The 72,089-nt window shown below is 34.8% G+C and overlaps 2 protein-coding genes, 2 long non-coding RNA genes and 3 other non-coding genes across 7 annotated transcripts in view; 6 read left to right on the top strand and 1 right to left on the bottom strand.

Annotated features, from left to right (window-relative positions):
• Positions 1-21,146: 21,146 nt before the first annotated feature.
• LOC144448268 (uncharacterized) lies at positions 21,147-23,643 on the top strand. The gene is made up of 3 exons (XR_013482087.1): positions 21,147-21,194; positions 22,411-22,539; positions 23,563-23,643. It is a non-coding gene; the product is annotated as an uncharacterized LOC144448268 (long non-coding RNA).
• An 8,554-nt stretch (positions 23,644-32,197) lies between these two features.
• LOC144448137 (uncharacterized) lies at positions 32,198-38,960 on the bottom strand. The gene is made up of 5 exons (XM_078138290.1): positions 38,833-38,960; positions 37,932-38,090; positions 36,195-36,302; positions 34,612-34,737; positions 32,198-32,338 (listed from the first exon to the last, which is right to left on the bottom strand). Exons 2-5 carry the CDS (start codon positions 38,085-38,087, stop codon positions 32,198-32,200), a joined length of 531 nt encoding a protein of 176 aa, XP_077994416.1. The 5' UTR covers positions 38,088-38,090; positions 38,833-38,960.
• A 306-nt stretch (positions 38,961-39,266) lies between these two features.
• LOC144448394 (uncharacterized) lies at positions 39,267-56,017 on the top strand. Its single transcript, XM_078138622.1, has 9 exons — positions 39,267-39,399; positions 41,731-41,886; positions 43,044-43,212; positions 43,959-44,068; positions 45,631-45,797; positions 46,533-46,552; positions 48,582-48,718; positions 49,710-49,891; positions 50,666-56,017. The coding sequence occupies exons 2-9, from the start codon at positions 41,744-41,746 to the stop codon at positions 53,494-53,496; spliced, it is 3,759 nt and encodes a 1,252-aa protein (XP_077994748.1). The 5' UTR covers positions 39,267-39,399; positions 41,731-41,743; the 3' UTR covers positions 53,497-56,017.
• On the top strand, positions 42,679-42,752 carry LOC144448734 (small nucleolar RNA SNORD49). The gene has a single exon (XR_013482125.1). It is a non-coding gene; the product is annotated as a small nucleolar RNA SNORD49 (small nucleolar RNA).
• LOC144448739 (small nucleolar RNA SNORD49) lies at positions 43,321-43,394 on the top strand. The gene has a single exon (XR_013482130.1). It is a non-coding gene; the product is annotated as a small nucleolar RNA SNORD49 (small nucleolar RNA).
• LOC144448738 (small nucleolar RNA SNORD49) lies at positions 44,892-44,965 on the top strand. The gene has a single exon (XR_013482129.1). It is a non-coding gene; the product is annotated as a small nucleolar RNA SNORD49 (small nucleolar RNA).
• A 15,914-nt stretch (positions 56,018-71,931) lies between the features above and the next one.
• Positions 71,932-72,089, top strand: part of LOC144448301 (uncharacterized) — an 8,229-nt gene continuing 8,071 nt past the window's right edge. Inside the window, exon 1 of the long non-coding RNA XR_013482090.1 lies at positions 71,932-72,089. This exon is cut by the window's right edge and continues 189 nt beyond it. This is a non-coding gene — a long non-coding RNA (uncharacterized LOC144448301).

Here is a 72,089-nt window from a genome sequence, read left to right as displayed (position 1 = left end):
TAATTTGTTCTTTATACCTTTTCTCAATCATTTGGAGAAACAAAAGAAAGTATTCGTAGATTCTGGACATGACAGATGATTATCAGAATATGTGTGCAATATAGGCACATAGGCCGACCAATGCCGCTGATAGTGAAGGTTTCTGTTAACCACTTCTTTGGTCCTATCTTACAAGTATCATTAACATTCTGGCTTTGTTTGGGGTTGGAGTAATACCTCTTGTAGTGTATTTTTATCCTCCTCCCCCCCCCCCATGTAATTTTAGTCATAATATAGATCGAATTATGTATTTTTGAGGGGAATGTGGTTACTTTTTCGATATTAAGGTTGCTTGATGCTTATTAGAAAAGTAATAAATTAATCAAAAATCAATATCAGTGTCGATTCAGTTTCTTTTAGTGTGTATGTGTTGATCCTTGAAAAGTAGTGTCAATAGTTACATATACGTTAATAATTTACTTAATATAGCATCATGCACGAATACCTGGAACGGTCTATCTCTCTCTCTCCTCCGGATGTAAATGACTCGCCAAAGAAAGACTTAGATTTTGTCTAGACTGAACGCTGACTACTATTGATTTTTCAGTGAATAAAAGATGGGACGATAAATGGTTTCCATCAGACAAAATAAATGACCTTGTTGAAAATTAGTGAAGCATTAGTGAAGGGATACCTGTAACCTGGATGAATGAGTGTGTGTGTGTGTGTGTGTGTGTGTGTGTGTGTGTGTGTGTGTGTATGTGTTTGTGTGTGTGTGTGTGTGTGAACGACTTCAAGTCACAGACCACTGATTGTTTTGATATTTGGTGAGGATGTTGCTTATTGGTCTAGTTGGGAGATTGAACCGAAAAGTAGCATGGTAATAAGGTAAAAAGGAACCTGTCGGTCAGAATAGCTCTGCTGGGTTTCTTTTGTTCTTTTTTGTAACATGTCTAGAAGTGGTTCTGCTGTTCAGCTCTTCCACTAAGCAGTTTTGTTTTAGCAAAGTGATAAAGTGATAGTGGTTTATATGATGACTCACACACACTATAAACACATTTCACACAGAAAGTTAGTAAAATATTGTACTTTTAAATTATAGTCCACTCACAAGGACCAAGTATTGTGGTTAAGTACAACATTGAACAAGGAGACTTTAAAAGTAAAAAGAGGTACACCTTTACCGATTCAGCCCTGTGGTGGCGCATGTTACTAAATCGGAATGTGATCATTTTCAAAAATATAATACCCACCAATACACATACAAAAATCACCCAAAAAATAGAACAGGGTGTATCCTTGGCTTGAAATTTGAATACCTAGGCATATATATATAAAATTCTATGTTTACCACTAATTTGCATATAAATTACAGTCTCTGGTTAGGGTATTATTCAGGACAAAGTATTCATATTTCCTTAGCAACAAGACCACGACCATAGCAACAGCCAAATGGTGTTTCCAGTTGCAAAAGTAACAACAGGAATGGGTAGGTAAATTGGATAAACATTCAAACAAGTATGCAAATATGCCTATGAACAAGACCAAACCCATATCGACAATCAAATAATAGTGCATATTGCATGGGTTACAAATATAGATTGGCATGTTGATAAAGATTTGTTTTGAATTTGTTGATCCGTGCTTTTGATGGGCAATGAATATTAATTTCAACATGATCCTGGAGCCAACTTCACATACTTAATCTGCATGTCCCTATCATGACCTACGAGTTATCACTACTCGTCTAGCGACTCGTACTGACAAAGGCTCATGAGGTCACATGTATATTCCTTGACAATACGAAGAAACGTAATAACATCTGTAAATGCTCACCATATTTACACGGCCTATGTATAAGCCAGAGTGGAAAATGTGCATCGTCGCAAACCACGGCCCGTTTTACGGCAACGTTATTAACGAGCCTCCCACTGAAGTGTAGTGGTAGAAATAATAACTGTGGTTTGCGAGAATGAAAATGTGGTCAAACAAGACTATTCGTACAATGAATGAATGGTTACGTATAGCATTATAATTAAATGTGATATATTTGAATAGGAATTAGAATTAAACAACATTTGGTGTTTCATCTAATACCGTCGACCTATGTTGTTGCTAAATATGAATTTGAAAGAAAGATGGTGTTAGAGAGGCATCAAAATTTCCGAATGAGGAAAAGCCTTGACTGTTTGTAATGAACAGCATAGTGGCCAAGTAAAATGACGCCCTCTATTAGTTGGTAAGCAAACGTAGTGATATATCGAGTTGAGAGTGTGTTTAACGACAGCAACTAAACCAAACTGAAACATTAACGTGTCGTCGACATGTTTTCATTATATTTGCAAAGAGGAAATCTTACATTCGTAAGTACCAAGAAGTATCATTATTTTTTATAGATACATTGCATATGGGCTATACAAAAAAAACCAATGAGATTGGAAGGAAAAAATTCAGAGCGGAAGTCATAGGTAGGTTAAATCATACGTTACATCTTGTAGACATGGAAGTGAGATGAGATAGAGGGCGATGTACATATATATGTGTGTGTATATATATATATATATATATATATATATATATATATATATATATATATATATATATATATATATATATATATATATATATATATATATATATTACGCTCTGCCACTGCGGTATAGAGCACTGTCTTAGCAGATTGATACTCACCGAGTTATATATATATATATATATATATATATATTAGACAAGCTCGGTGTAACGTAATCATTCAGTCACTGAACTTAAGATTTAACGGCTTTGCAGAGTTATCTCTAACGTGTGTCATATTGATGTCAGAGTTTTTATAATATGGATATCAGATTTATAATTGTCCTCAGTCAAATATGTGATCCAACTCCGTACCATCCGTATGTATGTATGTATGTATGTATGTATGTATGTATGTATGTATGTATGTATGTATGTATGTATGTGTGTGTATGTATGTATGTATGTATGTGTGTGTATGTATGTATGTATGTATGTGTGTATGTATGTATGTATGTATGTATGTATGTAAGATAGGTATAGTTAATTAGGTAGGTAGGTAGGTAGGTAGGTACGTAGATAATAGGTATTTATGAGTGGAATTATGACTGCAGTAATACATCTTTGAAAGGGCTGTATTACTAAATTATAACTAAGCCATCACTTATGTAGAACAATTAATACATGCTTGAAATAGATGTGATGATTTAGTTAATAAACATGACAGAATACGATACACTGACTTTGATGTGTTCAGTCCATTAAATGGTGGTATTGACAGCAAACATACAGAAGGAAACATCTTACATGGACAACTACACTATAGTTTATAGGTTAGATCTGCACAGTTACTCTCATATTTTGTCCATTACATCATTGGTATTTTCTTTAACGCTTAATGCCATTCGTTCTGTTTACAGTGGTAGTCACACATGCTTCATAAAAACAAATTATTGTATATTTTGGAGTAAATTTTGTGTTATTTCATAGGCTATTTGGTAACAGCTTTTGAATGGAGTGAATCTTACCACGACAAACTATGCTCTACAGTCCACCGCTTCTAGATGAAAATTCGATGTTTTAATGTACTGGTAAAAGTATGGGGACAATACACGAGTTGTACCTTTGAACCAGGAAATAGTTATCCTTAACGCAGTCCTGTAAACCAGAGTGGTGATTGGTGCGACTTGGGAAGGATAGGGAGGGGAGGGAGAAGGATTCTACCATACTTTTGGTTTTCTGGAACTCAGAATCTATGTTTCATAAATATTTAAGTTTGGTTTGCAAAGGTATAGTGGAGGTTTTTTATTTGTTGTCATAGTAACCGAATCACCACTTTGGAAGATGAATGAAAATGTTATAAACCATAAATACGTTTAATTTATGAAAGTTAAGGGCATAATTAAAGTCTCAACGTGTATATGTGGAGTGACAGGCAATTAATTTCTTACACAAATAATTGAGGTTTTATACGATTGTTGCCAAATTCAAGACCAGAGTAAACCTAGCCAATCTTAATTACACTATATCCACTTGAGTATCATTACATTTTCCTAATGAAAGGTAGAAAATCGAGTGTTTGAAAGTAATATTGAGTGATATATCTAAATATTTTGTCAGCAATAAAGACATTTCTGATATGATGATGAAACATAAATGTAATTTAATCACGTGATTAATCACAAACACGATTTCATTAACAAATTTTAAGACTTGATTTCTGATTAATATATATATATATTGCCATGATAATTGTACCCTAGTTTAACAGACGAGTACAAATGAACGTCTATGAACCTCTACCCAGTAGACACCAGTCACATGATAGAGGTGAGGAGCTTAGCAACATGTGAAAGCTGCCAAAATACGTCCACGTGTTAGTGAACCATTTACCTCAACAAAGTCTATTCATACCTACCTACATACATACATACATACATACATACATACATACATACATACATACATACATACATACATACCCACGCACGCACGCACACACACACAAACACACACAGACAGACAGACAGACAGACATACATACATACATACATACATACATACATACATACATACATACATACATACATACATACATACATACATACATACATACATACATACATACATACATACATACCCACGCACGCACGCACACACACACACACACAAACACACACAGACAGACAGACAGACAGACAGACAGACATACATACATACATACATACATATATACAGACAGACAGACAGACAGACACACACACACACATACATACATACATACATACATACATACATACATACATACATACATACATACATACATACATACATACATGTATACATGCATACACACATGCATACATACATACATACATACATACATACATACATACATACATACATACATACATACATACATACATACACACATACATAGTGTGGCTTGAGAGACATAAATTGTCAAATAATTTGCTATTAGTTGAAAAACTCACTTCATAAAGGCTTAGTTACAGTATTGTGTAGCGTTACAAATCATATTTTCTCCAACTTTTCTGCTTCCTCATTAAAATATACACGTCATCGAGAACGTTGCATACATTATGAAGCATCTGCTTCATCAATGAAAACAATAATTGACATCTAGGGACCTCTATCTGTCTGGTTTCATCACCCATTTCGCGAGGAGAACCGGATGAAACCAGTCTCTCATTATATATTCAAATCTAAGTACGCCACAAAGTTTAGGAAACTTTATGGAATCTTTAACACAGTGATGAAGAAGTTATAGTACATGTCATAATATATGTAGTATTACAGCATACATTTCCCTATCTTTTACTGTAACATTACATCTATTTTGGAATAAAACATTTCCATTTCTGTAACTTTGCATACATATTTTTCATGCACATATGTATGTACTTCTATGTATGTATGTATGTATGTATGTATGTATGTATGTATGTATGTATGTATGTATGTATGTCTGTCGGTCGGTCGGTTGGACGGTCGGTCGGTATGTATTTATGTATGTATGTATGTATGTATGTATGTATGTATGTGTGTGTGTATGTATGTATGTATGTATGTATGTATGTATGTATGTATGTATGTATGTATGTCTGTGTGTATGTATGTATGTATGTAGGTAGGTAGGTAGGTATGTAGGTATGTATGTATAGACTCTGTTGAGGAAAATGGTTCACTAACACGTGGGCGTATTGTGGCAGCCTTCAAATGGTGCTAAGCTCCTCACCCCTATCATGTGACTGGTGTCTACTGGGTAGAGGTTCATGGATCGTTCATTTGTACTCTTCTGTTAAACTAGGGTACAATGTCTTCTTTATTCCCTTTCTCATTTCTATCCCGAATATCTCACCACATGTTGTATGGTTGTAGACAAAACATTCGTATTTAGAAAAAAAATGGACAAAAATTCTGATTATTTGTTTGTCTTTAATATTTGTTCATTGTGCCGGTTAAATCTTTATTCTGTTATTAATTCGATGTAGACTTGCATTTCTCCATTGATGTATTTGATTATGCATTTCTCAACATATAACTTGATGTATTTGATTATGCAAAATGTCTGGCGTATTTTAGTAAATGAAGTTACTTTTAGTATTTAAAGCATTAAAATAAGAACTTTCAATTCTTCTTGGTAAATTTTAGATAAGTTAACTCATTTTTACTATACAGACAGTTGTCGATATTAAAGGACTTTCACCAGTTTAGAATAATCTATTTATCCTAATGCGATAGACGGTATATTTTGAATATGTATAAAACTATAGCTGTAATACATTCTTCCAGCCTCATAGTGTCACCTCTCGTCTGTTGGATATTCAAATTATTAAGGTGTATGTTATAGACAGGGTGCACACAGACTTCAAATTGAGTCACTAACTAGAACTGTTATATTGAATGCACATGCGAACAAGAATATGTTTCTTTCTACAACCGAAGCAACTAATCATCATGATAATGAGTCGTTATGTTTGATAAAATGTTTGTATGTATGTATGTATGTATGTATGTATGTATGTATGTATGTATGTATGTATGTAAGATAGGTATAGTTAATTAGGTAGGTACGTAGGTACTAAGTAGGTAAGTTTAGGGTAGGTAGGTAGGTACGTATGTACGTACGTACGTAGATAATAGGTAGTTATGTGTGGAATTATGACTGCAGTAATAAATCTTTGAAAGGGCTGTATTACTAAATTATAACTAAGCCATCAATTATGTAGAACAATTAATACATGCTTGAAATAGATGTGATGACTGAGTTAATAAACATGACAGAATACGATACAATGACTTTGATGTGTTCAGTCCATTAAATGGTGGTATTTGAAGCAAACATAGAGAAGGAAATATCTTATATGGACAACTACACTATGGTTTATCGGTTAGATCTGCACAGTTTCTCTCATATTTTGTCCATTACATCATTGGTATTTTCTTTAACGCTTAATGCCATTCGTTCTGTTTACAGTGGTAGTCACAAACGCTTCATAAAAACAAATCATTGTATATTGTGAAATAAATGTTGTATTATTTCATAGGCTATTTGGTAACAGCTTTTGAATGGAGTGAATCTTACCACGACAAACTATGCTCTACAGTCCACCGCTTCTAGATGAAAGTTCGATGTTTTAATGTACTGGTAAAAGTATGGGGACAATATACGAGTTGTACTTTTGAACCAGGAAATAATTATCTTCAACGCAGTCCTGTAAACCAGAGTGGTGATTGGTGCACCTTGGGAAGGATAGGGAGGGGAGGGAGAAGGATTCTACCATACTTTTGGGTTTTTCTGGAGCTCAGAATTTATGTTTCATAAATATTTAAGTTTGGTTTGGTTTGCAAAAGTATAGTGGAAGTTTTTTATTCGTTGTCATAGTAACCGAATCACCACTTTGGAAGATTAGTGAAAATGTTACAAACCATAAATATGTTTAGTTTATGAAAGTTAAGGGCATAATTAAAGTCTCAACATATACATGTGGAGTGACAGGCAATTAATTTCTTACACAAATAATTGAGGTTTTATACGGTTGTAGCCAAATTCAAGACCAGAGTAAACCTAGCCAATCTTAATTACACTATATCCACTTGAGTATCATTACATTTTCCTAATGAATGGTAGAAAATCGAGTGTTTGAAAGTAATATTGAGTGATATATCTAAATATTTTGTCAGCAATAAAGACCTTTCTGATATGATGATGAAACATAAATGTAATTTAATCACGTGATTCATCACAAACACGATTTCATTAACAATTTTTAAGACTTGATTTTTGATTAAAATATATATATTGCCATGGTAAAGGTTCATATTTATAGCATCTGCTACATTGACCAAAACAATTGCTAACTTTGCATATCTGTTTCCTCATCTCTGTATCATCTACATACATACATGTATACATGTATACATGTATGTATGTATGTATGTATGTATGTATGTATGTATGTATGTATGTATGTATGTATGTATGAATGTATGTATGTATGTATGTATGTATGTCTGTCTGTCTGTCTGTCTGTCTGTCTGTCTGTCGGTCGGTCAGTTTGCATGTATGTAAGTATGTAAGTATGTATGTATGTATGTATGTATGTATGTAGGTATGTAGGTATGTAGGTATGTATGTATACACGTGGGCGTATTGTGGCAGCTTTCAAACGGTGCTAAGCTCCTCACCCCTATCATGTGACTGGTGTCTACTGGGTAGAGGTTCATGGAACGTCATTTGTACTCTTCTGTTAAACTAGGGTACAATGTCTTCTTTATTCTCTTTCTCATTTCTATAGCAAATATATCACCACATGCTGTATGGTTGTAGACAAAACATTCGTATTTAGAAGAAAAACTGGACAAAAATTCTAATTATGTGTTTGTCTTTAGTATTCGTTCATCGTGCGGGTTAATTCTTTATTCTGTTATTAATTCGACGTAGACTTTGCATTTCTCAACATATGGCTTGATGTATTTGATTATGCAAAATGTCTGGCGTATTTTAACAGCTTTTAGTAAATGAAGTCACTTTTAGTATTTAAAGCATTAAAATAATGACGTTCAATTCTTCTTGGTAAATTTTAGATAAGTTAACTCCTTTGACTCAGTGACCAATTTGTCGATTTTCTACGACAAACCGCATACAGTTTCACTAAGGTGGCCATTTGTCTTTGGACACTATACAGACAGTTGTCGATATTAATTGACCTGTCACCAGTTTAGAATGATCTGTTTATCTGTTTATGTGTGATAATTCCAATTGTAATTTTCCAAAGAACAGTAACAATTTCAAGACGTTATGATGTACCTGTTTCAAACGGTGATAACTCCTTGCATATATTACTATCTCGGATATTACCAATGCAATAAGATTATTACATAACCCGTGTTTTAGAAATAAAACAAAACGTGTTTACTAATGTTGGGAAAATGAATTCACAGGTGAAGATGTTAGAATAATTTATATATTAAACTTGTGAGTTTTTAGTTGCAGGATGGACATTAGTATGAATGAAATCACATGTTCTGTAGAACGTCTGCGCAAGTTGTTTATCGATAGTCTGAACAGGCTTTAACATATTTTAATATTCCCCTTAGTATTTTCATTTCGCTTTGTTTTATGTTTGTTCATCTCTGGCAATAGGCAATATGGGCGCTACAGTAAACAATATCTTCAGTAACAGTTTTATATCCAACATTAGATTTTAGAGGTGTCAATTGGACAGATTTAGCAATTAATTGAATGTATAGCAAGAAAATATGTTTCTCCGATAGTAATTCGAAAATATACCCAGTGTAACGACACACTGCTATATATTTAATATTATATGGGCTACTATTTAGAAATAGTAGTAAAACTAACTCTGTCTATTGGATGTCTTTGTACATTTGGACACATCTAGCTACAGGACGAAATATCAAAGCCCGGGTAAACGTGCAAACACTGATGACAACTTCTCCTTATAACAGAACATAAAATGAGAAATAAAATAACTAAAATCTATTTTTTACTTCGCTCTCTATCTCAACATGAACACATCAGAACACACATATGCGTCGTCGTCGTCGTCGTCACTCCCCTGGTCAAATTAGATTGATAACTTATTGTGAATTGTAATATTTTGCATTCATTAATAAATAAATACTGTTTCTTCAAACTAATCCATTAACAAAAAATATGTTACGTTTCCAGTTAATGACATGTGTAGTGTTACATCATTAAAGAAGGGATTAAAAATATGAAATGAAATCATTCACTATATGTATAACTGTCAAACCTTCTACAAATACTACATGCACCTTATCAAAACTATTGTTAGTTTTTAATGTAGTTTTGAATTCAGGCTTTAAAGTGAAAATACAGCAGAAGAATCACCACATCCTCAATGTTCGCCTGCCACAATGAATAGTTATCAGAATGTGTTTAAATGTTGTTTTTAAATTTATCTTTAATATCTCCCCCTATACATAAAATTATTAGTATTTAAAATCAGCACACCCCTATACAAAGTATCTGTCACAGCGATAAATTGAAAATTTATTTTTTAATACATAGAAAATCCTATACCTATTTCAAATTACCATTCTATGCTGAGTTAGATTTGAATCGATTGTGTACACCCTAAATACGGGTTATGAAGCATATCATCTGTTCACTTATAGGCAAGAACACGGGCCAGACACGTCACTCCGGTACCGTTCGTCACCTGTCGCGATCGACCACAACTTCATCAATAAGAACTGGAATGACTTTAAGGTAGTTGTTAATTATCCTTCGCGTTAAGGAGCTATCGAGCTATCCAAAGAAACGTAGTACATACTTTTAAAACTACTACCACCACCAACTACAAAGACAGCAACAACTTTGTTTGTTGACAACTTGAACAAACATTTCGTTAGACACTTGGTTCTGACGCAAGTATGAATTCTACATATAAATTGACGATCGATTTAACAGCTGAGAGTGGATAGCAAGATATGCATACAGTAGTTTGAGGCATGTAGGTAGGGTGATTTATTAATTGGAAGGTCGCAACTAATTAATTGGTCGTTTTTAATGGCAATAAACATCATTTTCAGCAAATTATTGGAAAAAAGAACTTATTATGGTATAATTTTCTGTACAGTGTTGTGTTTTGTATATTCATATTTAGATGAGTTCATAGTGCAGCCAAAACCCATACACAATGTATCGCTATATTTTCACACTGTACATAAAGATGTAACTATGTTGTATTGTTATGAAATAGACTAAGACAGTTTCCAAGTCCTTTATCGTCTTCCTGCTAACAATGACATCTTAATAACGAGCATAACAATAATTCTTGAGATTGACATTGCAACAAATGAAATTTCATTTGGATTTGTACTTCCTTTAAAATCTTACATATATAAACGTCCGACAACTATGCCTTAACAATCACACACTAACAAAGTACAATTTGTTTTACTTTTGTAAAAGTGGAGAGGTATTATGCAGAATGCATATTTTTTAAGCATACTATGAAATACCATAATTTATATCGTGTCCCCTTAAAACTAGCATGTAATCATCAAAATGTGTATATCTAAAACGCTGGTTTAAATAATGTATTTGTGCACAACATAGGAAAGTCTTCGCGGATTTTGGAATACGGATTTTTTGAAAAGTGATGACGTGTTAAAATGAAGGATGTAGGACACTTCATTTCATTACACATGTCAGTCTTCCTTCATCAAGGATTAATAACCATCAGTTGTAACCAATGAAAGAACGAAGACATGACTATTTGCACACGAATATATCACGTGATTATGTAAATGCTGCTAATACCATTCCTTGTGGTAATAAATACCTAGCTATACACTGTGAAATTAACAGTTCTCTTCGACCAGCTGATTGAAGACTCCACTCCGTGTTGCTGTAAAAAGAGGTAAGAAAGCTACTTTTTACTTTTTCTATTTTATTGAATCAAATACCATACATTTTCTATTATCTGTAATGTTTTAATTTTCCGGTGATAAAAAGGATTGTAACTAACGTTTTCATTGTCCACTATTTCTAAGTTCTGCTAGATATCTGGTCCTCAAAGTTTTAAGTTTCGTTTTAATCTAAGAGATACAACTATCACGAACCGTGTAAAACACAAATAGGACGATTTTCAGTTATCTGTTTATTTCTTGCAATTAAAAGTACGAACTTGCAAATAGTGTACGTTGTCTTTCCTTCGTGCTTCCAGCTCAAACGTTGATTTGACCAATGTTCTCCGAGTTTATCGTTAAAATGAAAACTTACGAATATAATTACCGTGATGCCAAATGCAATTAAGAGAATTTCTATGTTTTCAGTGTATATATTTCTCCTTTACGATTCCTAATTATCTTGAGAGAGTATATAAAATCGAAGACCTTGGCATTATACTTACCTACAATTCAAGCTTTTTAAGGGGCATATCTCACTTATTGTCAACAAAGCTTTTAGAATGCAGGGTTTCATAAAAAGAAGTTGTAATTATTTCTCTTGCATTCGTTCTCTTAAATCTCTCTGTGTTACCTATGTCAGAAAAATTCTGTAATACGGCTCAATCGCTCGGTCCCCTTGGCAAAAGAAATCACAGGCTAGCATTGAAAGGGTTCAGGAATATATCATCAAATTTCTTTGTTGCAAAACCGGGATCATAATTATGCACATTTATGCGATTTCTTTTGACTTACCCATCCTCTCTCAGAGGATGCTTTTGGACATGATATTTTTATACAAGTGTGTAAGTAATGTTTATAATAGTCCGTATATTCTCTCTAAGTTACGTTTTAATGTCCCACAGAGGATAACTAGAAATTTTACTTGTTTTAAACCTGATGTCAGTAGTATTAATGCTTTTAAACACTGTGCCATTCAGAGACGTATGACAATTTATAATGGTTGTTTTTGTAGTATTTCGATTATCGACTTAACTTATCTCTGAGAAATTTTAAAAAGGCAATTTTGCAAGATTGCCATCTCAGGTTCACCTAACAAGATTAATTTCGGTGTTTACCTTGTTAAGTATTTTTATGTGTACGTTGTTAGTTTTGTTAGTTTTGTTGTTTGTTTGTTTGTTTGTTTGTTTGTTTGTTTGACTTGTATGTGTGTGCTTTGTAGACTTGTCTTGTTCTAGAGTTCATTTTTTAAAGAGGCTGTTAAACCGGACGAGTTTCCGTTGGTCTTCCATTAAATAAATAAATAAATGAATCATCAAGTATGTTCTAATAATTTTGCTTTCATATTTGTTTTAATTACTCGTTATCAATCTTTAAAATGTATTAATAACCTGTCTCCGCTGTTGTTAGAAATTACAATTCGTGTGGCCATGTTAAGAATACACATACGACAAAATTTCATAGGTTTAATTTGGTAGTTAGTTTCATATAATATATCATACTAAAGGTGTTAGGGATATCTTCCATTTTACCAATACCTTCCAATTCCTTTTCTTTCGTAAGTGCATACAATGTCGAAGCTCCGACATGCTAATTTTGCATTTTAAATGTATTACCGCGTTCATTTTAAGATAAATTACATAAAGAAAAGGATTGGTGTCCTTTAGATTCTAAACAATATTCAGGTGAGCACATCTACAAGATTGGTGACATCAATGATAGTGAGGTCAATTTTGAAACTGCTTATTGTTTTTGCTTTTTTGGATGGATAATGGTTAAAGATCCCATTCTGGAATGTCCGAGGAACAAGTGAACTTTATTACCAAGTTCATGTCAACATAACCTCTAAGATATTTCACATAAACAGAAAGAGCGGCGTCCTTTTGATCTCACCGGCATTCAGCTATTCACAAACATATTCTATCCTCCCTAAAATATAAATGTTTATACATTGCAGATAATTGTTAAAGGCAGACGAGAGTTGTCAACATGGCACGTCAGTTGTGGGCAGTATCACTCGTATTGGTGATGACTCTATGTTACGGAATGGCGGCCACTCTTAACAACGAGGTTGGTTTATACATTATTTGTATTATTACACTATACTCATTAAGTTCAAAACCGTTGGAAACTATTAAAGTGGTGCTGTTTGACTTGTAATTGTCTTATATGTGAATACCAGCGCAAAATATTGTCACACTCCTAAACCTGCATTCACAGACACCTCTGGAGAAGGGGTCGGGAAACGTTTTTAAGTTACCCCTTACTTTTTCATATTTTGGAAGTATCCCCTCCCGAATCGTGAATTTTTCGAAGTGTACCCCCCCCCCCCCTTCACCAGGCGCAAGTTTGGGCTTGAGTGACATATTCAGGTAAGTCATTCCGAGGAGATATTATCGGCTGTGGAAAAAAAAGATGATGAAATCATTCAGCCTCCCTTATATATAAGAAAATATTTCCCATTTGATTCATGATACTTTAGTCGTACCTTGTACAATTTTTGACCTGTTTTGCTAAATTCATCCAAGTATACCCCTGCTCCACTATGTATTGCATTAAATGTCCACATTTTTTGAATACACAAAACATTGAATGGTGAGTTCTACAACATTTGACATTGTATCATAGATTTATCTTTTCAATTGCACATAATTGCACAGTTCATGAATGCCAAGCTTTGTCTCCAGTACGCGTACACAGGGGTAAACCAACTTTTCATTTCAAATTGCAAACTATTATTTATTGAATAATTACCGTCTTGTATCGTTTGCCCATAAACGTTTGGAATTCGCTTAGCGTTTGATGGGAGTAAGAAAACTACAAAGAAAGGAAGGGCCCACATTTTAAAAAATAGCGCCAATGGCGTTGTAGCACAACCGTACAGTTTTTAAAAATGTTTTCCCATATGCTGATCCACGCTGGGTATAGGTGTTCATTTGCTGAATGATTATTCATACATTATTGAATGTTTATTCATTTGTCTATAAATCCGTGTTATCTTTGCAATATATGTGATCATTTGGCTGTTGCTATGGGCGTGGTCTTGTTGCTAGGCACATCTGCATACATTTTTGAATGTTTATTCATTTGTGTGTGTTATCTTTGCAAAATATGTGATCATTTGGCTGTTGCTATGGGCGTGGTCATGTTGCTAGGCATATTTGCATACATTTTTTTGAATGTTCATTCAATTATCTATTAATCCCTGTGGTTATCTTTGTGAAATATCTCACCGTTTGGCTGTCGTTATGGACGTGGTCTTGTTGCTAGGCATATTTGCAAACATACATTTTTTGAATGCTTATTCATTTGTATATCAATTCCTGTTGTTATCTTTGTAATATATGTGATGACTTGGCTGTTGCTATGGGCGTGGTCTTGTTGCTAGGCAAATTTACATACATTTTTTGAATGCTTATTCAATTGATTTTTAATCCCAGTGGTTATCTTTGTGAAATACCTCACCGTTTGGCTGTTGTTATGGACGTGGTCTTGTTGCAAGGCATATTTGCAAACATTTTTTGAATGCTTAAACACCCATAAGAATGTTCCCACCAAATTTCAGACCGATCTGCCCAATAGTTTTTGAGTAGGTTTTTTGACCAAAAATTACATTTTTCGACCCAAATCACACACCGGTAGTAAGATCATTTTGATTTGAACAATTTCCCAACTAGACATCCAAGGTAATACACCCATCAAATATCATGGCAATTGGTAAATGCAGTATGATCATGGCGGTCTTGATATGACTCTATTTTTCTTTCCCCACAAAATGTGTGACTTCTTATTCTTTGTACAAACTGTTTTTTGGAATGCCCAAGGATTGTGCATTTATATGAACCTGTTTTGATCATAGTGTCTGAGATTTAATTCACCTGTTCTACAAACAGGCCTAGGTTGCCAAGCAACCTTAAACAGATGTTAATCTTTACACCATTGACACTGACATTTGAAGTGGCCCATAAAAGATTTACTTATTTCATTGCATCAATAAAACAAGAATCTTTCATTTCCAGGCTGAAATCAAAGTATTTTGTAATACAACAAATCACATTTTTAAACGTAAAATGCACATTTCTGATGCGATCATTTTCATTTGAACAATATCCCAACTAGACACCCAAGGTAATGGACCCACCAAATATCATGGCAATCGGTTCAGCGGTATTTGACTTTAAGTTGTTTACACACACACACACACACACACACACACACACACACACACACACACACACACACACACACACACACACACACACAGAAAGACAGACGCCGGGCGATGCCTATAGCACTACTGAACCTCAGCTCAGTTGTGCTAACAAAATCAACTTTATATTCAATTTGAAATTAAGTAGTTGAAAACTAAATATGGGTTAGAGAATTAAACTGCATACTCAAGGTATGGTCTGACTAACGAGTTGCATAAATTTCATGATGATATATTTCGATTTGTAGGTTATATTCAATTTAATGAGTCCAAGTGATCTGTTTCCTTTCTTTGCTGCTGGTGCACACTGATTACTGAGCTTTAGTTTGATTGATTGATTGATTGATTGATTGATTTTTATTACCTGTACAAGAAATAATTACAGATCACTTGGGAAAAAATATTTATACACAATTTATACAGGCAATAGGAGTCAGAAAATAGCTTTGCTAATCAAGTCTGACCCCTTACATTAATGGTTAATGGTTAAACATTCACGGGTGTTACTAAACGCACTTGCCCCTCCCCCCAACCCCCATCCCAATCCAAGTCATTTTAAAAGTGATGAGAAGAAAGTTCGGTAAAGAATGCCAACTATGCTATATATTCTTTTAGTAAATCTATTTTAAGTGACCGCTTGAAACTATGTCGTGTTGGTTCCTTCCTGATATTGTATTTGATGTCGTTCCATGTAGTTGCACCTGTATATGATATTGATTGTTGTCCAACTGATGTCTTCACTGGAGGAATACATAAATTGCCCTGAGCCTTCTGTCGTGTATTGTATTCATAAGTCAACAGTGTGCAATAATCGGTTATAGAGTGTGGTAAATTATTGTGTATTAAGTCGTAAACAAAAACCCCTACTAAATACTTGTGTAACTTAAAAACGTCGAGAATTTCTAACTGGTTGAAAAGAGGAGAAGAATGTTCCCGAAAATGGCTATGCGAAATAGCACGCATAGCCATTTTCTGGGATAATAAAATACAATCTAAATATGAATGAAAAGTATTTCCCCAGACTTCTAACCCATAGGATATATGAGGTTGGATGAAAGTGGTGTAGAGAAAAGTAAGTACATGTTTCGGTACGAATTCCCTCAGTTTGAAAATGGCGCCTATTTTTCTTCTTATAATATTATTTACATGACAAATGTGTTCCTTCCAAAGCAGATGTTCATCAATGACAATACCAACAAACGACGCATAATTAACTTGCTCAATAGCATTCCTATTTACATAAAGAGTTCCACTGACACTGGGTGAAAACCTACGACTTCTCATAAGAATGTACTTTGTTTTAGACTCATTTATTGTGAGCTTGTTTGCAGTACACCAAGCCGTCACATTATGAAACTCGTGGTTTACTATGGACAGGTCAATATTGTTGAACTTTGTGGGAAAAGTGTGAAAAAGGTTCGAATCGTCTGCAAACAATCTGAAATCAAAATATGACGATGAAAGTGGCAGGTCATTGATATATAATAAAAATAGTGTTGGTCCCAAGACAGAACCCTGTGGGACTCCGCATGTTATTGGAGAATAGGTAGAGTTAACACCATTAGAACAAACATATTGCTGTCGATTTCGGAGGTAATCCCGAAACCACAAAAGGGGTAAACCTCGAATTCCATAATGTGCAAGTTTAGATAATAAAATATTGTGATTGATGGTATCAAAGGCCTTTGAGAAGTCAATGAAAATGCCAAGGGTAACCCTCCCTTCGTCTATCTGTTTAACAAGATGATTCACTAAGTTTATAACAGACAATTTTGTACTATATTTTTCTCGGAAACCATATTGATGCTCATATAGTATTGTGTTATGTGTGATGAATGATCGTAAACGGTTGTCGACTAGTCTTTCTAAAACTTTGCTTAAAATTGGAAGGATTGAAATTGGCCGATAATTGCCAGGAATTTGTTCTGATCCCTGTTTAAATAATGGTTTCACTTTTGCAATTTTGAGGGCATTGGGGACGTCACCACAGGAAAAAGAAAGGTTGAAGATGTACTGTAAGGGTTTAGCTATTACATTAGCAGCGTCGATTAGCAATCGAGCTGGGAGTTTGTCATAGCCACAGGACTTTTTAACATCTAGAGTATGTATGATATTTTTAACCTCATCTTGAGTAGTTGGACAAAGGTAGAAAGAGTTAACGTTTGGTGCATCGAGATATTCTCCAAAGTTTTTGTTGCAGCCTTCCATTTTTTCAGCTAACTTTGGGCCGATATGAACAAAAAAGTCATTGAAAGCTGACACAATATCCTGTGGTGAGGTATATTGGCTGTCATAGTTGTCAGAGGAAATTATAAGTTTATCAGGTAGGCCACCCTTGGCATTATCATTGCCCCTGTTAAGAATATCATTGATTATTCCCCACGTTTTCTTAACATTACCCCTGTTCTCCAAAAACAGATTACTATAATACGTCTTTTTGGCATTTCTGAGGATAGATGTTAAAATATTCCTATAACGTTTATACTTGTTGACAACGTTTATATTAAAACCTGAATTGATGACATTAGAATACAATCTGTGCTTCTTATTGATGGATTTCTTAATTGCTCTTGTGATCCATGGCTTCTTACGTCCGTTTTTTTTTTACATTGTGTTTTACAATTGGTGCATGCAAGTCACAAATGTCTGTGAACACCGAACAAAACCTATCATAGGCTAAATTTACATCAGTACATTCATATATATTATTCCAAGATACATTACCAAGGGTTCTCAAGAATAATTCTTTGTCGTAATTTCTATAACTTCTATATAGTGAATTAAGGATTAAAACACCCAAACCAATTTTTTCTGACACAACATTGAACACATTGTCATTCATTGTATAATTATATGCTGGGGGTGTCATGCCAAAGTGCATGACTTTGCATTTGTCCAAATATGAGTCTAAATATGCTATATCTACCGGATTTCTACTACCTTTATCAATAGACTTTGTTACATAATCGAAAAAGTATCATAGTAAATTTGTCACACAAGATAGATCTGAATCCATACTGTCTTTGATAAGTGAATAGTCCTGCAAATGTTTTACTGTGGTATTTCAGATCATCGTTTCCATTATTTTAGAAAGAACTGTTATACGGCTTACTTTTATCTGGATTTACATTCACCCGTTACTTATGTACTTCATCAGCAGGTATATCAAGATTAGTTGTGCTGCCATTTTCTTCTTAAGAAGGAGCTGGGGTTGTGGAATATAACTCAATCAATATCATGTGTCATTCATTTTCCTTAACTGCATACATACACCTCCCTTGAATTTATGTACCAAGGTGCCCATACAACGAGTGCAAACAATATATCTTTCGAACGTAAAACATTTTAACGCATGAGCATATGTTGTCATCAGTCTCTATTTCCCAGACTCCTCTGACTTAGAACGCCGCCTGTGGTGTCGGAGGAGTTTGAGTGACCTAAACTATATTTTTGACACGATGATTCAATACAGCCTTTCCCAAAGAATGTCTATCAGCGAAAAATTGAGGGCTCCCTACTTACTGTCCTTGTCAATCGTTGTCATACAATAAAAGCAGGTAAGGCATTCGGCCTATATTTTCAATTATGTTTTTTAAAGTTTACTCGATGATGTTACTAGCGAGAAAGTGTATCCCATGCTGCCAAATAAATCAAACACAAACATACTGTATATGTTGCGGCACTTATTATGTTAAATACATTTGTTCTTGTTTCTTTTCTCCATAAGGCTTCAGAACCAATAAATGAGCCTGTTGAGGAGTCACACAGTCGCCGTAGTCGGGATGTTAGTATATACTATGACGACGGTAAAATGTTTATACCATTTGGTGTTTGTGATCCTGTATAATTCACACAAATCTTACATAATCTTACATAAAATCCATACTAAAATGTACCAAAAGAATGTAATTAGGCGTATGCACTGCCAGATGCATGACATTGCCAAGAACGTTTTGAAAGATTGCCTTCATATCTTAGCTTTTGTTACATGTTTGTAACTACCATAGATAATACAAAAATTGCACATATTGCATCTCACTGAATCGACCCATGTTTCAATAACATGGCTGTCGTATTGAATTTTCCCATAATATTTTGGTCCAAAAAGTATCCCAATTGGTCGAAAGTTGGAAGATGATATTGGAAGTTCCTAAAATATTTTTACTTGAAAATGGTCCTTTTTGTCCATTTTTGACAAAATGTCCGGTTTATGATAATTATGTGCACATTTTAAGGGTTCAAATCTAAACATTTCGCTTGGAAGACGATTTTCGTTTAATTCTGCATCATCAAATTATATTTAAAGCTTCTAACTATAAATGCCTACGGGACTATTTTCTAGCAACATTTCCTGAAATTGGAAATAGACTGTCATATTTGCAATAGTTTTCGCTTAATTTTCACTCGCATAAATTCTCATGCAAATACCCCAAGTACGTTATACTTGTATTTGGGATTACACAACATAACTTTCCGACATTCGTGACTTTCCACAAATTTAAATCAGATAATTACGACTTGCGGAAAGTTTAGGTGTGTGATGTGAGGTGCAGCCAATGGACAGATTTGTGATTTTCATTAATTTTATGTTGTTTCAGACCAAATATAACGTTTTTAATAGAATCATCCATTGTGAGGAGGGTGTTTCTCTTTTCTTATATGTGCCCTTCCACTGGTGGTGAAGGATATCTGCCCACCCCCCACCCCCCTCCTCTGGCTTTCAACATGCCCGCCAGGCCACTACCCTCAAAATATTGTAAATGATTTACCACTCCCTACCAGGAAAACGTTTGTGTTATCCACTATATCAACAATTAATTTCATGCTTTATCCTCACATTATATCAACATCAGGACTTCCTCACGGCGATTCTTCCTTGTGTGATCCCCTCCCGTTACCGATCGAAAACAATTACATGACCACCAAAAAATTGCACAAGCACAACGTTTTGCAATAAGAGCTTCATTGACTGCACCTCTCATGGTGAAATATCATGAATTAAAACTTACAAAAATGTTTTAAGTTTCGCGAATTATTCTTCTGAGATTTTATAATCAAATCTTTTTAGCATTGTATAATTTATGTTAAATAGGATTTTAAAAAGTTGGAATAAAATATGGAATTACTTTAGAAGAGAACAAGCTGAAGGAAAAAGCTAGGCCTGGACAGGTAGCTTCGATCTGCTAAATTAATATTTCTAACCATGAACATTCTATTTAGTCTGAAGCATTCCCTCAAAGTTCGAGGATGTAAAAGTGGAAACAGTAAACTTTGTGGAGAGAATGATATCTGAATGGAGAATGACGTTAACATTAGAGGTCGACGTGAGACAGTGATAGTGTTAGTAAACATAACATCGACCCCTAATTTGTTAAAACATTTGTACTCGGGTTTTAGAGTCCCAAATGATTGTATGCATTATGTATGTATCATCTAAGAAAATGTTCACTTTCATTTGAACTAGCTCTTGACTGCATAAAGGAATGTGGCGGTGCTTGTGAATATTCTCAACCCCCAGGTACTACAGAAGAATGTTGTTATTGTGATGGTAACAAAAAGTGCTATGTCCGTGAGTAATAAAAAATATTCAAAAAGCTTTAGAGTATTGGCAGACGACTTAATATCCGTATATTTACGTGACATAAAACTAAAACTATTGCGACTAATTCATGGTGTAAACAATATTATACGTCACCTGTCACCAATCTCGCATTCTGATTGGTCGAGAGCCCTGCAGATACACAGACGTATTTTTCACCAACAGCCGTATTTTTGCTTGTTGTATCACGTGATCACTGGACGTCCCCTTGTAAACAAACCAAGCAGACAACTAGAAATACAGCTATTACCAATATTTCCAAATGCCAAATTTATTGTCAACCGTATGAAATATCATCGTTGTATACATTGTAACAAGTGTTTGAACTGTATGTTTTGTGTCAGAGGGAAACTGTCTAAAATTCCATGCAGAACGGCGATAGTCCAGATACGGCGAACGCACGGTCGTCACGCGATCGTGAACATGAATTACTAAATTTTTGAAGGATATCAAAATTACCACCACAGAGGGTGCATTTTTTGCTTAACTAGAACAACAAAGTATATCACGAACATTTCTGTACATTTAATGGAATACAGTACGCAAAATAAAGACGCACTCATTTTTCTGCTGAAGGTTGTAAGTTTGAATATATCTATGAGTGATATGCAAATAGTAAACAATACGTCATACTACTGAGCAAACGCGCACTCTGATTGGATGATAAAGTTAAGGCTGAGATGTAAACAACCGCACTGCAGTCATTAGAGAAATACGTGATACTAAGCCCAACAGTATAACGCGGAAGTGATTTTGTTTTAAAATGAAACAGCATTTTTAGACATTCAAAAATTGAATTTCGTAGTCGCAGGTGACGTATAAGTATGTTATTTGCCAAATACGGTTCCACATCTTGCTGCTCGAGGTAATTTTTCCGGTATAACAGCTCGCCTCCGGCTCTCCGTTATTACCGGAAAAATTGCCTCTGGCAGCAAGATATGGAACAGTATTTGGCAAATAACATATACTTAATACAGTATATAGACCGATATATTCGTCGTTATTATAACCAAATGATAATGTAGACGACCACAAATCGTTTAATTTATATAATATATTGATCGTCATAAAATTATATTGGATTGGAATGATTGGAACTGTCAAGCATTGTTTTGATAATATTGTAATATCTGGAGATACTGACAATACTCCTGTAACTTAAATGCGCTATATTTTTCATCTTTAGCTGCGACGTGTGCCAGCTGTGATGGGGGGTGTTTTTCTTCTGACTTAACGAATACAGGAATGGTCGAACTGCCAGGAGAATGTAACGACTGTTCTACAGTAAATAGCGATCGCCCATTCTGCTGTAAAAGTAAGTAAACGGCAATCATTCAAATTGAGTTGATAATTAAAATCTCTGATATCTTTGAAGATATATGTAGAGACATATTATGAAACAATACATTGTTTTGTTTTGTTTTACACGTAAACATCTCATAAAGTTGGATTGGTAGTTGAAAGAAGGCAAATCCAAGTTAACTGTTGGTAACAAATTATCCAAGGGATATGCATAAATGCAAATTATGAATAAGGCAAATATGGCAAATGGGTTCAATTTTAGTTAATTAGATACCATGCCTACAACTGGTTATGACTAAATCAATCAGATCTGAACGACCATGAAATATAATGGAGTATTGAAAATATCAATTCCATGTATTCAAATGGATGCAGCGACATCAACCATTCCTCGCCACGTATGAGTTTGCCAAGTATTTTAGGGGATAAGAATTTTGAAATAAAGACATAATTCGTAGTTTCTATGCCTTTCGTGACCAATTTTGCAGGTAACTGATAAACAAAACATATATTTGGAAGTAGTCGTTAGTTACGTTATATTCAACATTTATTAAACCTTGGCTAGAAAAATAGAAGCTTACCAAAATTATGTCACTAATATTTGAGTAAGAGGTTGGTACAAGGTTGATTCGGTAACGAGGACTGAAGGGATGGATCTTGCTTTTCGCCCTTGTCTCTTTCTTTGTCTGTCTGTCTGTCTGTCTGTCTGTCTGTCTGTCTGTCTGTCTGTCTGTCTGTCTGTCAATCTGAGTGTCTGTCTATGTATGTATGTATGTATGTATGTATGTATGTATGTATGTATGTATGTATGTATGTATGTATGTATGTCTGCCTGTCCATCTGTCCGTATGTCAGCCTGTCTGTCTGTCTGTCAGCCTGTCTGTCTGTCGGTCAGACAATCTGACTGACTGACTGGCTGGTTGTCTGCCACTCTATGTTACTTTTTCTCTGTGGCTGTTTGAAGTGGCACCGTATTTATTCTGCTCATTGTAGTTTTCTTATACATTTGCCTGTTTCTTTTACTCTCAAATTACAGGAGGTTGTACAAAATGCGGTGGTTACTGTTATCCTGGTACATGTCCGCCTGGTACAACTGAACTGTTGAGTTCTAAATGCCCATGTCCGTTAGCATCTAATGAGACATGTTGTGTGCCAGTCGGTAGGTTAGAAGTTATTGTAGCCAAGTTGATTCCACATCACTTGCCACATGAATTCCTACCATGACTGATATTAGTATTCGTTCGAATACGGCATAGTATTCGTCAGACATACGTTCTACTAGTCGACCGTACTTCTTGTTTAACCTTTTGATTATTCAAATGATTTTCATTTACATATATGTGGGCTTTATCGACGCCTTCACTATCTAAAAGCTTATTCAAAAACAACGCTTGCCTTCATCATATATTGTGCGAACAACATATGCTTCTGTTTAGTTATACCAATTATTTTTTTGTATGAATTAATAGTGCAGTGTATTTCGCAAACTGTAGCGGGGGTGTGCCTAGTTGAATGCCTTAACGGAGACATCTTGAGCATCAATTTTTGGATAAGAACCCAAGTATGGTATATTGGTTGCTCTGCTGGAGGTTGTTGTTTACCACGTAAGTCATTTTTAGTCCCCACCGGACGAAGTCCGGGACGGGGATTTATGGATTGGGTTCCATCTGTCCGTCTGTCCATCCGTCCAGAGCCGTTTCTTGGAGATGCCTGGACTGATTTTTTTCACACTTGGTAAAGGGGCAACATACTATGGAATACATATGAACGTCAATTTGTTTCATGATATGATCCAATATGGCTGCCTGGCAGAAATTTTGTTTGCGAATTTTCCATGTCCAAAGCCATAACTTAAAAATGCTTGAACAGATCTCATTCAAAGTTGGTTTTAGCACAGTGTTCTATGACATACATGTGCATATCAATTTTCGTTTTGATACAATCCAATATGGCTGCCTGGCAGCCATTTTGTTGGCGCAGTTTTCATGTCCGACATGCTTGAACAGGTGTCCCCCCCCCGTACCCGACCCTTCCTTTATTGTTTAATGGTTTACCAATCCTCACCCTAAAAACAACCACATGAGGCCAAACAACATTAACCAGGTTTGAAAATAACAACATAAACTGCCAGTTCCTTAAAACCCAATCATAGCGGGAAGCAGGGCCTATGGCATTCTCAATGACTTGTTAATATGAAGTATGTATTCCGGTATTTTATGCGCAAAGATATGCGAATTGTACCAACATTATACACCATTTCAGTTAAGTTAAAGGATTACCTTTTACTTTCTTTTTCCAGGTATGTCATTGAGACAGTGTTTCTTACGAAAATATGTTGTTTTTTTATGTTTAACAAACTAACTCAAATATTCTGATGCACTTGCACAAATGTTAATAATACAAATGTACTTTAATGGTTCAATAACTCTCAATATTTCTGATACGATGAAACATATGAAGTCAGAGATTGTATTTCCTCTTTGTGTACAAATACGATATTTTAATGCACCAAGCCTATTGCAGTCAATTACATTAATTCATTAATTGCAAAACTGTACTCTCTCTCTCTCTCTCTCTCTCTCTCTCTCTCTCTCTCTCTCTCTCTCTCTCTCTCTCTCTCTCTCTCTCTCTCTCTCTCTCTCTCTCTCTCTCTCTCAAATTACAGCTTGTGTATTTGGTTAGTACAACTTTATGATGATCCAAAATGTGACAGAGATGTTAAGTACACATTTTCTGGTGGATTTTAGCTTATTAACATTAACTAAATAACATACAGACATCTTTAAAGGAAAATGAGTGCTTCAAGCCATATGCGTCTTAAAAATAACTGATACGAAGTCAAGAACAAAATAGTAAACATAATAGCAACTGTAGTCATGCATGAAGCATTATAGATGTCGTAGAATTATAGTAGTAGCAGTTTCCAAATTCAATATTTAGTCCTGCTAAAATGTAAAGAAAATGTGGAGTCAGACCAAGGTATGAATTAAAGAGTATCACAAGGATGTGCGCAATAGAATTATAAAATGAGTAGCCTTTATGTCGATCCTGTGAATTTCTGTCTTGTGGTATAACACAAGTTTATCATTGATTAGAATATGTGGTTTACTTGTGAAGTAGTGAAAAGGCGTAGGCGTTGGTAACTTTTCTGGTGGTCATATTAAGAGGGAATCTAAAAATGTGTCTAATAACTTTTGCAAATAAAAAGGACTAATTTAAGGTTTTCTTTCACCTTAAAACTCTAAACTGCCAAACATACAATTGGATCTAATTATGTCGTCTGAATAACGGCTTTTCCTCTCACGTGTAGACACATCAAATCTATGTTGTACGTTGTTCCCGGGTCGTGGTAGATGTACAGTTGGCACATGTGCAAGCAATGAAATCCGAAAGTCTGGGCTTTGTGGTAATGGTACAAATACTACCTCACCATGTGACTGTTGTATAGGTAAATAAACATATGAATTTACAACGTTTGAAACTCAGAATAATTGAAACGTTTAATTGGTAATAGAATGGACTAATATTACCATAAGTGTATGTATGTATGTATGTATGTATGTATGCATGTATGTATGTATGTATGTATGTATGTGTAATTCAGACACAAAGTACGTAAAGGTACTTTACTACGTAGTGTAAAGGCTACACCTAACAATTAAAACCTGTATCTTGAATATCATGCAAACTTGCAGAAAGTGTTATATTGTCAGACTAAACGCTCTGTCACAAGAAGGACGAAACTATTCAAGTTGTAAAGCTGTGTCTAATTATTAAAATGTGTTTGCTGGAGTGTTGCATGTTATATGCACCGCGAGAAGCTCCTGATTAATAATTACTGTTTTCTCTTTTCCCCAAAAAAACAATGTGATTATAGTCAAACTGCCACCGGGCCCTGGAGGAGGTATATATTTATTACTAGAGTTAGATTAAACGTTAATATTCCTTTGTATGTCGCAATGGTATCTTCAAATTGTCATCCTGTGCACAGTGTATAACCTTATGTGTGTGTGTGTGTGTGTGCGCGCGCGCAAGTGCGTGCATTTGCATGGTGGTAAGCGAAAGAAGGTATGTTCATAGGTGCGTCAGGTAATGGTTAGTAAGGGAAGTAAGGCTAAAATCGCTGCGCAGTTGATTATGGGAATCAGGTTTTACCAAAGTTTTACAATTAATGTATCACATGACTAACTATTTACATATATATATATATATATATATATATATATATATATATATATATATATATATATATATATATATATATATATATATATATATATATTGGTACATGGTGTAATAATTGGTCAAACTTAATTCATTTGCATATATATATTTATATATTTGAATTATCCGTGTTTGTATATGAATTGATGTGTACTAGGTATAATTGTAAGTATACAAGTATTTTCATTTGTTAGATTTTGTCAGTATTTTTTGGTACATTCACAATAAGCCTGACTGGGGTTTACATAGGTATGCTTTTTGGCTAAGCCCCACTTTGATAATGGCAATTACATTCACTGTTCCATATATGACTAAATCGTAACATCTCCTTTGGTTCTTGTTTGTACTTTGACTTCCTTATCTATATAACTCAGGTGGACCGGAAGGTGGCGATGGTGACCATGGTAGTCAACATTTGATACAAATTCATGCTAATACATCATGCAAATTTAATCTCTATTGTAATTTCTACCTTTTTGATTGAAAGGTCATCCTGGAAATGGAGGCGGTGATCCTCGGTATACGACTTTCGATGGTCATCGATACAACTTCATGGGCAAACCTCATTGTTCATATACATTGTTTCAACCATGTAATTTCGACCCAGAGTATTCTGTCTCTGTGCACTTGACACCTGGTGAAAACATAAAAGGACGGGAAGCAACATTCATTTCCGGGATAGATGTTAAATATCATGGCCATCACATTGAAACTCGCTATGATGATACCATGGTAAGTACAGATAACACTATGCCATTTTAGCAACGCACACATGTTTATTTATTATATACACCACGGCTGTGCTTCTGTATTAACACATTTCAAAACGCAGCGAGGGAGTACCAAACAATCAGTCACCATACCTATTAGTCAACCGATATCGTCGCAAACCACGGCCTCTTTTACGGCACCGTCGAAACTTCCAGTAAGAACAGATTATTTCGAAGTGTAGCGGAAGAAATAACAGCGCTGGTTTGCGAGAATGGTCAACTGACTGACCAATAGTTCTTTCACATTTATAAATTTACTTCTTAATTTCTTTCTTTATAAACATACTATTGTACATACAATTTTAAAGATCCTTAGAATACAGAATCAAACTTCACATCACAACGCCGTTAGTCTGTTGGTAAAAAACAACATACTAATTTCAAAATTAGATCCATCAAATAACTTTCTTTCCCCTTTTTAGTATAAATATGGTGAATTTCCATAAAAAAAGATAACACCATGGAAACAGAAGGGTTGTGTTTTTAGCCTCTGAACAAAGTGAAAATTGTACTTCCGCATCCACGGCTAATACAATACTCACTGTCTACTAGATTGATTTCTTTGATACCCTCCTCTTAGAAAATTTGAAGTGTTTTTTGAAAGCCAATCCAACTTGTTATCGAAAGTTCAGTATACAATTCAAATCACATCATAATATAATTTGTCTGCCGATTTTTATGTTCAGATCAATGGTAAGAAGGTACCAACTGATCAGCCACACAATGTCACCGAAGACCTCTTTGTGCATCTCGTACATGGACGGATAGAAGTGAATCTTCGTTCCAAGTTTAAGATCATTTGGAATAGCGTTGGCAATGTCCATTCCGAACTTGACGAATCCCAACATGGCAAGGTGTGCGGGTTGCTAGGCAACGCAGATGGAGACATTACGAATGACCTGACACTACATCCTCACACAACCAACATTGCATTTGCTGAGTCCACAATGGAGGTTGATGTCGACACATTCGGCCAGAGTTGGCTAGTGCCTGGAAGGTAATTCTTAATTTATTATCATTCTGTAAGAGAGAATATTTTCACCTTCAGATTCACCTACCAACGTTTGGTTCTGTAATGATTAAAGTGACTGACAGACAGACAGACAGACAGACAGACAGACAGACAGGCAGGCAGGCAGGCAGGCAGGCAGGCAGGCAGGCAGGCAGACAGACAGACAGACAGACAGACAGACAGACAGACAGACAGACAGACAGACACATGCGGGCATAGACAGACACACACACACACACAGATTGATATAGATAGGTGGGCAGACAGGGACAGGTAGCCAGACAAACAGGCGGGCACAAGGAAGGATGGATGGATGGAAGGGAGGATGGATGGATGGATGGATGGAGTAAGCTCATTCCTCGTTGAGTTATTTCCTGCATTGTGAACACTTGAATTCAAATATAACAACCTAATTTTCTATTCAATTCTAGTTGTTAAATGGACTGTTGATGTCTTCCAGCCATGATAACGACAATCATCTCCAGCTAGGGAGTGCAGTATTTTGCCGTAATTGCGATTACACTAATATTTTGATTTCGGTTATGGTCAAATAGCCTATTGACTGGTTTTTCTCGTTTATGACATAGACTATTGATATTTCATGTACTTTGTAATTCTTCTTTATTTCCATTTAAAATCTTTTGAAGAAATGACACAAAATATTGACAGTATTGGACATAAGAAATATATCTCAGAATACGATCTTCCGCATAGCTGATATTGTCTGTGAATAGCAAATCACAATCCATTAATTCGCATCTTTTATCCAGTGTAATACTTACAATTAAAATTACAATTTCTGGTGGATTGCAGTTATTAGTCTAGTAATGTAATATTTAAACCTTTCTCATGTAATTTTAATGTCCTTTATGAGAATTTAATAATTGAATTTTTGGGATATGGTTATAAGATTACTTTAAGTCTATTTGCTTATTAGAAATGCAATAAAAATGGTCAAAAGCAATATCAGTGTCGCCGTGGTTTTGTTTTGTTACTTGCCTACTGTGATCATGAAAGTTTGGTACTGATGGTCAAATATACGTCCAAAGAAAACAATTACACGGGCATGGCAGACAACCCTCTACCATCGAAACAACCCCCACCCCACCCCACCCCACCCTCAAACACACACATGGAAATCTGTCAGATGTATTTTTGTCATTATCTTTACATTTAGCATTATGTGGAACTGTAAATAAGTTGGAAGTAAGTTACACTTAGGTAAGATTGTAGCTAAAATATCAAATCCTTTCAAACTAAATCGTGCAAAGACCGGATCTTTTAACACTAATGGACACTAGGGTGCACTTCATACCTACATTGGTGGTATATCTAGTTAGCATACACTATTCATACCAGATTTAAACTGAATGCCTCCTGTAAGGCCAAAACCATAAATTTGTGGTCTTACACACGTTGGAATGCATAATTCTGAGCTATAGGTAGGATACATGATGTACCCCTTAATTGGAAAATTAATTAACACATTGCCTAATTATCGAAAAAAACTTCTATCTGGGGTATTAGCAATGCAATACGATTATTTCATAAAACTTGTGTTTTAAAAACAAACAAACACGTGTTACAAATGTTGGGAATAAATTCACCGGTCAAGATGTTAAAATTCTTTATATATTAAATTTGTGATTTTTCAGTTGTAGACTGGACATTGGTATGAACGAAACCACATGCTTTGTAGAACTTCTGCGCAAGTTGTTTATTGCAGTCTGAACAGGCTATAGCACATTTCAAAATCCCCTAACTATTTTCATTTCGCTTTGCATTTTTTGTCATCTCTGACTATAAACAATATATTCACTATAGTAAGCAATCTTCAACAACAGATTTTCACTAAAATGTTCAAGATTACTGTTAATTTAGGTGTCGTGGAAGTTTTACTTAATCACCATTGCCATACTGAGAATAAGATGCTGACAAGAAACCGTTTCTCATTTTGTCTCTTTCTCGTAGGCTCTGCTTCATCTCTCTAATAGTCAAATTTAAAGCATACAGTTACAAATACTAGGCAAAACACGTTGCCGTGTAGTTGATCATGAAAACAAAAATTGCTGTCAAGAAAAAATGTTTTGTTTGATCCTAATGCTCAAACCATCTCTCCATCCCACCCCATCGTTTACCCAGTGTAATTGTTGCACTGAACTGATTTCACAATTAAACCTTTCAGTCAAATAAGATTTTGGATCACTACATAAATGTTAACGAATAGAAATATCCAGAAACTTACTCTGTTTCCGATTTGCCCTGTTAAACGCACAAGCAGGGAAATGTTTGAAGAGTCTTCGTAGTCTGTACAGCAGTACATCTCAACTGGCCACTGATGGCAGCATTTACATTTCTGGCTTATGGTACTTAATCATCATTAATGTTCATAGATGTTTACCAAATCAGTTTTTCCTTATTTCATAAGAAAGATATATACCAAGTTTCATTTGAGTTGATCCAGTCGTTTTAGAGATGTATGTGTGTGTGTATATATATGTATGTATGTATGTATGTGTGTGTGTGTGTGTGTATGTATGTATGTATGTATGTATGTATGTATGTATGTGTATGTAGGCAGGCAGGCAGGTATGTGCGTGTGTGTGTGTCTATCTATCCATCTATATATGCATGTCTGTCTCTCTGTCTATATGTAGGTATAGGTCTACGGGTAGGTAGTAGGTAGGTTGGGAGGGAGGCATATGTGTAAGTAAGTGTATATGTACATATATATCTATGTATATAGTTATTTACCATATGATGTAATGTGTACGTGAACATGTACACCTCAACTTCTCTGATCACAATTTTATCAAATGGGCACTGCTGTTTGGTCAGGGTGCTGTTGAAAACGAAAGCAATACCAATATACTCCTATGGTGGTGTCATTGTTGTACTCTATCATTGTGTAGCCACATTTTCCACTTCTTAGTGGCATTTCGACATCAAGTTGGTCACCAAAACATATATACAATTTGGTGCCAAAATAATCTTTGTGTTTTAATATCGAGGAATACATTGCAGCCATCTATTGCAAACACTGCATTGAGTCATTGACAAAACTATCACAACATATCGTCATGTGACAGATTATTTGTACTTGAGGACTGGACGCAAATAACAGTGGAGGGGGAGGGGTGTTCTTGAACAGTCCACTGTGTGATAAAGATTGACCCTCCCCAATGAATGAATATTCATGAAAGATGTTTCACACTAAAAGGAATAAGCACTTATAAGTTATGAATATTCAATGTTAAGAATGAGTATACCCATACTCTCACTCACATGTCATGGGGTTATCTTATCATCAGATATATTCATTTAAAACAGTCAATTTCTATTTTAAAAATGAATGTACTCCAAGTACTCAATCTCACTCACATATCTGGTTATTTCTCTTATCATTACATTATGTTTGTCAAAATAGTAAATTTTGGCAATTGTATGTTCATGTGATTTAGTGTGAATGTACCATGTATGCTCATTTGCATACAAGTTTGAAATTATGATATTTAGTGTAATGTAAACATCATTGCAGCACACACACATGCACGCACGCACACGCACACACACACACACAAACACACACACACACACCAATCCAAGTAATCACTAGTACACATTATACATCAACCACAGACACCAAACTTACAATACAACTGTTTTCATATTCCTTTATTTTGATTGAGTATTAAATCCATGTATGCACCAACTACTAAATCATCACGTTTGATATTCAATTTATCCATCAGTTCATTTGCTATCTTCATTCCTTCATCTTGACTCTGATCTGGTCTCATTACAACCTGAAATAGAAATATTAAAACATCAAATCAAGTGAAATCTAACCTCTGCTGTGTAAGACCAAAATATTAGAATTTTATTCACCCAATTGAAACTAGTGACTTCCATTTCACCAAACTGTTCTTCTAATAATGTCTGGGCTTTCTGTGATATGTGTCACTTTATCAGTCTGATTAAAATCTGATGTGTTGAAAGCGGCTAGATGCCTTTATTTACCTCTATTTCCATTGTGTTGTGACGTTTGTTTTGTTCCAGGCGATCGCCGCCTCTAGCTGCTTTCAACACTTCAGATTTTAATCAGATTGGATTCTGATATGACAAACATCAACCAGGACAAAGTGAAAGTTCAATAATTTATAACTAAATTGAACACCTAGTGTGGTATAAGTTACCGCTGTAATTCATATAGACTGAAAAAGTCATCGTATAAACTGCTTTGATCCTTCATTACAACTACATCTTTAGCTAAAGGTGAACAGGAGCACTCGCCTAAAATCCAGTCATGTTGGGATTTGCTCTTGCTTTCCCCTAATATGCCTGATAATTTGCTAACGACCAATTGCTGAATAAAGTATTAAGGCCAACACCAGAAAAAAGGTGTAAGTTATAATTAGTCTTTTAATTCTTTCCCCTGTGAAATGATGTCTACTGCATCACCACATGGTTAGAAGCAACTCAAAGTGTTGAACTGTAGGATGTAAACATTCAACATTGCTGCAGAAAAGTGCAATTATCTTATTTCAGATTTGAGTATATGACTATTATAGTGAAATGGTAGGGGAAAAGTGAGAGCAAAGCTAGTCCCCATACAACTTGATTCCAGACCAAAGGAGCACCAGAAATGACAAATATATACACTCTGAAAAAAAAATATACAGTATTAAATATATAGCTTGAAAGATGTAGTCACTGTTTCTGCTTATGTACTATGCTTCAACCTCCTGGATGACCTAAAGAGAGCTACAACTCTCTACACTGTCATAATAATTCTTACAGAACCACATGCTCTATACAATATTGTACCCACAACTCTCTCTGATTTGTAGTCAGACATCATCTTCTTAAAGTCGGACAAATCTAACCAGTGTACAGGGTTTTGTAAAAACATTTTTGATATTTGCTAAGCATAGAATTGCCACTGATGAGTTTCTGAAGACCCATTTTCATCAGTTGTGGTATCAATTGCAGAAGGAGGTAGCAATCGACAGATTTCCTTGAAAGACATGCAGAATATATTTATAACAAAACTAAGGAAAATATATGCACCTATTATGACTCTGCCAAAGATAAAGATTACTCTGATATAGGTATAACAAAAGAAATTTACATATTAAAACTCTTCATACAAACTGACTACCCAAGTTATTGATATTTTGAAATTGAAAAGGGTTTTAATTTGAGTACATGTTTAATTTTGTATTTTAGTAAATTTTATACAACAGTTACAACTTTCTTTTTGATAACGGATTGGAAGGTGTACTTTTGTTACATAAACATAATTATTATGCTTGAAATGTTGAGAAATATGGGTTATTGAAGAAGTTATAAAATAATGAACCTCCATACCAAGCAGCAATCAGGGAGAATTGTGGGTAAGATATTGTACAGTGCCATACTCGAGTGCAAGTATGGGATACTCAGGGTATTTGCATTTAGTGCTTGCACTCTTCACTGCAGCTGTACACATGTGAAAAGTGCAGCAGAAAACATTGCAAGCCGAGTACAAATATCCCTGAGTACCCACTCTGGCGCTCACATGGCATGGCATTCTGTTATTATTACATACTTATTCGAAATTACAGTGTACGCTCATGAGTTCTTGTGTACAACAAAAAAATGTGCCTTCATTTGCATACAGGTATGCAATAATATTTTCGGTACTGCACTGCATTGCAAATACCACCAGTATGTGTACACACTTTTGCAATTAATCACTGGTACAGATATGATAATGGTGGTTCCCACAGTTGTACACACCTCTATAAAACACCATTATTACTGGTGGTTCCTACACAGAGCCACATACCTCTACTACACACCATCATTACTGGTGGTTCCTACACAGAGCTACACACCTCTACTACACACCATCATTACTGGTGGTTCCTACACAGAGCTACACACCTCTATAGTGTCATTATAACTTCAGATAGCTACAACACAGAGCTAACACCTGCTCTACTACACACCATCATTACTGGTGGTTCCTACACATAGCTACACACCTCTACATTGTTATCATAACTGCAGATAGCTACAACACAGTATTACAAACCTCTAATTCCATATAATGTCCTAAACCTTCCACGTCATCCACATGAACTCTGGTTTGTCCAACCAAATACAACATTCTGGTTTTCTTTACCATGCCTTTGATTCCTAGAGCTTTCCCTAATGTGACCTGATAAAAAAAATAGAAAACACTAAATATACTCAGTATTTGAAGGTGTTTGGTATCTAAATTTAAAATAAATGCATAATATTTCCTGTAAAATCAAAGAGCATATAATATAAGTTATAACCATATTTACACTATACTCACTACGAGCCATGATGATCATTCGTTTCAAGTTTTTTGTGCTGGAAGATGTTCCAGAAGATGCATTTCAGAACATGTGTAAACTGTACATGTGTGAATATTATAAATATAAAGAGTATATGCGTGTCTTCAATGGGGCAGATGTGATGTATATGTGATTGTGTGGGATGGATGCATATCTATGGATATGTGTGTGTGTGTGTGTGTGTGTGTGTGTGTGTGTGTGTGTGTGTGTTTATGCATATGTGTTGTGTGTGCTTGTGCGTGTGCATGCAATGTGAAAATAGACTTGCTTTCACTGGTAAATTCTGAGTAATTATAGCATGATACTAAAGACAGATTTATCAAATTAGCAGTGAACAGATTGCATAATTAGTAGTAAATCAGTAAAATAATTTACAAAATCGATTTTTCTGTAATCTAAGTACAATACAGTCAAAAACTGTTATACAGTGATGCCAAAATCTGAGTCTTTTCACAAAAAAATGCATTCACAATATTAGGTGAACTATCACAGACCACATACTAGAAGAGATAAACACACGTACATGTGGCTGAGCCTTACAAATATCTGTACATTTAAATATCATTCCAAAATATTTTCTTTAATTCAACCAAGGAAAACATATCAAGTGACCTAGGGAGCTTTTTCACTACGAGTCAATTGATAAGTAGTGATGAAACCCTACGGTCACAAGTATTTTCCAGCTGAATGAAGGAAATGTGAGGAATAGTATATCTATGCCCCTCAAGCATAAATTAGTGAGCAATGGGAAAAAGCATTGGTGATTTCGAATGTTTTGACACAAATTCGAGTATTGTAAAACAAACACAAATTCGAGTATTGTAAAACAAATGATGCAGACAGAAGTTGTCATGACATAGAACAGCCAGAGTATAATAACCCTTATGTTTGTTAAAATGTAATAGACCTGTTGCCTGTTCCAAGATGCATTGCGCGTCAGATCTCCATACAATGTCATACATTGTGTACGCGCTGAGGGGTTTGCACGTGCTTTACTCAGGGGGATGGTTGTCACCTGACCGTACCCTGGGTTCACCTGTAAAATCGCTCTCTATTATTGATGGCGTTTAGTCTTTGTTCTATAAAATCACTCATAATCAAAGACGTCAACATGTCTTTCCATCATTTCCTGATGAAAATGTTATTTCAAACGACTAATAAAGACAAATTTAAACAAGACTAAACGTAACAACATAAGCGACGTCCTGTCACGCAATGCACCTTGGAACCGGAAAATTGACTATTCAACCTAGCTTGTCTGCCATATAATGCTCTCCTTTCATTCGCACTTTACCTTTAAGCCTTCATGATCAGTGATATAGGTAAAGTGATAGTCACTACTTTTAGGTCCAAGTGTGTCTGGTCTCTCATAAAAAATTAATTCTGCTGGATAATCTTGGTTCTAGAAAAAGATACAAGAAAGAGTCACTTGTTTGTAATTATACCTATGACCACTTTATCTATGTCTGACAGAGTGACAAGATGTTTAAAAAGTTAAAGGGATTGCTACTCCAGGAAATAAAGGCATTTCCATAAAGTGGCTGGCTTGGAATCTGCAGGTTGCGGGTTCAAGCCCTGTTATTGCCGTTTGTTTCTGAATGGTTAAAGTCCTTGTGCAGGATTTGAACCATGATTGAGACTCAGTCAACCGAGCTATGTAACTGGGGACCTGGTAGGATAGAGGTTACAATGTGAATGCTTTAATCCTATGCACTTATAAATGCTGCAATGGATTATATATGCTCCCCTGGGAGTTGAAGTACTATTAAGGGTCATTGTGTCGCTATAAATCCATGCCTGGGGTAATAATTGTAAAGTGCTCTGAGTACAGAGTGGGAAATCGCTATATAATTTTATAAAAACCAACATTATTATAATTACTGGGGATGAAGGTATAGTAGTCCACAGGAGCGTGTATTATTGCTTAGATTTCCGTTTTCTTAGGAAAATATCATACAAATCTTGCTGCTACACATGTATCGATCTATAGTACTACGTATACTATAAATATATCTCTTTCCCTGTACTGGGACTGAGTGTACAGGTAGGAATATATATTCAAAATGTTGTTATATTTAGTCTGTAGACCTCGAAAACAACAATCTATGAAATATTACACGCCCCTGTGTAGTAGTCTGGATTCCTTCCATAGTATATCGAATTTCAAAATCATCTCTTCACACCATCTAGCTCAATTAGAAATCAAGAACCAAAACTTGTCCTATCCTGATCTGACCATCATTATGTAACAGCCCCCAATAAACACTTACTTATAAATTGGGCTATTAGACCTTTCCAAAATTTGCCATGGTGGCACTCTACTTCCTGTCTGTGCGTACCTTAGGGGTATACATTGTATAGGTTACTCAGTTAATCATAGAGCACTGCTGCTTTCCACGATGTCTGAACAATATGAAAAACATCCCTGATTTACACTTCTACAGAATACCAAGGGACAAAGCTCTTAAGAAACAGTACTATCAGGTGATGATACCCCCAATTTGAGTGAGGGCGCTGTATTCTCAATTTCCTGTTTGCAGTCTACAATGGCCTAGTTACTGTGATTGATAAATCCTCTCTCGCCCAACTAGTAATTACTTGTTTACAAAATAATACCCCCTTGGCAGAAAGAGAAATAAAACATTGTGTTTGTGTGGGTGGTTTCAGTTTAACTTGAAATTTCATCTCAGGACCTCATTGAGCTAGACATGGTGAGATCTTGAGATTCGATGCCAAGGATAGTATCTAGACTACGAGTAATTTAGGTATAGAGGATATGATTAATTTTTAGCTCCTAGCATCCTCATAAATACTGCTTGACAATATGACAATATGAACCACTGAGCTACGTACATATTTCAATTTTTTAACGATAACACTTTAACATATATTGGCCATTTTTTTATTTTTGAAAACTTTTAATCAAGTTTCCTTTACACCTCAACAAGTGACTACATGTAATCAATCAACATCAATATTTTCATTCATTTTTACATTAAAAACCCTCAAAATTTGACAACAATTAACTTACCTTAAAAACTCTCAACTTTAGTCTTCCTTTTTCACATTGAAAGAATGTATCTTCTTGCATCATTACTTCTCCATCACTATCACTCAGTTCTGATGCAGTTTTCTTCAACTCTTCAATGTTCCTAATTCTAGCTTTTACCTCTATATTGCTGGGCATGTTCTGAAAAACATGGATAAATCTCGATTACAAACAAACATCAACCTTCAGGGTTGTCGGTGGCCAAGCAGTTTAAGCTTGTATGCCTCTTACCTCTGCAGCCTGGGTTCAAACCAGCTGAGCCGGGTGTCAGCTTGGTTTGATTAAATTTACATTGCTGTAAGTAAGAAGAGTGTTGTTCAGTTTGACTCTACCGTACAACGCAGTTTTCAACGAGTACTCCGGTATCCTCCTGCACTAACACTAAACCAAAGGAGCCTATGAATGTCCCGACTAGCTCCCGTTGGTCATCCGATAAATAAATAAATAAATAAATGAGGTGTCAGTTCCACGTATCTAACCATCATTTTGTCTAATGAATCATCATTAAAGTGGTCATATGGATGAGGATTTAGTATTTATTTTAGATTTTTAATTTATAAAACAATTTCCTACTTGAAAAATCAATGTGAAACAACATTGACAAAGTCTGTGTTTGTAACTCAATGCATTGCAAAAAGCTACAAAAAAAATATTTAAATGGCTTGTTATTGTCCAATATGTACAATAACAAAGATTTAGTATTTTACACATTTATTAATCTTTTGTAATTCATTAATTTATTGAGCTTCTGTTCAAATGTAATGCAGTATGTCTTTGGTATGCCATTTTATGCCTGTATTTCAGTGTTGTCCAGGGTGTCAAATAATACAAATATCATGGTTCTAGAAATATGTATTGATAACTATTAATTCATGAGAATTACCTTGGCTTTTCACAGAATTTACTAAGTTCTTAGGTTTACCAACTGTAAATATGGAAGTGACGAAATTACGGAAATTACTCTATTCTGTTGACTTGGGGTTTTGTTCTTGCTTATCTTCCTCCTTTTCACCGCTTTCAAGTCTGGCTCCAAATAAAGCATGACGGGAAATAAAGATCGGCCATATGGCCTAACCGCCTGTCAGGGCACATTCATTTAATATCAATCCGCAATATTGTCAATTTGTTGTTCTTTTTTTATAACAGATCCGTAGTAAAGACAACATTCGTATATTTAGTTCTATCATGTTCTAAAAAGGTAAAATCCGCTTTACTGAGCCATTCTTTCGCCTAAAATATTCAATTTATTAGAATTACTTTTCTTCCGCCAGCTGCGCATAAGGTTGGCGGCCATGTTGTAAAGGTTGGCTTCTGCGGTGTTGGTCGATTGCCTTACATCTGGTGGATACGTAGCGAAAAAAGTGAAATATTGCCGAAGTTAATCAGAATACCTGCCATATTTTGGCATATTTGGACGCCTGTGATTTGCTTTTACCCTATTGGGTAATTGGTAAGTACTTGAAAGATCGCCACGTCGATTTATTTGAAATTTTTCCCCGTGTGTCACTCGGCGCATAGTTCGTTTAAATTTGCATCGAGTTTGAAAAGCCGGGAGGGAGGCAAATTTTATTCGCTTAGAAATGTAGCCGTGAGACGTAAGTTTCATGTAGAAAACATAAATTAATTATAAAATTGTTCGATCAAAATTCTCAATTTGTTTCCGGGGTTTGCAATAGACAGGGAGACCGAAAAAGTTTGCTTTTTGTGTAATTTCGATGATGCCAGGGAGTCCGTATTCAGATTTCCGTATTTACGTCGGCGTGTCAAAGGTTAACGACCACGCAGTCAGACTGTCGGTTGCATAGAATTTATAAATAGAAAAACCCGGGAACACTTCAAGCTTTGTTTGCTTTGTATTATTGTGCAAATAAAGTGCATCCGTCGATAGAACAACTTACAAATTACAATTTTTATGGTACCTTTTACGATTTTATTCTTTGTTAATAGCTAATAATGCTATCTTCAGCGTAAATTATAATATTCAGCCTGGTGTTAAACTATTCAAATCTTCCAACGTTTCAAATATTAGAGAAAGTTAGCTTTAGCTTTATTTCGCATTATTTTTCTTACTGCCCGGGCCATTTAGAGAACCTCCTATACACATGTTGTTATGCTAATTCTAACAGTTGTAGTAACCTTTTTTGGGCTTTCAAGTTCAGTTTCTGACATAATTTTTAATTTATGTTTTTGGGACAGAGATCACTAATACACTATCTTATTTGCCGTTGGATAGAAAACTTTACAATGTATGTAAATAGAGACAAATAATTTCATTGTATTTTCTTTGTAAGTGCATGATTTAGGCTACATATATTGTTATAATAAAGAAGAGTGATATGAAACTAAAATTAGATTCATCAGTGAAGGTCATGACCTTGCAGCTGTCCTGGTTTGACCTTCTCTATTGAGATGCTGTTCTACTTTGCATGTAATTATCCAGTTCTTGAATATGTTTGCCAAATTTCTGTTTGTAACAAAGAAAGGTGGAATACTTTTATTGAAAATACCTGTGAATGAAAGTCTTTCTGTGCTCTTAGCCCCAAGTATCAGATATTTTCCAGTTCTTAACAGTTTTGGCTAAAAATAGTAAAACTGTAATACAGAGATAGTACATGTACATTGTACTTTGTAGATCATGAAATCCTGTAGCACTCAATCACTTCCTGTGTGTTATTGCTTAGGTTTATGATTGGAAAACCCCAGTTCTTGCCTCCTTCCTTCAAAAAATTATTGTAGTAAAATTGGATCCCATATGATGGTTATTATTCTACCTACTCCCTGTCATCAGACCACTGGTTAGGAACTCAGTAGGGAATAAAAACACATCTTTCCAAGATGGAGATTTTATCAAATATTTAGAAGAAAAGGAAAAAAAGAGGAATTCTTTCCCTTAAAAAAAAAAAAGAAGTACCCCCCCCCCCCCCAAAAAAAAAAAAAAAAAAAAAAACATTTAAAAAAAAAAAATAATAAATATAGCCAGCAACTAGAGTTTGATGTGTATTAATGAAGCCCAGGTAAATATACACCACAGTGTAATGACCAAACTGACCTTTGTACTTATAGTCTTTTCTGTGTCCAAATGATAAACTTTAGGTTGATTAATAGTGCATATTTGCTGGTTCTTAATATACATGTACCCCAGCACTATTTTATATGCTGGGCCAACAAAATGACAATATTATTATATCTACATCCTAAGTAGGATTCTTGCCACGTTTTAGGGCAACTGTAGAATCCACTTATATAAATTCTTGATAAATAGAAAATTTATTCATTTACACGTTATTATATTATGCAAATTTATCAAACCTCTATCACATTGTTCTGAGAAGGACATTGCTTAGTCAGAGTCAAAGTGTATTTTGAATATCTTTTTTTTTTTAGAATGTTGATTTTGTATCCAAAAATATGTAGTCACCAAGTATGCTAAAAATGGATCCATTATACATGTGCTGCATATCCATATTAACTCTGTATGTTTCTGTGCATGCATGAAGTAGAATGTTTGGGAGAAAATTCAATATAGTTGTGTACTATTTTTGTCTCATCAGTTGGAATTAAAAAAAGAAAAAAAATACTGGTCACAATTTTTAAAATTCTAATTAGGTCTCAAAAAGAAGGTATTAAGCATTATTTAATGTGTAGGGAATTTCCGTCACAAAAAAAGTGTTTTGTTTACTGTTTGTTTTCTAGAATGCCAGACATTCCTTACCCTTCAGTACTACTCCTAATACTGAATAAAATACTATGTGTTTTGTAAACACTTCTTTTGTCGTTTCAGGTTGACAGTCACCATGGTCATTGAAAATTTCCAAGGATCCCGTTTTGCTCCAACTACAGGGATGACGTGTAAAGAACTGTGTGAAAATGATGATTTAGGGACCAGTTTAGTCCTGGATCCATACTTAGGTTTTACAACTCATAAAATGAATACCAGGTATAGTATGCCATGTTCCTTGTCAGAAGTAATCAATCAACCAATCAACTCTCAGTACTTGAATGAGAATTTTACCACCCTGGCATGTTGTAAAATAACGGACATTCAATTTCTTTGTTGATACAATGACTGGCACTCCACATGTTAGGCATGCATTACTATAAATGTGTGTGTATAAGTTGACTTTCCTGTTCTATTTTGACCCTCTAGCATTGTTGTAATGCTATTCCAGGTACCGAGAATTTTTTACAAATCTACAAAAATGAAATTGTTCTGTCAATCCTTTATAATTTTTACGGGTAAATCAATCAATCAAAATCCAAAATGAATTACAGTTCTATCATACTGAACAGGGGTGAATATATTCTGTCCAAGTGCATTTACTAGTTAGTACTTGTAGTCTGGTCACAGACACCACAATTTCTTAGCTGTCTTTGTTGGAAAAGTCAATTGTAACCATACAATATTGCTTGACTGCCACCCAACTGTGCCATATTAATTGAAGGATTTTAAAAGCCTCTGAACCCAGATATCTTCCTAACTAGAAGCCCCCCCCCCCCCAAAAAAAAAATAAATAAATAAATAAATAAATAACTGGATTCGGCCAGTCATTACTAATTGAATAAGACTAGAGTTATGTAGATTTATGCACTACTATTCATTATGTGTTAACTAATAGAGGCTTTATGGTGCAAGAAGTATATATTTTGCTAATAGACGATGGAGGTAAATCCTGCCATTACCGTTTGTAGACAGTATTGTAAGTTACTATGACTATGGTGTAGTTGTTGTTGAAATGATGATTTGGTATGATAGGAATTGCCGTCTGAAACGACAACTGAAGCTAACATGACCCAAATCTGATCAGCAGTATTAAGTAATTGTTATTCTATAGCCAACATGAAATTCAACCAGAGCATGCAATGGGGTTGAGTGATGTGTGAGGGTACCCTGTCACAGCTTACTTTACAGACTGGCTCAGGGATATGAGATTATTTGCAGTTGTGGTAATAATCTTGGATTAAATAGATTAGTATTACTGTTGATTTGAAGAGCAAAACATATTGGCCTGGAGGGCAACTTAGCCATTAACCATTAGCGCATGACATTCTAAGAAATAGTCCTAACATTTCCACAAATTTTTTTCACAACAACAGATTTCGACCAGTGACAGCAAGATCAGAGCAGCTTAGACAAACTGTGGACAAATTCCACAAGAAAAAGTCTACTCTAGAAGACACTTTGAAATCTTTAACATCAGGTGACTGGTACAGATTATATTTCATGAATAAATCGAAGAATCAACAAAATACATTTAAGGAGCACGTAAGTATTAAAAGTTACTGTACAATAATGACAGTCCATTACTCACCAGTCATATGAATTAAATGTAATGGTGTAGCAGTGTCAAGCGTTTACCAAGGTGCAATATGTTGAAATGATGATTTGGTATGATAGGAATTGCCGTCTGAAACGACAACTGAAGCTAACTTGACCTAAATCTGATCAACGATGATTCACAAAATAACCAAATACAGTTGTACACTATTCAGTGTTCTCCTTAGAATTTGTCCACAAGAGGGCGCTGTGATCTGTAACTTTTACCTACTTACTTGTTGGGGACCGGGTAGGGAATGTCTAGGGTCAGTTTCAGAATCATTTTGACCTAAAATGATGTTGTATTCATGAGGTCTAAATCAAGAAAGTAGTGAAAAAGTGCAGTAGTGCAGTGTTGGGATGATTAATAACTACAAAGAAGAAAAGTAATGAATTTGAATGGAAAAATGGTGAATTGACTCCGAGTTGCTAACCTTACATGAAGCCACAATTCATTATTTTCCATTCAAAGTTCAATAATTTTTATCTTTCTTGATTTTAATATTTAGCCCTGTAATGTGACATGGGTTGTACTTTAACATAACATTTTGAGGGTTAGACTGTATTGATACATCGTGTTGTCATGGCTTCTTAAGTGCTGGCTGATAGCGTGGCACAAATGTCTATCTTATAGACTAGTTGAGAGTCTGTGATGTTCTGATGACAGTGATGTGATGGTTTTTCTATTTTGACAGATATCAAGGTATCTCATGATGTTCTCAGGTGAAGCAGGTTTTGAAATTAAACAATGTAACCGATACTCCTTGGAAGGACAGGGTGCAAAGATTGTCAGCACAAAAGAATGGTAAGGGAGATTATCATACATACTTACAATCACATGCGTCATTGCGTGCACATAGTATTGGTACTTATGCTGCGATGTAGTACCGAAAACATAAACGTGACCAGAAATGATGTGAGGACTGGGTACTTATTTTAGATTTTGGATTATAACAATTTTATCATGGCCTCCTACTTGCAAAATTAAATGAACAACATATGCCAAGTCCTTGTTTGTAACTCAGTACATAGCAAATGATTAATAAATGTATTGCAAACATTTTACACATTTTTCATGTTTTTGCAATGTATTGAGTTAAAAACACAGATTTGGTCTGTCTTATTTCACATTGATTTTTAAAGTAGGAAGCCATGATAAAATTGTATAAATTAAAAAATACCCAATCCTCATCCATATAGCCACTATAATGTACAGCTGTATGCAAGTAACTGTACATGTACAGCAAAGTTCATTGAAATTTTGTGTGGATATAATCACTCTGTAATCAAGAAAGTGTAAATACTAATAAATAAATAAATAAAAAAATTGAATATATTGCCATTTGACAAAAACTCACCATTAGAGATGTCACCCTACCATGAGTGAAGTTACATCAATGTCCGTTGATAGCTTATATTAGCATGCCACATACAGTATGTGTCTGTTTGCATACCGATCATTCTCAGCACCTGAAATAAAATTTTACATCTAGGCATGTCGATAGAAATGAGAGTTGTATTCAATTTAACTTTTTGTTCCAAACACAACTTGAAAATTTTACCTGAAATTTTCGACTGCATACTTCAGTGGTGTAGCAGTGCAAAGCATTTACCAAGGTGCAATATGTTGAAATGATGATTTGGTATGATAGGAATTGCCGTCTGAAACGACAACTGAAGCTAACTTGACCTAAATCTGATCAACGGTGATTCACAAAATAACCAACTACGGTTGTACAGTATTCAGTGTTCTCCTTTGAATTTGTCCACAAGAGGGCGCTGTGATCTGTAACTTTTACCTACTTACTTGTTGGGGACCGGGTAGGGAATGTCTAGGGTCTGGCGACTGTTTCAATATCATTTTGATCTAAAATGGTGTTGTATTCAGAGTATGACATTCATAAGGTTGAAATCACGAGAGTAGTCAAAAAATGCAATAGTGCAGTGGTGGGATGATTAATAACTACAAAGAAGAAAAATAATGAATTTTGATTGTGTTTGGAACAAAATTTAAATTGAATACTATGGTTGTGTTTTGATTGTGTTTGGAACAAAATTTAGATTGAATACCAACACAGACAAATTTCTATTGGAAAAACAACAACAGCTATTCGGTTTTTTTCGGTTGCTAACATAACTTCCACTTCTCATGCTACACAATGTAACATAAGTGTGCATGAGATGGTCGACCTGTTTGTTGCATTTTGACCTGCTAGCATGAGATAAAATGGTATTGCTGGTACCGAGAAGCAATCTGCCATCATCTTATTTCTGACTTAAATTCATATGTCACAGATATGTACCTATTATCACATCACTGCAGGTCATAAACTAATAAAAACATAAACTTATATTTCGTTATTTCAGGTCAAGACATGAAAAGATCACATATCTTGTAGGCTGTATTTCAGAACTAACCCCTGTAGAAGAAAACCAGTTACTGAGACATGGGGAAAATGACTTCAGTGTTATGTATTCCACGAGGAAAAACTGTGCTCAACTCTGGCTAGGGCCAGCCTCTTTTATCAACCATGGTAAGTCTTTAAAAAAATGAAGTTAACTAATCCGATTGACATGTAGACATCGTATCTTTTAGGGTTACTACACATCAAATATTTGTATGTGCCTCACAAATGAATCTCTGCCAAGATGTTATTTGGTTGTTCAGAAATCTTCATACTATTCTTAGTTGAAATCAAGAAGAAAAATGAGTTGTCACTATTATGCAATATTTTATATATAGAAATCAATATGATATGAACAATCAAAATAAATAGGGAACTTGCAAACCTGCCATATTGAATGTTGCATCATGGGAAATGTGATAATAAATGCTAATCAATTAGTATTATGAACAATATTGTTACATTGTTTATAACCATAAATGGTCAATTCATAGTTACCCTGACCTTTGTGGGAGATTTATTTTATCAGTAGCTCCAGATTAGGTAATACGATAACCACAGATAATCCCATAGTCCTCTGCGTCTGAGCATGCTCAGTCTGGATTGCAAGTTCCCTATCCTTCAATGATTTCAAAATAAACAGGATCAAGCATTCATATGGCAAAGGTTAGATGATTCAAGTTAATTAACATAAATTTTAAACAGATTCCATTCTTCCTTATGTACAATTACCTCTCTGTTTACATACTGTTCATGCTTTGGTGTTTTTTTATGTACTAACTAACACCCTCCTGAGAGAGAGGGGTTAGTGTAAATGGATAGCTGGACAGTTGTTTAACTTTTATTCTTCTTCATAATTTTCAGATTGCAGACCAAACTGCAAGGTAAGTCTTAATAGGAAAGATCTAACGGCAAACAGCTAATACTGCTTATTTGATTAATGACAAAAATGTGTCTTTTAACCACTGTTGTACTATACATCAGGCCAAAATAAATTGTGTAGTTCCAATAACACCCAATTTCAAAATAGCGTAGGAAGGAAATTGTTTTTGTCTGGTTCAGATTGTTACCTTTATATACTAAAGACATTATGGGATACAGCACTGTATTCTGCAGTATTGTTTTATTCAAATGAGGCAGATAACCTCATCAAGTCTTACTCTGTCTCGAGAGACTTTCAAAAACAATTTTGATTTTGATAGTTTGTTTGCAAATTATTTAAAATGTTTATGGTTGGAAGTGAAAGACAGGATCCAAACCCTTGCATCTGTGTTGTTGTCATACACTATGACATTTATTGAACTATGGTAGAACAGCCAATATGGATTACTGTGGTTAGCCCATGGTCAGTACGATAATGAGCTTCAACAAATGACCTTACTAAAAATGAAGTATGCAGTGTTGAAGCCCCACTTGTTGTTGACTTGAACATTTTTGCTTCGAGATGAAATCATTAAGTTGGCCAGATTTTAATAATTACGATTTGTTGGTGGTCGAACTACTTGATTTATGAAATAAAGAAAATTGAAAGAATCTAAAGTCAGACAAGGGTGAAGGGGAGTCATGACATACTGAAGGTTGCAGCCAGTGTGGTCTCATCACTAGTGTTGAATGTTGTGAATGAAAATTAATAAATACGTTTGTAAAATGAAACAAGTCTATACAGTGCAGAGATTGGTCAGTGATATTCCTCAAAGAAGTTTTGTTTTTGCCACTTAATCCCTCTTTCTCCCAACTTATACTTCTTAATTTGTGTAAATAAATATCCCCTGGAGAGAAATGGGATTAAAAAATATGTGATGAATTAGTTGATCTAAAATATGGGTAGGATACAGCCGAATGATATATATTGTAAAGATAACTGATTTATAAGCAAGTGAATAAAGATTCAAAAAATGTATGCAAATATATGCCTAGCAACAACACAATGCCCTTAGCACCATTGAAATGAAAATGTATATTGCAAAAAGAGCAACATGAATGGTTAGGTAAGTGGATAAACTTTCAAAGAATTGACATAATTGACCCATCAATGTAGATACTGCCCATACAAACAGTAAAATTATGGTGTATATAAACTTTTAAAAAAAATAACATAAACTATACAATGCCATTGGTGTAATTTTTGTAGTCAAAATGCAAAGATTAAAAGATGATTTCTGAGACTGTGGGTGGCCAATTTAAAAGAGTAGAATATTGATGGGATTATGACGGTAATTAACTCTGTTATCTGGCTTTGATCAAATATGAAAGGACGTGTATCACTAGAAAAAGGACACTCAAGCCCCAGTTGCTATGACCCCAAGGTCTGATTGTTATAAAACTTTACCTTATCATCACGGCCAATAAAAAACACTGTTGAAAATATTCTTTCACTACTCCTTCAGATTTCGTACAATGAGTGTTTTCCAAGTCTTTCTATTAAATTTGGTACAAGTTTGGAAGTTGGAATAGTATGCCAATGTATACACTTAAATGAATACCGTAATACCACACTTAAAAATTAATACTTGCCAAATACTATCAAGTCCAGTGATACAGTGTAAAATACCAATGTGAGAAACTGTAATTGAAACAAGTGGTTAAACCACTTACCTCTTACCACTGCGGTCAGAGTGTGAACCCATTCAGGGTTGTCAGTGACTGAGTGGTTAAACCACTTGCCTCTTACCACTTCAGTCATGGTTAAATTTACCACGCTGTTCAGTTTGACTCTACTGAACAACACAGGTTTTCCCCGGATACTCCAGTTTCCTCCTGCATTAACACTGAACCCATGAGGGATGGCCCTCGCTGGACTTCTTGGGAGACAAGTGTTTATATACTTAAAGAACTATCCAGTATAAATAAAGATAATTATTATTATTAAGCATAACCCGACTAATTTGTGTTGATTTCTGCAAATATTTACAGTTTGTATCTACTGGAAGAGACACTGCATGTGTACAGGTACTGAGAGATATTGAGCCTGGCGAGGAAATCACTTGTTTCTATGGTGATGGTTTCTTTGGAGAAGACAACTGTTACTGTGAATGTGAAACATGTGAAAGGTATGTTTGTATTTAGTTATAATAATAATAATAATAATAATAATAATAATAATAATAATAATAATAATAATAATAATGGTTTATTAATCTCAGCCATTGTGACCAAAAGGCCAATTTACACTGAGTTACAAAAAAAAAATATACAATTGAATCCAATTTAAAAAGGATCTCTACAAGGTAAAACCACAATCAGCATAAAATTTACACAGAACGCCAAAACACAATTTACAGAAATACACAAAACACGAGAACGCAAGGAAAAGCATGTAGTAAACACTTTACCTATTGCGAAACAAATTTACACAGTACACTATCGGACTACATTCTTTGCGTTTTGTGCGAAATGAAAAATTCACACGGTTGATAGAAGTAGATATCAGAAAAGATAATGGTGATTTGGAACGTTTTTGCGCATATTTCAAGCACCACAGAACCAGTGACATAGACAGGGGTTGTCGTGACATACAATAACCAGGGGATATAAACCATATTTTCTGTTCAAAGACAATAAATTGGCTTGTGCATAGTGTAATATCACTCATTCTCTTCAAAGTGCCAGTCTTCTTGTTGGAACTGTGACCAAAGGAAAATGACCTAAGTGGCCTTGTCACTACGAGTTATTCGATGAGAACTGACAAAACCCTTAGTATTTTCCAGCTGAATGATGAAAACTATTGGGGAAGGATGTGGTCTTACCATCAAAAGTTTAATTTATGAAAAATGAGGGAAAGTAATGCTTTTTGAACATTTGACTTTTATTTCCAGCACTGCAGATCTAGTGACATAGAAACAAGTTGTCATTGCCTAGAACAACCTGGGTATAAAACTAGGATTTTTTAAACAGATTATTAACTCTTTAGTGGGGTCTAACATCGATAGAATATTTGTACAGCAAACTATACACTCATCTGAAAACATATACATAAGAAGTTTTTAGACAGAAATGAATGAATAACCATCATATCTGTTTTTTTTCTCTCAATTTCTTCAGGAGACAAACTGGGGCCTTCACACCTAAAGATACCTCTGAGAAAGATGTATTATCAGAAACAACGTATAGACTACGAGAAACTGATAATAGGTTGTCAAGGATGAAAAGGGAAAGTGAAAAGAAGAAGAAAAACAATGGCGCAGTTCAGAACGGAAGATGTCGATCTACATCAAGATCGAGGGGTAAGAACAGTTCACAAGAAAAGTCCAGTCAGACGTACTTTTGCCTTTACTGGGCTTTAGTACAATTGTATTGATTACTGCTGCTGCTGCTGCAAACTTAGATATGATTTTAGGTCAGAAAATAGCACCTCGGTATCTAGTCTGTAAAGTATGCCATGACAGGGCGCCCTCACACATCAGTCAGCCAATGATGGGGGAACAACACAATGTATGTTACAGTGTACTTGGTAACTTCCTGACCATTGTAATCATGTAAAGAAGCCCTACTGCATTGGACATGTGTTCAGGTATCTTGGGGAATTTCATGTAAAGGTTTATGGGACCCTCTGGTGATGACATCACTTTTACCACAATTGACACTCTTTTGTGTTTGTCAAGACAGAGATTGTTGAACAAGGCATATAATGTGGACTAACCATACAGTGTTCTGAAGTTTGGCACTTTAAAATTGTCGTTGATTGACACAAATTTGATTGATAGACAATATTTCAACAAGATTCTTGTTACCTGAAATATTAGTTTACTCCCCATTCACATTCACAACATTTCTTGGTCAACACCCTGACAACTATGCTGCACACTATGGATAGACGACTATGCTGCAAACTCTATATATAAATTACCGTAGACACTTTGAGAAGAAGTCAATCTTCTTGTTCTATTTTGACCCTCAAGCATGAGGTAAAATGTTGCCTTTAGGTACTGAGAATTATCTATGATTACATGTGTTTTAACAGTGATGCCTAATTGTGTGTTTTCTATATCATTACATAGGGGGACCAAAAAGTGGCGGAGGAAGTCATAGTAGACAACATCGAAGAGGTCGTTCTCGGGGAAGCCCTTCACGTCTGGGGGTTGGGTCACGCTACAGTTCAAACTATGGCAAAAGGAGAAATCCCAAACTGACGAAGTATGATGCTGAATTGATCAAAGCACAAGGTTATAGACTCCGAGAACCCAAAATTGTATTAACACCTCAGAAACTCAGCCCATCGCAGACTGTCAAAGTCAATCATGAAGGAAGGATGCTGCAAGTTGTACGCAAACGACTGAAAATGGAAGGTAATGTTGATGGAAGCGAAATGGAGTCAACAGTAGAATCTGACTTTGCATCTGACTTTGATGGTCTATCACTCTTGGGACTTGATACAGATTCTCAGGAGGAAAGCCAAGGGGATGTCACTGTGAAACAAGAAATCTGTGGTGGTGATAATAATGAGAAGTCGTTGACTGTTGATGCAGAAATGCCATCACTCCAGAACATAAAAGTAGAACCGCCAGACTGTGATAACATAGAAATTAAGTCTGAAAAAGAAGACTCAGATTCATATTGTCCAGCATGTGAAATCAAGAAAGAGAACGAAGAGATAACTCAAGAAGTCGAGTTTAACAACCAGAAAGTTTCGAACAATGAAATTAAAGAGGATTGTAACCTGGTGAATAATCAAGTGAAAATATGCAATCAGGGTATAATGACTGCTTCACCTTTCTCTAGTAGTTTAAATCCATTCAACATGGAGAGAGGCATGTCACAAGGTGTTGCACCATTGTCGCCAGAATCTTACACATTCAACGATATAAACTCTGCTAATGATACTGTTGTTGCCCCTGCAATCTCATACAGAACTAGCTTGGAAGCCATTACTCGCATTAAGATTAAAATTAAAGCTAACACGACATCTACTAAATGTACTGTCACAGAAACAGACTCAATCTCAAGACAACAGAACAAACCAAGGAATGTATGCAAAGTCAAAATTAAAGTACCCAAGAAGACTAAAGTACGCGTAAAGAAAAATTTACGGACAAATTGTGCGGGCAGGAAAAAGAAATTGACATATTATAATGCTGAACTTATCAGGCGAGAAAAAGACAAGATTCCTAAAATCACAATACGGCTTAAAAAAAGTCACTGTAAATCTATAAACAACTGCAGTAGTAGTAGTAGTTTTAGTAGCAGTAGTAGTAATGTAGAAGAAGAGAGCAGAGTGGTAGATACAAAGAAATTAATGAAAACGGAACATCCTGTTGGACCAAAACTCCCCAAACTCTCCGACTATTTCATATCATCCGAGTCAGACTTCAGCAAAGTCACAAGTGAAGAAGACATGCATATATTCGATACTCCAGAAAGTTTTTGTCAAGATGATAATGTTGAAACGCAGGGTACAAATTTATATCCGAACAGCGCTGAAACAAACGTACATGATATGAACGAGTTCTTCTCGGATTCTAGTGTCAGAATAAATACAAGTGATGATGATATCAATACTGATAGAGAAAATACTGTGGATGAGTTAGCAAATGAAGTTAAAATACCAGACCTGCCAAATTTAGGTGTATTAAATGACTCCGATTTCAGTACTGGTATTCATGGTCTATCAAGAGACAGCTACAACGATAGTGAAGAGGAATTCTCCAGTGAAACGCACAATATTATTAATTTAGACGGAAGAGAAATTCCATTTCCAAAACTGCCATTTTTCTACTTGCCTGATGATGAAATAAAACAGACATGTAGAGGACCCTGGGGAAATTACAAAGGACCGATCATTGATACTGCTAAATTACTGAAATATTCCGAAAAACTGTTGTTTCCGCGTCCAATGAAGTCTGATCTACCAGAGTTTGGCATGATTGGAAGTTTAAGTAGTGGCTTTGGAGATGACATAGCAAGTATGTGCAATGCAAATAACAATAGTCTTAGTAGAGAACAGGTAAATGCTTGGAAACTGCCAACCCCGCCATATCAGCCCGCTATCGCGACACCACACTCACAGACTGATTTCTGTCTTTCTACTGATGTACTCAGTACCAACGGGTGCAATAATAACAGGGAAGCAGGTCAGCTAATGGAGAGTCCAAGGAAACTGGACGATCCTTGGACTGAACACAGCAGTGTGAATGACATTTGGAAAGAGAAGAAAAAACGCAAACAGAAACCAAAAGATCAGACTTTGAAAAGTGACAGCAATACTCAGAAAAAAGTGTGTTCAATGCCTGGGTCTCCTGAACCCAAAATAATACAACTCTTCAAAGAGGAAAATGCTTATATGGACAGTAAATTGTCCAGTAAAAACAAAAGGAAACGAAAGACTCGTCAGAAAAAAAAAGCCACTGCATATTGTATGGCTCCTCGACTATCGCAGCTTCAGGACATGTACGAAAACCCTCGCAATCCCGCTTATCAGAACACCGATCAGATTAATCATACTCATGAGCGACTTATGAAAGTGTTGCCATTACAGACAGATAGTGACTGTACAACCAGTCCTGTCATTCTGCTTGAAACTCCCACAAAATTGATAAGCCCTGTGGCATCACCTCGGCGAAGCCCGGGCAACAAACACTGCAGTAGTAGAACAGAGAGTCACTCCCTCAGGACAGGAAATGATGTATACAATCCACCAGAGCTCTTAGAAAACAAGATTACAGCGCAGCCGAAAAGAAAGCACAGTGAAGACCAATACCAATTTTGTTTGCCCAAGAAACTGAAGATGAAATTTGGCGATGATCGGTTCGAACGTTCCATCCCAAAACAAAGCAAGGACGTGATAGTGCTGAGTGAGGACACGGATGAAGAGACTGCATCACCAGATAACTGAAATATAAGTGTAATGATAAAAGTGTATGTAATAGGTGCAACTTGGACCAGATGTAAAATGTGTAGACATGAAGCAGGGACCTGAACTATAGATGCAGTGAGGACCAGATGTGTAGATGCAACTAGGACCCTATAAGAATAAAGTAGATGCAGCAAGAACAACATAGAAACATGTAAACACAGCAAGGACCAGAATTCAATAGGGACATAGTCAAGTTGAAAGTTCGATGTCCAAAATGATTACTTCATTCAGATTATTTATGATTACATATTCATGAGGAGTGTGAAGAACTGAGCTCTCATAATGAGTGTGAACAACTGTGAACTATCTGTACACAACAAACTCTGAAAGATTGGTGGTTTTTCACCCAAAACGTTAGCTGTTAACAATTATTTTTGACCGTGAAAATTCTCCTTTACTACGTCCCTACTGCAATGTAACATGTTAGAAGTATCACTTTATTTGAAGCCCCAGTAGTTGTAACTTGAGCTATATTTTTCTGCAATTTTTTGACATTTTCAACTCCACATGTGTGACCACCGATTGATCCATCTCAAAATCCCACTAATTTACAGTATGTAGACACGTATTGAATTATCAGTACTTATCATTATACGATTTACATACATATAAACATGTAGCACGCCCAGCTGCATGTTCACCTTGTTATGAAATAACAGTAGTATAAAGTACAATAGTATTATTTCATAATATGGTGTATATGTATATCAACTGGACATACATTAAAAAGTAAATTTTTATCAAAAAGCACAAACATGAAATTTAAAGATGAAATAAAGTGTAATAGTAGACAGGTTGTTCAACTATTACAAGGATTGAATCATTTACAGTCACTATTTCAGTGAACTATTTTTCAGACAATGAAATAATAGTGAAAACTAACAGCTACTGGGGCTATATATATATTGTATGCTAAGGATTTAGAATCCTGGTGACAGAGGGGTAGAAATCTCATAACATTTGCAGTCCCCAATATTAATACACCTTAAAGTGGCCATATGGATGAGGATTGGGTATTTATTTTGAATTTTGAATTTATAAAACAATTTTATCATGGCTTCCTACTTGAATAATCATATGGAACCGCATATGTCAAGTCCTTGTTTGTAACTCAATACATTGCAAAAGATTACTAAATGTGTAAAATCTTTGATATTGTACGTACCATAACAAACTTCTTACACATCTTTTAGCTTTTTGCAATGTTATGAATTTCAAACACAGACTTTGTCAATGTTGTTTCACATAGATTTTTCAAGTAGGAAGCCATGATAAAATTATTTTGTAAATTAAAAATCCAAAATAAATACCCAATTCTCATCCATGTGACCACTTTAAAGTGGCCATGTGGATGAGGAGTGGGTAAACAGAACCACATGGATCTGAAGAATAAGGTCAAGAAAGTCAATCTGTTGGTTGTGATACCCTCTCCTTATTTAAATGCTTTGTCAGCCCTATATATTTCAAAACAGAATGTTATGAAAATCATACTACTATGTTAGATGTAGTAGTAATGTAAGAAATTAATTTATATGATAGTATTTGATGTATGTTAGTATCAAAATAATGCCATTCTTCAATTCAGTGGGGAAGGATACATTGTGAATTCAGTACATTTAATAACTTGTAAAGTAAACGAAATGAAATATGTTGGCCTCTTAACTTATCACTATGGGAGTGGGCATTAATCATAACTTAGGCAGAAGTGACATGATATTGGCTTTGGTTAGGAACATCGGTTAAAGACAGAACTGCCCTGTATAAAGAGGATTATGGCTAATCTATGCAAATGCGGGAAATTCAAACTGCTGTACAGAGCACTAGCTTCTGGGTCTTGTTTCCAGCATTTCCAGCACGGGGAAAAGACTTGCTACCATGATAGTGTATATATTAGCATACTAAGGTTCCTGTGTGATAGGATGGTGAAAAGACTTGCTGCCATGATAGTGTATAGATTAGTATACTAAGGTTCCTGTGTGATAAGATGGGGAAAAGACATGCATTGTGAAAGAACCACACTGCCATGATAGTATGTATACACCAGTATGGCATACTAAGGTTCCTGTGTGATGGGATAGTGATGGTGAAAAACTTGTATGGTCTTTGAGACTATACTGCCATGATAGTGTATACACTAGCATGAAATTCTAAGGGTCTTAGACTCTACAATATCTCCATACCTATCCACTTTTTTGAAGATTGAAGAAATTTTAACAGAAATACAGGATTCACAACACATAAGACCTACTCCAACTGCTTAGTATAGATAGTGCAATGGAAATAATCAATTGGTCCCCTGCCATAAGACATGACCTGCTATTTTGTTAACCCAAGTTTGTTTTTTGTGATGTCAAAACCAAGTTTTGAACTGACTAATAGAGCTGCAGTTCTCTCCCTTCGTAGATGAATAGATAAGTTGTGTATATATATATATATAGTATGTTTGTGTGTCTTTGCCTACCACTGTAAAGGGATGCCAACTTTCAAGAGGAGAATTAAATTGCGTGTGAAAACAATATTTTGTCCTTGTTCATTAATATTCTCTCTCTCTCTCTCTCTCTCTCTCTCTCTCTCTGCGAAACAAGTTTTGACCAAAATAATTTCTCCCCAGCCCCCTCCGCTATAAACTTTGATCCCAGCCAAAGGAGTCACCATAATAACAATCATGATGTGTTGGTAGTAAATTGTCGTTATCTATCAAGTAAAATAACAGCTTAACAAGAATTCAGATGATGCCTTCAAATTGTAAGTTCTTTCGCTTTCTATGTTGCTACTGGATCCAACCCATCCCCTAACTTAATTACACCGTTCTGCCCACGAAGTTAAACTTTGAAAACATGTGGTGTAACTTGTAAGTTGCCGAACAAGAAAAAACACCCACCCCTACCAGGTATCGCATGTGGATGACAAAAGGTTTGCCAATAATTTTGACGGACATTGACAAATTTATGACAAAAATGCGGCGACAAACCGGGCCATACCAAACGTGACACACGATGTCGTCATTTCGTGTGGCGCGGTACGGAACGGCCTCGGTGAGGAAATGACGTCATTCAAACATGACCGTTCTTTATTTTCCCGTCTTGTTAACAGAAATTAAGCATACAAAAGTGTTATTCGTTGAACTGGCTGTATATTTTATCAGAATGCGTATTTTGGCTAGGGAACCACATACGAAAGTGGAAGAAGGACTTGCATAACAGTTGGTAGTGGTTTATCAATAATATTAATATCATAACTAGGCAAAACCCATAAGCTCGCACAGGGTAGATTCATTTGTGACCGGCTGCCTGGGCCAGGGTTGATACACTTGATTTGGGTCATTTTCCAGGGGTATTGACAGTCAAAATTTATTTTATTGAATGACATCTAATTCTCTCTAACATGGACGAGAAGTAAAGAAAGTCAACACTCTATGCAGTTGTTGGTTTCAAAAACCATCATAGCCATTAGATTGTTCATTTTCAATCAGCCAACTTAACATAGTATCTTTGGACAAATGTTTTGTTGACATGTTGCCGAACATCACGATTTCTCAATTCAACTCGATGATTTAGGAATGTTACTGTACCAACAAACATAGGAAAGTAGTTATTCTTTTTAGAACATGTAAAAAAATCAATTATCGACAATATAAATATCAAAACCACACTCCCACAACCCAGAAATTAAACTGCTCTATGTCATCAGTGGTCCGTATTGCGTACCGCCGTGCATCAAACTTCCAAATAGTGTAACAATTTCTCCTTGAGGTACAGTGATGCCTCGATACTCGTTACAATGTTATGATAATCGTGCCAACAGGCCTACTGTTACAATATTGCAATGCATGGTGATGTTATATCGCCTATGCTATACGATGATACGGTAGCGCGTGGAGAATGCACGTAGTATATAGAAGGCGCATGCGTAGTCACTGCGCGCCGCAATGCATCCCTGGGAGAACCACCAATTTTTTTCAGACATGTACTACTCGAGTACCAGATCTATGCGTTGCGAGTATCATTAGCAACTCCTGTGTCTGGTACAGTCATGAGCGTTACCAGTTCTGTCATGCGCTGTCGTGTGCAAGTAAAGGTCAAACCCCACTGCGTAATCTTCCTACGTCGACTGACTGACAGTTATATATTATGTATATAGCGTTTGATTACGTAATTATTGTTTGTGCCACCCCACCCCCGTGCACCCCACCCCACTCGTACGTCCATGCAGAGACCACGGTGACGAACAGTAAAACTTAAAAAGTCTTTACACAGAAAGATAGACAGGGAAAGGGAATTTCCTAGTATATTGTGTTGACATGTATTAACGTTTGATTAATAAATGCAATGTATCCTCTGTTTATTGTTTATTTGCATGGTGGTCTTTATGTGCGTCTTGCGTTTAATGTTTGCCGCAACTTGGTAATTACGCATCCAGATACATTGTACACAAAATTATATTACCAAGATGTTTTATACGTACGTTCATGCGTTCTCAGTAGTATAGCGCCACCAACATTCACGTTAACTTAAAAAGTCTTATAGTTCACTAACTGACATCTACCAATCCGACTAACGGTTGGTGTATTACCATTTGTCAGTTAGTAGATATTTACACTGGTTATGGAAATATGTTACTAGTAATTTGCCAAATAGCCTACCAGTTTGATCGAGGATATTAGCTGTGCACTAATTAATTCAAAGTTGGTAAGCTACAAAGAGACAGAGAAGACGATAGTTTTGATTTAAAACTTTATCAACTAGAGATGTTATCTGATAAAAACATGAATAACATTATAAAGCTAAGAAATCGCAAAGACACCCACTATTATTTATTCGACCTGGTGTCACCAAGGTTGGTGTGTAGGGGTGATCCTAATGTTTAAAAATGTTTTTGTTTTTTTCCATGGAAAATTTTGGTCGGTCGGTCGATTTAAAAAAGTATATAAATAAAAAATCATCTTTGAATTCATGTTTCTTTGCCTCTCCTTTTCCTCCTTTCAATCATCTTTTCATTGGATTCCTAGAAACAAGCCCTTCTCAGCTTTTCATAGGGACCGGTCAGTTTCTCCAGCCTGGGGGGGGGGGGGCGGTGGATTCTTAAATCGGGCCGACAAAAAGTCACTGACCCCCCCCCCCCCTATCTGTAAAACCCAAAACAGGCTGACCCCCCTATCACTTAATTCTAAAACATGATGACCCCCCCCCCCCCCCCCCCATATATGATATTCGCATGAGTGACAGGTATTTTTTTATCGTGACTCAGTGTGGACTGCTTGACTGTCTTGCATCTACTTTATAAGATCCCGGGTTTTTATATAGCACTATCATAATTATAATTATTGACTACCCAGGGTAAATATATTTGAAAAGGAGTTTAATAGCATCTTGACAGTGAAAGGTAGGGGGAAAGCTTTGAGAAGGGAATATGTACAGCTGTCATGGGGGGTCCTAGGGGGTCTCCCCCTAGAAGCCCAGGAGGTTTTTAACTCTGAAAAGTCAATATTGAGACTATTCAGACATTTTTAGAAAATCATTTCCAAGCTTTACAAGACAGCACCAACATGTAAAAAGCAACTACATAAGGTTGAAATATTTTTGAAATATACTAGTAGTTTGATAGGATCTTGACAGTAAGAGGTAGGGGGAGATCTTGAGACTGGGATGTGTACACCTCATGGGGGGAGGAAGGTTCCAAGGGGGTCTCCCCCTAGAACCCCTGGAGGTTTTTTCCCTCAATTTTGAGACTATTCAGACCCTTTCAGACAATAATTTCCAAGCCTTACAAGACAACACCAACATGTAAAAAACAACTACATAGGGTTGAAATACTTTTGAAATATACTTTAATAGCATCTTGACAGTAAGAGCGGAAGAGCTTGAGACTGGGATATGTCCACCTCATGCGGGGGGGGGGGGGTCTGAGGGGGTCTCCCTCTAGAAGCCCTGGAGGAATTTTACTCTTATAGCCAATATTTACACTATTTAGACCCTTCAAGCAATAACTTAATCCATGCTTTACAAGACAGCAAGTATTAGAAACTATTCTCTATAACTTACACTAAGGGTTGAAATATGTTCTTAAAAAGTTAAATGGCATCATTATATACATGTAATAAAGGTCAGCACATCTAATGGTAGTATCATTGGTAGGGGAGATTTGGAGATTAAGGCAATTTTAGACTATCTTGGCAAACATTTCACATCTTGAAAAGACAATATCATCTCAAATTAGAATAGGGTGAACATATTTAAGAAAAGTTTAATACCATTATGACAGTAAAAAGGTTGTTGGTGCATCTGATTGTTGGTTGAATGCATGAGTGACCTCTGGGGGTGAGGAAGTCCTTGGGGTTTTCCCCCTGGCAGATATGGAGTTTTTTGCTTGAGATACTAAGGCAATGTTTAGGTTATTCATAACCTTTGAGGTAATATTTCCAAGCTTCGAAAAGCTAACGTAAATGTACGTTTTAAATGAGTTTCCTATATCACATAAAATAGACATGTAACATTAGTATAGGGGCATTAATATATGTATAATAAAGTCACCGGTATGTTAGAGAACTTTAGGTGGATATTGTGTTTTATTGTGTTTTTGTGTGGTCATTGTGTTTTAAATTGTGATTGAAGAAAAACATCCTTTCTACAATGGCATATAGCCTTGTCTGAAATGTGGTACATGTCAATATTTGTTCTTGTCCCTGTTTCTTACATGAATTCTTTAATATTACTTATAACTTCAAACATAACTATACATATACATATACATGTATTACCTAGCTACCACACTAGTTACAGAACATGTTATGTAAATGCTTGGCTGTTTCACAATCAATGCTTTACTTATATTGCAGTTTGGGGCAAACTTGAAGGTTTCGTAATGGCAATTTTCATAGATAGTTTATAAATGAAATTAATCTAAATTGTTCTACTCGTCATGTTATTGACACTACAAATCACCACATCTCATCAGATTCCAGTTTCTGTTATACCCTAGGTATGACCACCTAAAGTTCTCTGACATACCGGTGACTATACTATACATGCAATATTAATAATGTCCCTGTACCAATTTTACGGGCCCATTTTTATGTGACATGGGAAACTCATTTAAAACTTACATTTACGTTAGCTTTTCAAAGCTGGGAAATATTACCTCAAAGGTTATGAATAACCTAAAAGTTGCCTTAATAGAAACAAAAAACCTCCCGATCTGTCAGGACGACAACCCCCAAGGACTCCCTCAGCGCCAGAGGTCAAAGGGGGGAGGTCAGTGAGTTTTTGTCGACCCGATCGTATTTTTCTAATTCAAAAATTGGTCTTCTAGTTCAAGTGTCGGTCTTTTAATTCAAGTGTTGGTCTTCTAATTCAAGTGTCGGTCTTCTAATTCAAAAATCGGTCTCCTATACTATACTATACTATACTATACTATACTATACTATACTATACTATACTATACTATACTATACTATACTTTACTATACTATACTATACTATACTATACTACTAGTATACTATACTATACTATACTATACTATACTATACTATACTATACTATACTATACTATACTATTATATACTATACTATACTATACTATACTATACTATACTATACTATACTATACATTGCTATACTATACTTTACTATACTATACTATACTATACTATACTATACTATACTATACTATACTATACTATACTATACTATACTATACTATACTATACTATACTATACTATACTATACTATACTATACTATAGTATATACTATACTACATTATAGTGTAGTGTAGTGTATTGTAGTGTAGTGTAGTATAGTATTGAGGAGTGTTGTATTTCCGTATTTGTTTGCCCAGAGTTTACTTGTATTGTTCATCAAATAGAGATGCCAGTATTATGATAGTGGACTCAGGTTACTAGTATTTATTTCTGTTTCATTATAGCCTCTTTTCGCCAGTTTCCAGGTGAAGAATTTAATTTTCTTTTGAAATTCTTTTTCGTTACTACATGTTCGTATGTATCTGATCGTTTGACCCTTAATGGACCCTTTGAAGACTGAGTTCGGGCGGCAGTATTACCTGTGTAAATATTGGAATGAGTTTTGATATCCAATACTTTGTGTTATTGGTGCCGTTGACATTTGTGGATTGTGATATGTTACTTCCGTATCTGAGCTTTCCAACGAAAATTTGAAAGTTGGATGTATTTGGTTTATTTTTTCACTCAGATTATTTAGTTCAACTTGGGTGCCACAAAATATCATGAAAACGCCACCCCTGAAATGTGTCCAGAGTGATATTTTATCCGTGTAGATTTCAATAATGCGACTTTCCAGTTCATGGAATGTCGGCTATTTTGGGTGATGCCCAAGAGCCAATGCACATGCATGTTTGTGTGTAGAATTCTCCTTTAAATTTAAATGTGTTTTTTCGTGAGAATCACATAATAGTTTTAGGAGATGCACAGGTGGTGGTTTTGGAATGCTATAGTCGATTGTTTGTGTAACTGGCGAGTCAAGTGCTTCGACAACTGACTGCATTGCGCCAGACTGCAAAGTATGTGTGTACATACCACATGTAAAGTGACTAGTATCCAATTTTCAGGAACTACATACAGTAGCTTCTGATGCCATGTGACGATACACTTTGTGCAAGTGTGAGACATATCTCGCTGGACACCCACAAATGAGATCCCATTGGTCTTCAACACAACATACAGTCTCTATATTAACGGATCTCATCTACGAGATGCAATAACTAAACACTGGGACGTAATAGCAGACAATGACATATGAAATCAATTATATCCAAAAAGACCAATCATAGCACAGAAGCGAAACATAAACTTAAAAGACAAATAGGTCAACACTCAATTGCAGCATTCCGAATTTAAAAATCTAGCGGAAATAAAACGAGATAATATTATAATATAGTATAGTATAGTATATAGTACAATATATAGTATATAGCACAGTCTAGTATATAGTATATTATAGTATAGTATAGTATAGTATATAGTATAGTATAGTATAGTATATAGTAAAGTATAGTATAGTATAGTATGGTATAGTAGAGTATAGTATAGTATAGTATGATATAGTATAGTATACTATATAGTACAGTATATAGTTTAGTATATTATAGTATAGTATGGTACATAGTATAGAGCATAGTATAGTGTATAGTGTAGTCTAGTATATAGTATAGTATAGTATAGTATAGTATAGTATAGTATAGTATAGTATAGTATATAGTACAGTATAGTATTGAATAGTCTAGAATATAGTATATAGTATAGTATATAGTAAAGACAAGTATATAGTACAGTATATAGTACAGTATGTAGCATAGTCTAGTATATAGTATAATATAGTATAGAATAGTATAGTATAGTATAGTATATAGTACAGGATATAGCATAGTCTAGTATATAGTGCAGTATAGTATAATATAGTATAGTATAGTATAGTATAGTATAGTATAGTATAGTATAGTATAGTATAGTATAGTATAGTATATAGTAAAGAATATATTATATAGCATAGTCTAGTATATAGTATAGTATAGCATAGTACAGTATAGTATAGTATAGTATATAGTACAGAATATATTATATAGCATAGTCTAGTATATAGTGCAGTATAGTATAGTATAATATATAGTACAGAATATAGTATAGTCTAGTATATAGTATAGTACAGTATTGTATACTATACTATATAGTATAGTATAGTATAGTATAGTATAGTATAATATAGTATAGTACATTGTACAGTACAGTGTAGTATATTATAGTATAGTATAGTGTAGTATAGTACAGTATAGTATAGTGCAGAATAGTAAAGTATAGTATATAGTATATAGCATAATAAAATACATAGTATATAGTATAGTTTAATATATAGTACAGTACATAGCATTATAGCAATATAGCATTATAGTCTGGTATATAGTACAGTATAGTATAGTATAGTTTAGTATATACATGCAGTATAGTATAGTATACTATATAGTATAGTATAATATAGTATAGTATACTATATAGTACAGTATATAGTATAGTCTGGTATATAGTATACTATACTATATAGTAGAGTATACTATACTATATACCATATACTATACTATACTATACACTATAATTTACTATATACCATACTATATGATATACTATACTATACTATACTTGATTTAATACTATACTATACTACACTACACTACACTATACTATATTCCATATACTCTACTCTACTATATTATACCACACTATACTATATTATATATTATTATACTATGCTATCATGCTATACACCATATATATACTATATTATATAATATACTATATTATACTATATACTATACTTGACTATATACGATACTATACTATACTATGCTATATACCATATACTATACTATACTCTACTATACACCATATACTATACTCTACTATACTACACTATACTATATACCATATACTATACTCTACTATACTACACGACTATATACCATATAGTATACATTACTATACTCTACTATACTATACTATACTAGACTACCATTCTAGACTATATACTATATAATATAGTATAGGTATAGAATATTATAGTATAGTATTGTACAGTATATTTTATAGTACAGTATATAGTATAGTATAATATAGTATATAGTATATAGCATAGCATAGTATATAGTATATAGTCTTGTATAGTTTATAGTATAGTACCATACACTATTATAAGCCCAGTGGATGTATTTGTATTGAACAAAATGTTCACTTGGTAAGCCCACATAGGGCAAGTAAATAAATAAAACAAACTATACTATACTTTGTACTTGATCTTTTTTTCATTATCATTTGTGTCAATATGACTTGAAATGATTTAAACTTTTGAAACCCTAAAATTAGTGATACTTTTATGATATAACTAAGTTGTGTTTTACTTATGAATGGTGCTCTAAATGGCCTCCAAAAGGTGTTCATTTTTCAAAAGATCTTACCATGGGAGGGGGACACCCCCTCCCACTTGTATAGCATGCACGCATGGGCATAGCATGCACTTCTCCCGACACTTTTTCAAGTTCTCTCCCTACTTTGAAACTTACTGAAACCCCTAGGTTTACAATTATGTTAATTTCATTTCTAATAATGTACTTTATAATTAGCTGAATTAATCTATAATGATAATAGTTCACTCAATGTAAGAGATATCCTAGAACTTTTGGTTACTAAAACCATGAATATTTTGCACAGCTATGAACAGACAATCATACTTCTCATAGGGTTCCTGCCTAAAGAGCTTTATATATTGCAAGAAAGAACAAGAATATTTCTTGTCAACAGATGTGGGGGGGGGGGCAGTGTTTTTTTATTTGTCAGCAGGGGTGGGGTGAACAAACAGTCAGCGTAAAATCTGATCGCTCCCTAAAATCAGTCTCATTCAACAACAAAAAATAAAACTGAATCAAATAAAATGAAATCATTCACCACTTACATGCTAGCTTCACTCTGTGTATAACATGTAAAATTGTCAGATATATAGAAGTCCACATTGGTTTTCTGTTCATTTTACATTTTATTACTTATTAATATTATCCATGATTTAAGTTATATGACTATATCTCTTTGCAATATCCAAAATTTTTCTAATGACAAAAGATTGTGTCTTTTAACATTCTCATTTAACAAGTGCTTGAAGTACAAATTACAAAAACACATGTGTGTTTACACCAACGAAGAGAGCCAAGAGACAAGATTAAACAAAATTCACATTTTTATACCTAATTTTCATGTCACTGATGAGATCATCATATGCTTAACACTTCTTCATCTATATACCCCAAGAGCCATTCAAATTAATTTCCAGCTCATTACTTTTGGAATTAAAGATTATTTTACCAAAAAGACACATTTTAGCCATAATTTGCATATCAATAATGGAATCATCATGTTCTGAATAATTCTTAAAGCAATAAAAAAAATAATTGTTTGATTCCGGTTATCTGACCCTGCCTAGTTTTTCACTGCCGACCCTAACCTTTTTATTAACAAGTTCAAGAAAAAAATTGTAACATCACAAAAATTATGAAGTCTCGCAAGAATTGGTGGATGCACAAACTGACATCAATTTAATAAGACAATATAAAACTTTTCTTCCAAAATGTAATGACTGTACATCTGATGAGAAGAAACCAAAAACAGAGAGCATATGGAGAACAATGAAAAACATAACTACCTCAGATATGAAAAAAAATATTTAGAAAAAAAGAAATATAAAATGGCATTGTAGCACAACTATTGTTTTCCAAAATACTGCCAATGGCGATGTAGCACAACTGTAGTTTTTTAAAATATTTATCCATATGCTAGTCCATTCTAAAAATAGGTGTTCATTTGTTGAATGACTATCCAGTTGCCTATCCAACCATGTTATGTTTGTCACATATGTGATTATTGGGCTGTTGCCATGGGCGGGGCCACTGTTGCTAGGGATATTTGCATACATTTTTTGAATGTTTACTAACTGCCTACCAGATGGTGTTCTTATTTAACCAAAATATACTGCCATTTGGTTGTTGCTAAGGCCATGGTCATGGTTGCTAGGGCCAATTGTATCAAACTATTCTAAAGGAAATCTGAAGAACAACACTTCTAGAACCATCTCACCAAATTTCAGTTTCCCTGACCAAGTACTTTTTGAGATATAAATTTTTGACCAATTTACATGTTTACACCTAATTTGGATGTTACTGATGAGATCATTATATGCTTAATATTTCTTCATCTATACACCGGCAGATACATCCCTGTTAAAAGTTCAGCCCAATCTACTGAGTAGTTTTGGAATTGTAGGTTTTTAACCAAAAAGCCCTACTTTGCATATTACACATGGAAACATCATGTCATGAACAAATCTTAATTTACACACCCCTGAGAATCTTCCCACCAAATTTCAGGCCAATCTGCCCAGTAGTTTTGTAGTTTAAATTCTTTGACAAAAATCACATTTTTGACCCAAAACCCATATATTTGATGTGATCATTTTCATTTGAACAATTTCACTACTAGACATCCAATATAACATGACCACCAAGTATCAAAGAAATCGGACTGCAGTTTTCGACTAAGTTGTTTACACACACACACACACACACACACACACACACACACACACACACACACACACACTCTTCATTTCAATTGTATTAAAAATGTTCAAAATAGAGCTCATGTCCTTGTGCACAACTAATTGATTTAAGATCTAAATTTCTGTTTTACTACACATAGAGTCTGAAGTTATTTTTTTTCTCTTAGAGACGAGCAAAACAACAGCTTCTTTGAATAGGACATCTGTTATGTACTGTGTAACAAACCTGTAAGAGATAAGAAAGTTAACAAAGGATTAATACATTTATTGTTCAACTCTAAAACTTGCAAATATTTATGGTCAAAGTATTGGTGTAGTATTTGATCATGATTTCTTTTGCTAGTTATGTTTCTGTTAAATGAGATTTGGAAAAGAGCAAAGTTTGCAAGGCTAGGTACATGTAACTCTGGTGTCCGGTCTCAGTTACATGTACATGCTAAAAATCAAAATGGCGGACATTTTTCTTATTAATTTTAGTAGTTTAATCTAAGATGGGTAGAAGTAGGTGAAAAACAGTGACAGTGTTATTGTAGCATGAATCAATTTGGAAAAGAGTATAGTTTGTAAGGCTAGGTAACTCTGGTGTCTGGTCTCCTAGTTACATGCTAAAAATCAAAATGGCTGACATTTTTCTAACAAATTTTAGTAGTTTAGTCTAAGATGGATAGAAATAGGTAAAAACAGTGACAGTGTTATTGTAGCATGAATGAATTTGGAAAAGAGTATAGTTTGTAAGGCTAGGTAACTCTGGTGTCTGGTCTCCTAGTTACATGCTAAAAATCAAAATGGCTGACATTTTTCTAACAAATTTTAGTAGTTTAGTCTAAGATGGAAAGAAATAGTTGAAAAACAGTGACAGTGTTATTGTAGCATGATTCAATTTGGAAAAGAGTATAGTTTGTAAGGCTAGGTCACTCTGGTGTCTGGTCTCCTAGTTACATGCTAAAAATCAAAATGGCAGACATTTTTCTATCAAATTTTAGTAGTTTAGTCTAAGATGGATAGAAATAGGTGAAAAACATTGACAGTGTTATTGTAGCATGAATGAATTTGGAAAAGAGTATACTTTGTAAGGCTAGGTAACTCTGGTGTCTGGTCTCCTAGTTACATGCTAAAAATCAAAATGGCTGACATTTTTCTAACAAATTTTAGTAGTTTAGTCTAAGATGAATAGAAATAGTTGAAAAACAGTGACAGTGTTATTGTAGCATGATTCAATTTGGAAAGGAGTATAGTTTGTAAGGTTAGGTAACTCTGGTGTCTGGTCTCCTAGTTACATGCTAAAAATCAAAATGGCGGACATTTTTCTAATAAATTTTAGTAGTTTAGTCTAAGATGGATAGAAATAGGTGAAAAACAGTGACAGTGTTATTGTAGCATGAATCAATTTGGAAAAGAGTATAGTTTGTAAGGCTAGGTAACTCTGGTGTCTGGTCTCCTAGTTACATGCTAAAAATCAAAATGGCTGACATTTTTCTAACAAATTTTAGTAGTTTAGTCTAAGATGGATAGAAATAGGTGAAAAACAGTGACAGTGTTATTGTAGCATGATTCAATTTGGAAAGGAGTATAGTTTGTAAGGTTAGGTAACTCTGGTGTCTGGTCTCCTAGTTACATGCTAAAAATCAAAATGGCGGACATTTTTCTAATAAATTTTAGTAGTTTAGTCTAAGATGGATAGAAATAGGTGAAAAACAGTGACAGTGTTATTGTAGCATGAATGAATTTGGAAAAGAGTATAGTTTGTAAGGCTAGGTAACTCTGGTGTCTGGTCTCCTAGTTACATGCTAAAAATCAAAATGGCGGACATTTTTCTATCAAATTTTAGTAGTTTAGTCTAAGATGGATAGAAATAGGTGAAAAACAGTGACAGTGTTATTGTAGCATGAATCAATTTGGAAAAGAGTATAGTTTGTAAGGCTAGGTAACTCTGGTGTCTGGTCTCCAAGTTACATGCTAAAAATCAAAATGGCGGACATTTTTCTATCAAATTTTAGTAGTTTAGTCTAAGATGGATAGAAATAGGTGAAAAACAGTGACAGTGTTATTGTAGCATGAATCAATTTCGAAAAGAGTATAGTTTGTAAGGCTAGGTCACTCTGGTGTCTGGTCTCCTAGTTACATGCTAAAAATCAAAATGGCGGACATTTTTCTATCAAATTTTAGTAGTTTAGTCTAAGATGGATAGAAATAGTTGAAAAACAGTGACAGTGTTATTGTAGCATGATTCAATTTGGAAAGGAGTATAGTTTGTAAGGTTAGGTAACTCTGGTGTCTGGTCTCCTAGTTACATGCTAAAAATCAAAATGGCGGACATTTTTCTAATAAATTTTAGTAGTTTAGTCTAAGATGGATAGAAATACGTGAAAAACAGTGACAGTGTTATTGTAGCATGATTCAATTTGGAAAGGAGTATAGTTTGTAAGGCTAGGTAACTCTGGTGTCTGGTCTCCTAGTTACATGCTAAAAATCAAAATGGCTGACATTTTTCTAACAAATTTTAGTAGTTTAGTCTAAGATGGATAGAAATATTTGAAAAACAGTGACAGTGTTATTGTAGCATGAATGAATTTGGAAAAGAGTATAGTTTGTAAGGCTAGGTAACTCTGGTGTCTGGTCTCTTAGTTACATGCTAAAAATCAAAATGGCTGACATTTTTCTAACAAATTTTAGTAGTTTAGTCTAAGATGGATAGAAATAGTTGAAAAACAGTGACAGTGTTATTGTAGCATGATTCAATTTGGAAAGGAGTATAGTTTGTAAGGTTAGGTAACTCTGGTGTCTGGTCTCCTAGTTACATGCTAAAAATCAAAATGGCTGACATTTTTCTAATAAATTTTAGTAGTTTAGTCTAAGATGGATAGAAATAGGTGAAAAACAGTGACAGTGTTATTGTAGCATGAATGAATTTGGAAAGGAGTATAGTTTGTAAGGTTAGGTAACTCTGGTGTCTGGTCTCCTAGTTACATGCTAAAAATCAAAATGGCTGACATTTTTCTAATAAATTTTAGTAGTTTAGTCTAAGATGGATAGAAATAGTTGAAAAACAGTGACAGTGTTATTGTAGCATGATTCAATTTGGAAAGGAGTATAGTTTGTAAGGTTAGGTAACTCTGGTGTCTGGTCTCCTAGTTACATGCTAAAAATCAAAATGGCGGACATTTTTCTAATAAATTTTAGTAGTTTAGTCTAAGATGGATAGAAATAGGTGAAAAACAGTGACAGTGTTATTGTAGCATGAATCAATTTGGAAAAGAGTATAGTTTGTAAGGCTAGGTAACTCTGGTGTCTGGTCTCCTAGTTACATGCTAAAAATCAAAATGGCTGACATTTTTCTAATAAATTTTAATAGTTTAGACTAAGATGGATAGAAGTAGGTGAGAAACAGTGACAGTGTTGTTGTAGCATGAATGAATTTGGAATAGAGCATAGTTTGTAAGGCTAGGTATAACTCTGGTGTCTGGCCTCATACAAAAATGTAGTTACATTTGTACATGTTTAAAACGAAAATTGCGAACATTTTTGTAATAAATTTTAGTACTTTAGTCTAAGATTGGTAAAGGAAGGTCAAAAACAAGGAAAGAGTTGATTTAGAATCCACCAGTTTGGAAAGAGCTTGTTTTGTCAAGAATGATATCCCTGTGAAACTTACAAGTGTGTCTCTGAATTGTCTTTTATATCCTGATGAGTCTCTACCACTAGAAATTAAAGTTGAGTTGCAAAGTTGTTTATTTAAATTACATTATTTTGTACAAAGTAGAAAATAATAATCAACATTAAGAAATCAAGGTCATATGTAAATACAGGAAATCCAAATTTTATTTTTTATAATTTTACTCTCGACAATGTAAGCCTAAGAGAATACTGTTTTCTTGGTATCATTATTTCTTCTAACAGTAAATTTAAACAAAACCTCAATAACTTGAAGTTTAAATCCACGAGAGCTCTCTTAAGTTCATGTATAACTATTTCTTCTAACTAGAGTATTTCTATTGATGTGGCTTTAGATCTCTTTGATTGTTTAATTGTTGCTATTGTGACTTACAGATGTGAAGTTTGGGGTTATGAAATTGAGAAATTTTCAGATTCTTGTTGATGTTTTTTTTTTCTTTTTATAGATTTCTACTTTGGGTTTCTTATAAGATATCAAGATGTGGTATTGTTGGAGAATTAGGTCATTTCCCCACTAATTTCACTGTAATTAAACTTCTGTTAAAGTATTGGTATAGATTAATTGTCGATGGACAATTTATTGTGAGCAGCCTACATTTGTTCTATGTGTTATTCAACATGGGGTATTTATATTTTATTATTAGAAACTTACTTGTTAAATATAATGAGAACAGTGTGTGGTCAAATCTTTGCAGGTTTAATTATACTAGGAAGGTTCATCATAATTTTATGACTTATGTCTAGAATTTTGTAATCATGGTACAGGGAATTACATAATGACATTAGAAGAAAAAAGTACTAATAAAAACAAAATGAGAACATTTAGATTATTTCCCTGGATTATTTAAAACAGCTTTTGGTTTTGAGAAACATCTTCTGCAAATTAAAAATCCAGTTGGTAGAAGACTAGTGACTAAATTTAGAATTTTGGATTATAATATTTATATTGAGTTGGGGAGATGGTGTACTCCTAAGATTCCTGTACATGATGAAAGAATCTTTAAATTTTGTCAAATTATGCGGTAGAAGATGAATTTCATCATTTCATGCTTTATTCTCATTATACAAATTAAAGAAAGGCACTTATTCTTCTTCTTTTTCATTAGATAATTCAAATTTTCATTCAGTTTCTGCATATTTTGACCTCAGATGATAGACTTCCTCTTGGAAACTTTCTAGTCGATGTAAACAGTGTTCCATCAGTTGGTTAAAAGAATATATTTTAATCATTTTATTTCTGCATGTTATTTTTGTATGCTTTACCATGCATGTAAAGATTGACTGACTGTAGACACAGCTGAGAATACAGTACTACTACCAGTATCAATGTCTGTTGTTAAACTTCATGCTAGTCACTAGGAAAGCTCAGAAAACTGTCTGTGTATACACAATCTTGCATGGTTCTCTTCAAAACATCGTTCATTCCAACAGCTGTGTTTATTCAAAACTCATTATATGGCCCATTTTAAACCCACAGAATTAAACCAGACACAGGCGTTGTTTACCAGTCACATGCGTTACTGGCAACTCTCATGTCTGCAAACTCGACAACGCGCGTACTGCCTCTATCATTTTTTTCGCAATGCGCATGCGTCAGAATATGTGGAAATGAAAATAAATGGACGTGCATGGTCGGTGCACATGTACGCCATGAGCTCACGTTCTCCCTGCCTTCCTCTGGAGATACGCACTTTATTTAAAACACGTTTTAGGTAGACCTGTGGACAATGATTTCATACATATAACAGGACACTTCCTTTGCTGTTCCCGTTTGAG

The sequence above is a fragment of the Glandiceps talaboti genome, chromosome 17, assembly GCF_964340395.1.
Source record: "Glandiceps talaboti chromosome 17, keGlaTala1.1, whole genome shotgun sequence".
Taxonomy (NCBI): domain Eukaryota; kingdom Metazoa; phylum Hemichordata; class Enteropneusta; family Spengelidae; genus Glandiceps; species Glandiceps talaboti.
The sequence above is the reverse complement of the archived record's forward strand: the minus strand, read 5'-3'. Positions and strand labels throughout refer to the sequence as shown.

Coding starts and splice junctions, on each gene's coding strand:
- LOC144448394 (XM_078138622.1), top strand. CDS start 41,744: ATGGTCATTGAAAATTTCCAAGGATCCCGTTTTGCTCCAACTACAGGG. Junction 41,887..43,043: donor ACTCATAAAATGAATACCAG/GTATAGTATGCC, acceptor TCACAACAACAG/ATTTCGACCAGTGACAGCAA. Junction 46,553..48,581: donor ATTGCAGACCAAACTGCAAG/GTAAGTCTTAAT, acceptor AAATATTTACAG/TTTGTATCTACTGGAAGAGA.
- LOC144448137 (XM_078138290.1), bottom strand. CDS start 38,087: ATGCCCAGCAATATAGAGGTAAAAGCTAGAATTAGGAACATTGAAGAG. Junction 36,303..37,931: donor TAAAGTTGAGAGTTTTTAAG/GTAAGTTAATTG, acceptor ATCTTTTTCTAG/AACCAAGATTATCCAGCAGA. Junction 34,738..36,194: donor CTGATCATGAAGGCTTAAAG/GTAAAGTGCGAA, acceptor TTTTTTTATCAG/GTCACATTAGGGAAAGCTCT.